Genomic DNA, 58,857 nt, shown 5'->3' on the forward strand with positions numbered 1-58,857 from the left:
GAGACACAGGCAGAGGGAGAAGCAGGCTCCATGCACCGGGAGCCTGACATGGGATTCGATCCTGGGTCTCCAGGATCGCGCCCTGGGCCAAAGGCAGGCGCCAAACCTCTGCACCACCCAGGGATTCCAGAGAGAGAGAATCTTAAGCAGACCCCATGCCCAGCACAGAGCCCAACGAGGGGCTCCATCTCAGGATCCTGAGATCATGACTTGAGCTGAAATCAAGAGTCAGGTGCTTTAACTGACGGAGCCTTTGCTTTTTTTTTTTTTTTTTTTTTAAGATTTTATTATTTATTCATGAGACACAAAGAGAGAGAGAGGCAGAGACACAGGCAGAGGGAGGAGGAGGCTCCACGCAGGGAGCCTGACGTGGGACTCAATCCCAGGACTCCAGGATCACACCCCGGGCTGAAGGCGGTGCCAAACCACTGAGCCACCAGGGCTGCCCGAGCCTTTGCTTTTTAACTTGCTTCTTTCTCCTTTTTTTCTTAAAAACTTTTAAAAATATATTTTATTTATTTATTCATGAGAGTCGCAGAGAGGGAGACAGAGACATAGGCAGAGGAAGAAGTAGGCTCCCTGCACGGAGCCTGATGCAGGACTCGATCCCAGATCCCGGGGTCACGCCCTGGGCAAAGGCAGACTGTCAACCACTGAGCCACCCAGGCGTCCCAGATTCTTTCTCCTTTACTTGCCTTTCATGAGAGTGATTTTTTGAGGACCATAGGCCAGTCATTTTATAGTATGGCCTCTTTGGGGTTCGTCTGAGTTTTCCTCGTGATTAGACTGAGGTTATGCATCTTTGGGAAGAACACCAGCGAGGTGATGCTGTGTCCTCTGTGCATTACACCAGGAGTCACATGATATTCATTTGCCCCCATCCCAGCCATTTTAGCTGTGGTCACTTGATTAAGACCCCGTCTGTCTGCCTCTCCTCGGCAGCCTTGCAATTTTCTCCCTTGTAATCAATATGCATCTTATGGGCAGACACACTGAACTATGCAAAGGTCCTGTTTCTCCTCAAACTTTCACCCATTAGTTTCTTGCCTGCATCTTTGTCCAGATGGGTTGCTTTAAATTGTTATAAGTAAATACTGAATGAGGACAAAAGGCTGCTTTTAGCATATGTGTGAAGTGCAAGGAGTAACAATGCAACACACATTTATGTAACTGTCAACCGGGCTAAGAAGGGAACACAGCAGGATGAGAGATGCTCCAGCACCGCTCCTGCCTGGTGAAAGACACGAATTGTTCAAAGCTGGGGTGGTGAGGCAGGAGGGCAGCAGGGAAGCCTGGGGTGATGGGGTCCTGGGTTCACTAGACATGGACCCCCAAACTCTTCAGGTGGGGAAACCAACAGGATGTGGATCAGCTGGATTTGGAGTCTGGGGAGGAGGGTGGTGGCCAAGGATGGGGAAGGAAATGCTGCCCTTCTAGACTTCCCACTGGCGCCAATGAGCCCTAAGGGTGGGAGTGAGTGTTGGGGGGTAGGCACAGCCTCTCTGGGGCAGCTGGACATTCCAGGCTGGGGTGCGGGCTGCTCTGGAGTTTCCAGAAGGCCCTTGATCTGGCAAAGGGGCTGAAAGTGGCTCCCAAGGGGTTCACGTGAGTCCTGGAGTGGCCAGGAGCCGCCCCTCTCCCTTCTCCTCCGGCTCAAGCCTCAGCTGGACAGGATGGGGGCAGAGAAGTGTCACATTTTCCACTCTGGGTGGTGTTAGGAATCTGGAAAAAAAAAATGTTTCACTTTTTGAGGAACTACCAAATCATTTCCCACAGTGGCCGTGTCATATTACATTCCCACCAGTAGTGGATGAGGGTTCCGATTTCTCTACATTTTCACTAACATTTATTTTGAAGTGGTGTCTCATCATAGTTTCATTTCTTTTTTGTTAAAGATTTTATTTATTTATTCATGAGGGACACACAAAAAGGGGCAGAGACACAGGCAGAGGGAGAAGCAGGCTCCCTGCAGGGAGCCTGAAATGGGACTCGATCCCAGGACCCCGGGATCACACCCTGAGCCAAAGGCTGATGTTCAACCGCTGATCCACCCAGGCGTCCCTCTCATCATAGTTTTGATTTGCACGGTCTTAATAACTAGTGATGTTGGACATTTTTTTCATGGGCTCATACAGCATCGTATTATATGCAATATTCTTCCCTTATCCACAGGGCGTATGTTCCGAGATCCACCGTGGACACCTGAAACTGTGCGGAGTATTGAGCCCTATATATACTGTGTTTACATATACATACTATGTTTTCTCCTGTGCGTATATACCTATGACAAAGTTTAGTTTATAAATTAGGCACAAGGGATCCCTGGGTGGCGCAGCGGTTTGGCGCCTGCCTTTGGCCCAGGGCGCGATCCTAGAGACCCAGGATCGAATGCCACGTTGGGCTCCTGGGGCATGGAGCCTGCTTCTCCCTCTGCCTGTGTCTCTGCCTCTCTCTCTCTGTGTGACTATCATAAATAAATAAAAATTAAAAAAAAACAAATTAGGCACAAGAAGAGATTACCCATGATAACAATAAAATAGGACAAGCATAACAATATACTGTAATAAAAGTTATATGCATGTGGTCTCTCTCTCTGAAAACATCTATTGTGCTGTGTTCACCCTTCTTCTTGTGATGACGTGAGATGATAAATTACCTACAGGGTGAAGTGCCTGTAGCCATAGCCTAACACTGCCTTTGGCCCAGGCCGCGATCCTGGAGACCCGGGATCGAATCCCACGACGGGCTCCGGTGCATGGAGCCTGCTTCTCCCTCTGCCTATGTCTCTGCCTCTCTCTCTATCTCTCTGTGACTATCATAAATAAATAAATAAATAAATAAATAAATAAAATAAAAATAAATAAATTCAAGTTAGTTAACATATGGAGTAGTATTGATTTCAGGAGGAGAATTTAGTGGCTTGTCACTTACATATAACATCCAGCCTTCATTACATGAAGTGCCCTCCTCAATGCCCATCACCCCTTAACCCATCCCCCACCCCACCTCCTCTCCAGCAACCCTCAGTTGGTTCTCTATGCTTAAGAGTCTCTCATGGCTTGCCTCTCTCTCTGTTTTTATCTTATTTTATTTTTCCTTCCCTTCCTCTATATTCATCTGTTCTGTATAATGACTTTTTTTTAAAAAGCTTCTATTTATTTATTCATGAGAGACATACACACAGAGGCAAAGACACAAGCAGAGAGAGAAGCAGGCTCCCTATGGGGAGCCCGATGCACGACTCGGTCCTAGGACCCCGGGATCATGACCTGAGCCGAAGACAGATGGCTCAACCACTGAGCCATCCAGGTGCCCCATGACTTTTTTAAAATAAAGATTTTTTTTATTTTTTTTTATTTTTATTTATTTATGATAGTCACAGAGAGATAGAGAGAGAGGCAGAGACACAGGCAGAGGGAGAAGCAGGCTCCATGCACCGGGAGCCCGATGTGGGATTCGATCCCGGGTCTCCAGGATCGCGCCCTGGGCCAAAGGCAGGCGCCAAACCGCTGCGCCACCCAGGGATCCCACTCAAGATTTTATTTTTTAAGTAATCTCTACACTCAACGTGGGCCTTGAACTTACAACCCTGAGGCCAAGAGTTGCACACTCCACAAACTGAGCCAGCTGCACGCCCCCATAATGACTTTTTAAAAAAGCCTAATTCATCACCTTCAGAGGATGATGGGGAATCAATTCACTATGTTGAGAAGTGGTGTATAAAGGAAAAAAATCAAGCATGCGTTTTGCCTCTCTTAGATAAACACGCCACTGTGTAGCCAAATAGGATGCAAATGGGAGGCATCTGGCAAGGGAGGAATTCTAGCTTACGGGCACCTGGGTGGCTCAGTGGTTGAGTATCTGCCTTTGGCTCAGGGCGTCACCCCAGGGTTCTGGGATAGAGTCCCAGTTGGGATCCTTGCTTGGCAAGTCTGCTTCTCCCTCTTCCTCTGCTGCTCCTTCTGCTTGTGCTCTCTCTCTTTCTCTCAAATAAAATCTTAGAAAGAGAGAGAGAGAGAGAGAGAGAATTCTAGCTTATTAGTGAGGAAGACCCACTAGGAGGACATCACTATGTTGCAGCCCCAGTGAACCTCTAGCTCAACGGGTGCTAGCTGCACATGGGAGAGACACCGAGAGTGTGGGGGTTCTGGTGGAAGACCTCAGCAAACCTCATATTGTGCTGAAGGGGCAACCTGAGTCTGACCCCAGTTCCAGACCCAACTGCCAATTTGCTGGGAATGTGGACAGAGGGACAGAAGTGTGGGATCAGCAACCCCCAGACCGTGGGAAATGCTCCAGGACAAACAGCCTGAGTTGAGCCATTGATTTATCGTAAGGGAAGGAATGGGGGGGTGGATACTGTGAATTAAAAGAGACTTAAAAGACATATCATTTCCTTTTTGGATGGGCAAGACTAAACTACAGTGTCTGCAGACCCCTACTTGGGTGACAGGCTATTCAGAAACTTTACAAAGCCGTGATTATTGCAAAAGTCACCACAGTGGTTACTTTGTGGAATGAGGAGTCATTGGGACCAGGATGTGGGGCATGGAGAGGCTTTTGGGGTTGCTGGTGACGTGCTACGTGTTGATCCGGGTGGAAGTTATCGTGATGCTCACCTTCAGGTGGATTTCTCAAACTCAGCGCTTTGACATTCAGGCCAGATAATTCTTGGTTGTGTGTGTGTGTGTGTGTGTGTGTGCATGGTGTGTGGGGGCGTGTGTGTGCCCTGTGCATTGCAGGATGCGACGTCCCTGGCCTGCCTCCACCTACTAGATGACAATAACAGCTCTCCCCCACTCCATCATGACAACCAAAGAATGTCTCCCAGATGTTGCTGGATGTCCCCTAAGAGCAAAATCAGCCCCGGTTGGGAAGGCCCTCTTTAGTACCTCCGAAAGCTATGCATTTGTCTTATGTGGGTTCCTGATTCTGGCTCTGTGTGTGCAGGTATTTTATTTTACAATAAAAATACTTTTAAATCTCCAGTGGAGGGATCCCTGGGTGGCGCAGTGGTTTAGCGTCTGCCTTTGGCCCAGGGTGCAATCCTGGAGACCCTGGATCGAATCCCACGTCGGGCTCCCGGTGCATGGAGCCTGCTTCTTCCTCTGCCTGTGTCTCTGCCTCTCTCTCTCTCTCTCTCTCTCTCTGTGTGTGACTATCACAAATAAATAAAAATTAAAAAAAATAAATCTCCAATGGAGTTTTCACGGGGAAACTCAACTGACATTATATGGTGGGGCGGAGGGGAGCAAGAAAAAAAGACAATGGAAATAGCCTGGGGAATTTTGTAAAAAGGGGAGTATCAGATATTGAGCTGAATTCTAAAACTATAAGAGTTAAAGTCCCTTGTTTGGGACGAACAAGACAGATGAAACTAGAATACACTAAGCTGCCTCTGGAGGGGCCTCATTTAATCAGATAAAGTCTGAGTTGCTTCAGAAGCACCTTTCTTGCCTGTCCCTCCAGCTCTCCTCCCACCAACACACTGACCTAGACAAAGCTCCCCATATATGGATGGAGCTTCCTATTTACCTTTGCATGTGCAGTTTTTCCCATTTTAAAAAATATTTATTTATTTGGGGGTGGGAAGGGCATGTGCTGGGGAGGGGCAGAGGGAGAGGGAGAAGCAGACTCTCTGCTGAGCAGGGAGCCTGATGCGAGGCTTGATCCCAGGACCCTGAGATTATGACCTGAGCCAAAGGCAGATGCCCTGGCTCCTCCCACGTGGAGCATAAATCTGTGTCACCACTGTTGGCTGCCTCCCTGGACCTTAAAAGTCAAGGATCTGCTCCTCCTTTTCCCTCCTATCCCATCCTGTAGCCCCCTTACCATAAACCCTATCTTGAAAGTCTATCCCCCTCTACCTATGTCTCTGCCTCTCTCTGTGTGCCTCTCATGAATAAACAAAATCTTTTTTTTTTAAATTTTTATTTATTTATGATAGTCACAGAGAGAGAGAGAGAGAGAGAGAGAGGCAGAGACACAGGCAGAGGGAGAAGCAGGCTCCACGCAGGGAGTCCGCCGCGGGATTCTATCCCGAGCCTCCAGGGTCACGCACTGGGCCAAAGGCGGCGCTTAACCGCTGGGCCACCTGGGCTGCCCTCAACAAACATTTAAGCACCTATCGTGTGCCAGGGATCCCGGGTGAAGCAGTGACCAAAATCAATCAGTTCCCTGTCCTACGGTGCTGACACTTCAGGGAGACAGATGGCAAGCAAGCAATCCCATAAGTGACAGAGATCCTTTCCGTTTCGGATAGTGAAAGTTGCTATCAAGTTAATAAAACGGAGCCATGGGAAAGACAGAGACTGGAGAGGGACCACATTAGGCCTTTAGGGGTAGGAACACACAGGTCGAGCCCCCCCAGAATAGAAGATGCCCACGTGACCATGTGCAGGGAAGAAGAGTTTAGGAGGATGGAACAGCTTGTGCAAAGATCCTGTGGTAGGAAGGAGCCAGGGTCCTGGTACCTCACCCACCACTAGGACCTGAGCATCGGTCCTTCTAGCTTCTACCCAAAGGAGCTTCCGAGCACACAAATCTCTCCGGGTTAGTCTCCAGCTGCCTCTCCATGGCTCCCTAGCGCCCAGAGCATCAAATCCAGCTCCTTAGTCCTGCGCTGGCCGGGACTTGGCCGCCCCCCTCCGCCCCCACCCCGCTCCCTCCCTTCTCCTCCCTGCAGCGGGCGCGGGGGACCGTCACTTCAGGCCCCGCCCTCAGCCCCGCCCCCCCACGCGGCCCGGCCCGGCCCCGCCCACCTCGCCTCCCCATTGGACAGCTCGCGGAGCCTCGGGCGCCGGTTGGCTGGCGTGGCCATCAGTTAGGCTCGAGGCCTTGATAACCCGTCCCCGAGCTTCGAGGGGGCGGGCTCGGGTGCGGGCGCGGCGGGGGCTGCGGCTTCAGGTAAAGCGCCAGTTTTCGGGGCCACTGATGGGGGTTCTGGGGGGCTTTAGGGGACGTCCCGGGAAGGGGTACTGCGCCTCCTGCCCTTCTGCGGGCTCAGCGCCCGGCGAGGGGGCGGGCTTCGGGTCCTCTCCTGGGACCCCTCCCACCCCGGGCGCCCCAGGTGGCAGGGGCAGAGTAGGGGGCTGCGGATTCCCGAGGTCGCCCTCCTCCCGCCCTTAGGAGCCAAGTGGGGGGCTTGTTCGCCCCCTAGCGCCCCATCTGACTCCGGGGTTTTCCCAGCGTCGCTCCTGGAAAGCCTGGGGACCCGGTTCCAGCCCCTCATTCTGGACCTGGGTGCGTGGGGGGGTGATACGGAAACGGTGCTGGGGGGAGGAACCGACGGCCCCCGGGCCGGCAGACAATGGGGAGCGGATGGAACCGCCCGGCGGCGTTTCCTGCAGGAAACTGCTCTGTCTCTACAAGGCCGTCCTGGGGTGTGTGTGCTTTGGGGGTAGGGGTCCCTGAGTACCTCCCCCTCCTACCGTCATCAGCCTCCACTCCCCCTTCATCAGGGGGCCGAGAATCCCGCCCCAACTTTAGGGGGTGCTACCGCTCAGGGCCTCGAGCCGGCCAGAACCCCCGTTCCCAGGACCGGGAGCCGCATTGCCCGCCGAGGCCCCCACCCATCAGGTTCCCTCATCACAACTCCGAGTCCCGAAATAGTCCCTGGGGCGGGAGTGGGGGCGTATGGCGTCGGCTCTGACGGCCTAATGAGGGGGTCTCAGGCAGAGGATCGGATCTAGCCAGCATCTCCCGCAGGGAGCGGAGAGGAGGGGAGCGCACCCCCACTCCGCTGAGGCCGCAGCCCCTGGAGCCGCCGTGGTGTGGGCCGGCTTCCTCCCCCACTGGGGAAACGCGCAGGGAGAGCCAGGGATGCAGGCTGGGAGGGATGAACCCCCTCGGGCTCTCGGCCCCTGCCCTGGAGCGGGGAGCTGTTTCTAGAAGGCCATCAAGTGGGTGGCCGCTGCAGAGACACTGGCAAAAGTGCCTGGGTCTAAATCCTGCCTCTGCCTATATGTGACCTTGGACAGGTGACTTAATCGCTCTGTGCCTCAGTTTCTCCATCTGTGCAGTAGGGTAAAGGGTAATAAGAAAAACTCCCTTAGAGTTTTTAGCTAAGATTTTTTTTTTTAAAGTCCATACCCATAAATTGCTTATAGTAGAACCTGGCCCATGGTGAATCGCAAAAGTGTTGTTGTTGTTGTTATTATTATTTACCAATGTTGGGGCATTCATTTCTCAGGCCAGCTTCTCTGTCCAGCTGCTCTAGCTGATTTGGGTCTTGGCTGTCCACAGCTGTTTTTCTGAGTTCCTAGAGCCTCGGATTTGGGTGTGGCCAGGTCACCAAAGGAGGGGGCTGACCCCATTGAGTCACACTGCCAGCTGTGTGAGGCAGGCCTGGACCCCTAAATCGGCCCAGGTTTTTTCCACGACACAACGCTTCCCTGACAGTTTCCTGAAAACAAGTTGTGAGAGCACTGGCTGTCCTCCCTGATGACTGGCTGCCCTGCTGGCCAGCCCCTCTCAGCCGGTGTGAAGGGACGGGAAACAGCTGCTTCAGGACTGGGCGGGGCCCTGACTGTCTTGGGGTGGGGTGAGGGAGGTTTTAGGGACACAGCCTGAACATAGGGAGAGGCAATGGAGCAGGGGGTGTCAGGCATGGAGGTGGTCATCCTGAGTGCAGGAGGTTGGAAGGGGCGATGGCAAAGGCTGCCACGCGGTTGGCACATTGAGCCACTGGTCAGAGAGAGGACAGTTGGGTCTGGCAGGCACCTGGGTGGTAGAGGCTGGGGGGCAAGGGGTCCCCCCAGAAGATAGGCAGAGCCCAGTGTGAGGGCATTTCCCACAGGGAGTTGTCCTAGTCACTCTGTGCCTTAGTTTCCCCATCTGGAAAATGTGAATGATAGTATCTACCTCAAAGGATTGTGTGGGGGTTGCATAATCAGGCAGGGTATGCAGTAGGCACTCAAGACAAGCTGCTTTCCCTTCCTTGAGGGTTTTCCATGTGGGCTCTTCAAAGCTCCATCTTTCCTACCCTGTGCTTTCCGACTGTCCTTGTTAAATGTCACATTAGATGTGGCCCAATGTCCCTCAGTTTCTTCGAGTCTCCATCATGTTACCTGAAGATTGCCCCCAGCCCTGCGTACAGCCACAGCTCTGACAACCTGGGTGCTTATGGTTCCTCCACAGGCTCTTACAAGGCAGGAGCAGAACCCTGTGGCGCTCCACTCGAGACATCCTAGGGAGTCAGGTATCAATTAATTTGCATCCTTGGTGCCTCTGGCCCACAACTCTCCATCATTCCCACAAGGCTCTCCCAAGCCACTTGGTAAAATCTCAGATGCAAAATTATGTCTTGTTTGCATTTCTTTCTTTTTTTAAAATAGTTTATTTATTTATTCATGAGACACAGTGAGAGAGAGAGAGAGAGAGAGAGAGAGAGAGAGAGGCAGAGACACAGGCAGAGGGAGAAGCAGGCTCCATGCAGGGAGCCCGATTCAGGACTCGATCCTGGGACTCCAGGATCACGCCCTGGGCCGAAGGCAGGTGCTAAACTGCTGAGCCACCCAGGGATCCTCAGCATTTTTTTCTTTTTAAAAAATATTTTATTTATGTATTCATGGGAGACACAGAGAGGCAGAGATATAGGCAGAGGGAGAAGTAGGCTCCCTGTGGGGAGCCTGATCCCAGGATCCCAGGACCCCGGGATTATGACCTGAGCCAAAGGCAGACGTTCAACTACTGAGCCACCCAGGCATCCCTTGTTTGTATTTCTCTAAGGAAAAAAAGAATTCAAATGATCCTATTTTGCTCTTTTTTTTTTTTTTAAATATGCAGAATCTGACCAGATGAATTTCTAATGAGCCCATGAAGGGCTTCCAACTCTCACCTTCCTCTGAAGGTTCACACCTCATCCCTTTGAGCACCAATTTCTAATTTTGCCCTGGGACTGAGAAAACAGCAGGTCTGGAATGAACCCTTCCCCGCCCCCTCACTCCTGTTCTCTGATCACTCTCCTCTCTTGATGCCTTTCCTGCCTCCTCCTGCCCAGCGGGCTGAGGCCTGGACCTGGGATGCCCATATTCGTTCATTCTAACATTCCAAGGCCCCTTGAGGGAGCAGGGAGGACAGGACAGATGTGTGTGGGAGGGTGGGTGGGGGTCTGTTTCCTTACTTAGAATCCAGGCTGACTCCAGAGGTACAGCCAGAGGGATGGGGCCGGCCCCAACCTCACCCCCTCTGGGGACATTTTCCAGGGTGTGTCTGGCAGCTACTCCAGGAAACATGGCCAAGTTTGCCCTGAATCAGAACCTGCCCGGTGAGTGTGCAAAGTGGGATACATGTGTGTGTCTGGATTGATACTTGGTGCCCATTCATGGACACAGCCCTGTGGTTCCCTCTTTTGCATGTGGCCACAGAGCCCTTTCTAACCGTCCATTGGATAATGTCATGGCCCTGCTAAACCCTGCCTATGGTGCCCTAATGCGTGTAATATAATCCCAACTCCTCTTTGCAACCCGGGAGGCTCCCCAAAATCTGCCCCCCACCTCTCCTACTCCTCTCCCTTCTTTTACTCTGTTCCTGACACTCTCACCTCCACCCTGCTGTTACTCCAGCCCACCCTGCTCACTGTGTCCCAGGGCCTTTGCTCTGGCTGTTTTCTTTTAGGAACCTTGTGTCCCCAGCTGCTTCCTCCTCGTCATTTCAGTGCTTAACTTTTAAGTCCCTTCCGCAGGAAACTTGCCTTGACAACTAGAGCCAAAGTCACGCACCTCCTCCAATTATCCTGTATTTCATCTTATTATTATTAGCCCTGAGCACCTTTTGGAACGATCATGTGTATTTATCTCCGCTAAGAGGGCAGGGTTTTGTCTGTCTTGTTCACTGATGTGTCCCCAGCGCCTAGAAAAGTGCTTGGCACATAGCAGGTGCTCAGTAAGGGTGGGATTGCGTGACTGGTGCAGAGAAGCATTTGGTCCTCGGGCATGCGCGTGCGCGAAGGCAGGTGTGCAGGGTTTGGTGCAGGTGGAGCCGCGCAGGGCTGTCGTGGGGGCGGTGGGGGACGCGCTCCGCTTGTCCAGTTTCTCCCGGGTCGCCCCCCTCCCGCAGCCTGACCGCCCCGTCATGCCTGCAGACCTGGGCGGCCCTCGCCTGTGCCCGGGCCCCACCGCGGGCGCGCGCAGCCCGAGCTCGCCCTACTCAGTGGAGACGCCCTACGGCTTCCACCTGGACCTGGACTTCCTCAAGTACGTGGAGGAGCTGGAGCGCGGCCCCGCCGCCCGCCGCGCCCCGGGCCCCCCGCCTGCGCGCCGCCCCCGTGCACCCCGGGCCGGCCTGGCCGGTGCGCGCAGCCCGGGCGCCTGGACCTCCAGCGAATCCCTGGCCAGCGACGACGGAGGAGCGTCGGGCGCACTCTCCCCGGGCGCGCCCTCGGGGCTCCTGCTGTCGCCGCGCGTGCCCGCGCGCAACCCGCGCGTCGAGCACACGCTCCTGGAAACTAGCCGGCGGCTGGAGCTGGCGCAGGCGCACGAGCGCGCGCCCAGCCCCGGCCGCGCCGTCCCGCGCAGCCCGCGGGGGTCCGGCCGCAGCAGCCCCGCCCCCAGCCCCGCCCCCAACCCCGCCTCCCCCGGGCCCGCGCAGCTGCAGCTGGTGCGCGAGCAGATGGCCGCGGCTCTGCGGCGCCTGCGCGAGCTCGAGGAACAGGCGCGCGCGCTGCCCGAGCTGCAGGAGCAGGTGCGCACGCTGCGCGCGGAGAAGGCGCGGCTGCTGGCGGGGCGCGGGCTCCCGGAGCCCGACGCGGAGGCCGAGGCGCGCCCGGACAAGCTAGCTCAGCTGCGGCGGCTCACCGAGCGCCTCGCCACCTCCGAGCGCGGCGTCCGCGCCAGGGCCGGCCCCTGGGCCGACGGCCCCGACGGGCCGGCTTCCAGGCGCGGTGAGGGCGCGCTCGAGGTCCCCGACGCAGCCGGGATCCCCGACGCGGCGCCGCAGACGCGGGACGCTGGCACCCAGGCGGTGCCGGAGACCCAAGACGCCAGGGCCCAGGCGGAGCCGGAGACCCAGGAGGCCGGCGTGGAAGCGGCCCCCGAGACCCTCGAGTCGGACGCGTGGGTGACCGAGGCGCTGCTGGGGTTGCCCGAGGCCGCCGAGCGCGAGCTGGAGCTGCTCCGCGCCAGCCTGGAGCACCAGCGCGGGGTGAGCGAGCTCCTGCGCTGCCGGCTGCGCGAGCTGGAGGAGGCCCGAGAGGCTGCCGAGGCGGAGGCAGCGGAGGCAGCGGCGGCAGCGGAGGCCCAGCCCCAGCCCCGCGAGGCTGCCACCCAGACCCTGTGGGGCTGTGCCGCGAAGGCCACACAGACCGAGACCCCCGCCGAGGCCTCCGGCCCGAGTCAGGAGAACCCGTCGGGACCCACGGATGGGGACAGAGCCGTGGCCCCCGCGGGTGAGTCCCAACCCCTGCCTGCGCGGTGGCTTGATGGCTTCTGGACTCGAGCTCAGCACCCTCCTCCGACCCGCCAGGCATCCTCAAATCCATCATGAAGAGGAGAGATGGTACCCCCGGCGCCCAGCCCAGCCCCGGACCCAAGAGCCTGCAGTTTGTGGGAGTCCTGAACGGCGAGTGAGCACCTTCCCCCTCCCCGTGGTGGCGCCTGCAGGGACGGAGACGGGGGTTTGAATCCTGGCCCTGCCGCGGACTCGCAGAGCGGCCTTGGAAAGCCGGTTTCCTCTTCTGTAAAGTGGGGACAGCCACGCCCAGCTCTCAGGACGCGAGAACGAGCCACAGGGAGCCTCTCACCCCGCCCCAGGTACGAGAGCTCGTCCAGCGAGGACGACAGTGACAGCGACAGCGAGGACGGCGCCGCCGAGCCTCCAAGGAGCAGCTCCTCCGGGGACGACAGCGGCAGGGATGTCGGGGACGACAGTGGTGGGGACGTCCTGGATCCCGAGCGGGAGCCAGAGCCGGAGGCAGAACCGCAGCCTGGTGCGCAGGGCAGGTGAGTGGAGTTGGGGACCCGGAGTTGGGACGGCGGCTTCCTTTGCCGCCCTCCGCGCCTCCCCCACCCGACCCCGACCCCCACCCCGACCCCGACCCCTCCTGAGCCTCTCCCGGCCTAACCTGTAGGTGTGAGCTGAGCCCGCGCTTGAGGGAGGCGTGTGCAGCGCTGCAGCGGCAGCTGAGCCGGCCCCGCGGAGTCGCCCGCGACGGCGTGAGTGCCAGCGAGAGCCCTTTCCGCGTGGAGCCGTGGGCCCCATCGGGCACCCCCCACTCCCTCTTAGGGAAAAGCATAGAGTTGGGGTGGGGGGCCCAGGTTCCACCCCGTGGCGCCGACACTTCTACTGATCCCAGACTCTCCAAAGGGATCTCCGCCCAGGGACAGCGCTGGAGTTTTCCGATTTCCCCAGAACGGTGCGCCCCGAGCCCCACGCGCACCCCAGTACTCCCCAAAGGCGAGCGGTCACCGCCTTCCTCCACTCTAGGTTCTCTCACAGGCTCAGTCCCAGAGGGGAGGACTCCTATGCCTTGAGCCTGGGACCCTCACTGGCTGCGCGGGACCTTCCTCCCCTGCTGAGACCCCCCCCCCAACACACACGTCACAGTCTGGACCATTTCGGACGCCTTTCTTCTGCTCCCCGCAGGGCGCCGCACGCCTGGTGGCCCAGGAGTGGTTCCGAGTGTCCAGCCAGCGGCGCTCCCAGGCCGAGGCTGTGGCTGGGGTGCTGGGCGCTGTGGGGCGCCTGGGCCCCGAGCTCCTGGCGCACGTGGTGAACCTGGCCGATGGCAACGGAAACACAGCCCTGCACTACAGCGTGTCCCACGGGAACCTGGCTATCTCGAGCTTGCTGCTGGATACCGGTCAGCACCTTCCTCCAGGGTTACAGGATCCCTGTGTCCTGGGCAGATTGCCAAGGGCCTTCAGCCCTCTCCACTTGGAGCTCTGCCTCTCACTTTGCAGGGTCGCCGGAATACCTGCCTTTAAAATTTGGTAGGCCTAAATTTAGAGGAATTACTTAGTGTCACCAGCCTTAGTTAGCTTCCTCATCTGGGAAATGGGGATGCAACACCCCCACCTTGGGCAGCTGGGATCACAGGTGTAGAATAGCGCCAGGCACTCAGGAGGAGGCCAGTCAGTGGTCACCGTGTGCGTGGTGCCCCTGGATCTCCAGTCCTGGCGCTCACCTCATTCTGGGGCCCCAATACCCAGCCACCTGCCCCTCCAGGCTTGCAGGAGAGATACCTACTGGTCAGAGCCCTGGGGCTGGGCCACTGTGCCCTGTCTTCCATCCCCATGTCCTACATTGACTCAATTTTACACATTTCTATGCCCTGCCCCCTGCTAGCTAATTCCCTGCCCCAACTTGCCCCCTCTGGAGCTGAGAGACCCACACCCAGGTGTTCCTGAGCTCACAGACATGGGTGTTGAAAGCCTACTGGGTGCCAGTAGTGCTGGGGTGGGGGTGGGCCACCCATGTACAGCTACTTTCCCTGTGGGACTCACAGTAGAGGGGACAGTGGGCAGTACGCTGACCACCAAGAGCCCTCCTGACATCTTCCTGGGTGTCATTCTAAAGGGCTAACATCTGCTGGGGCCTGCCCTTGGAGGCTTCCCACTGTCCCCTCCCCGACCCCACTGCCCCCAAATACAGGTCTGTCCCATCCCTGAAGATCTTGGTGACCTGGGGAAGAGCACAGTTGCTCTGAGCTGGACCGGGCGCTAGAGCTTGGGAGGGGGCATGAGGCATGATTCAAGGCATCTCCTGCCTAAAGGGGGCTGGGGGCCAGGCCTGGGGCTTTAGTGACTGGGGGAGCAGGCTCGGCAGTGTCACAGGAAGCCCAAGGCTTCACTGACCCCTTTTATTCCTTGCATTTAACCCCCAACCCCATTCCCCAGACCTTGCCATGGGCCTTCTAGTTCTCACATGGATCATTCCCTCTGCTCCTGTCTGCTTGCTGCCATGTCTACCTACCCACTGCCCCCCCCCCCCCCCCGGCCCCTGAGTCCTCAACGTGCTCCCCATGCAGGGGCTGTTTCATCTCCCTGGCACGCAGGGCCTGGCTGTGGCTGTGTATCCTTGGACCTCATCTCCCCTCCAGACCTTTCCCCTTCCTCCCTCCGCCGTACCTTGGAGCCTCTCGCTGATCAGACCACAATTCCCTCTGTCCCTTCTTCAGGCTTCTTCCTTCGAGCTCCAATCACTCTTCCTGTGTCTTCCGTTTATTTATTAAAAAGATTTTTATTTATTTATTAACGGGAGACAGAGAGAGGCAGAGACACAACACAGGCAGAGGGAGAAGCAGGCTCCATGTAGGGAGCCTGACATGACTTGATCCTGGGTTGGGTCTCCAGGGTCATGCTGAAAGTGGCGCTAAACCACCGAGCCACCGGGGCTGCCCCCCCCCCCCCCCGCCCTTTAAAAAGATTTTATGGGTCTCCCGTTTTAGCTCCAGGCCAACTCTCCCCTGCAGGTGAATCCTCACCAGTTTCAGTATCTTTGTGGAGCATCGCTCTCATTTCCAGGCTTCTCCATTCCTAACACCCTGCTCCCAACCCTGTCACCTTGACCTCTGCCCTACGTCAGCCTTCTACTTGTAAGGTCACCCGGAGATCCACGCCTCCATAGTGTCTTCTGGGCTCTTACCCCCCCAAAATTTCAGCTCTCCAGTCACCTGGCCCTAGCAGCCCGTGGGCCTCATGGGACCACTGTCTTGTTGTTCATGGCCCCCCTTTGCCCCCTTGCTTCCTTGTTCTCCCTCCGCCATTAACTACTCCTTTATGTCCCCTTTCAAACTCTTCCCCATTGCCCTCACACCCCACTTGCCCTGCAGGCCCCAGAACTGGACACGATAGACCCTCAAGTGCAGGTTGAAGGAATGAGCAAGCTCTCAGGAACCTATGGCAGTGAGCTCATGGGCTGTGGGGAGGAGTGGAAATAGACAATTATCAAGGACAAAAAGAAAAAATTACAAATAGGGATAAGGGCCACCATAAAACATAACCAGGGTAGGAAGTGGGGTGATCCTTTGGCTTAGGAAAGCCTCAGGTGGGAGGAGTAGGGGAAAATAGGTGGGTGCTCTGGCTAGCCTGCAGAGACCCCACTCTGGTTATTTCTGTGTGCCCCTCACCGCATTCCACCAGTCACAGAAGCTTGTGGAAGCAGTGAACACCTAGAGAGCATGCCGTACAACCAGGGGAACCCCCCCCCTTTAGATACCACTTAATCCCTTTTCTTCCTAGCCCACCGAGTCCTTCTCTCTAAAGGGCGTCCACTCCATGACCCTGATCCAAGTCCGAGGTCCCTCACTGTGCACCTCTCCCCAAGCTGTTGTAGCTTCATCGAACTTTGAATCATGGGAGACCACAGCCTAGTCGCTCTAGTAACTGTGCCTGGAGTAGGTGCTGTGAGGGAGGGGGCCAGAATGGTAACAGATGATCCCAGAGGAAATAGAGCCAGTGCTTAAGGGGTGGTCACAGTCACCACAGTGTTCCTTTCATTGGGCTGCTGTAACAAAGTAGGACAATGTGGTGGCTTAAGAGAATGGAGATTCGTTTTCTTATAGTTCCGGAGGCCCAAAGTCCAAAATCAAAGTTGGCAGGCCTGGTTCCCTCTCAGGAGCTCAGAGCAAGAAATCTGCTCCATGCCTTTCTCCTAGCTTCTAGTGGCTGCCTAAAAACTAACATCCTGTGGCTGATGGCAGCTTCTCTTCTCTGCCTTGGTCTTCACTGGTCTTCTGTGTGTCTGTGTCTCTTCTAAGGACACCAGTATTATGGATTAGTCTACAATAACGACCTTGCCTTGATTACATTTGCAAAGATCCTATTTCCAGTTAAGGTCACACTCATAGGTACAGGGTAGGTAGGACTTTATCTTTTGGTGGGGACACAACTCCATCTGTAACACAGCCTTGGAGAAAGGATTCCAGAAGGACAAAAGTCGGAGGACAGCCGCGGACAAGGGCCTATATTCCAAGAGCAATGGGGGAAGGTGAGAGGGTTTTAAATAGGTGACTAGGCAAGTTCTCTTGATCTGCATGGAAATGGGTAGATTTGGACACTAGGGTAGACCAGTTGACAGAACTCTTTTTAGGGATGGGGACAGGGACAGAGGCAGAGTGAAAATCTTGAGTTCCACTTCCAGCAGAGAGCCTAACTCAGGGCTCAATTGTACAACCCTGAGATCATGACCTGAGCCAAAATCAAGAGTTGGATGCTTAACTGACTGAGCCACTCAGGCGCCCTAAATGGACTTAGTTCTCAGGGGCGGGGGGGCCCACAATGGTGGGTGATAGCCACAAAAATAGGAACATCAGTTTACCGAGGACCTACTGTGTGCTAAGTGTTGTTCTAGTTATTGGGGGATACAAAAGAAAACCAAACCAAGTCTCTAACCCAACTGGAAATAAGCAGAAATTTGAGCAGAACCTGAGCCAGGAGCCGTGTGGCTCTTCCCAGGGAGAACGTTGGAGGCAAAGGGAGCAGGAAAATCCATGACCCAGTAACCACCCCCATTACACTGATGGCAAACCTGAGTCTGGGGAAGCATTAAACCAGGTTGGGCTGAGGGTGTCAGCTTCTTGGCTGACTGACCCCTCCACTGTCCAGGGGTCTGCGATGTTGACCGCCAGAACCGGGCTGGCTACTCAGCCCTCATGCTGGCTGCGCTCACCTCTGTGGGGCGAGAAGAGGACATGGCTGTGGTTCAGAGACTCTTCCATCTGGGGAATGTTAATGCCAAGGCCACCCAGGTGCGTGGGCATTTCTTCCCTGGGTAGTGGTCTGGTCTGTCCCTTCTACTTTGGGTTAGTCTCTGACCTCTCTTCCAGAACCCTCCCCAGCCGTGTCCCCTTCTTCCTCACTCCCCAGACAGGACAGACAGCCCTCATGCTGGCCATCAGCCATGGCCGCCAGGACATGGTAGCAGCCCTTCTGTCATGTGGGGCTGATGTGAATGCACAGGACGCAGATGGGGCCACAGCGCTGATGTGCGCCAGTGAGTACGGGCGCCTGGACACTGTCCGGTTGCTGCTGGCCCAGCCAGGGTGTGATCCGGCCCTCCTGGACAATGTGAGCCACCATGGGGCTGAGGTGGGGATGGCAGGGGGCCTGTGCATGGATTCAAGGACCTGACTGTCCCCACTGTTCCTCAGGAGGGCACCAGTGCCCTGGCCATCGCCTTGGAGGCTGAACAGGATGAGGTGGCTGCTCTGCTGCATGCCCACCTGACCTCGGGCCAGCCAGATCCCCTGGTGAGTGCAGCCCCTAGCCCAGAGAAACGAAGCCTCCCAGCTGTACGTTGGGTTCAGAGATGATACCAAGTGTGCCCAAGGAAGACGTCCCTAGGGAAGCAGGCAGGATTGGGGAACCCGAGTCTGAATTCTTTCATGTGGCTGGGATTTGATGTTCAACCTGCAAAATACCTGAAGTCTCCAGAGGGGAAGTGACCTAAGGTCAAAACAGAGCTGTTAGACCTGACTCAGACCTTGTCAGTGGAGCCTGCTACTGCCCCCAGGGAGGCTTCCACAAAGGAATAAGGGATCCTTTAGAATGAGACACGGAGGGGAAGTGGGGTGCAAGCTCCCTGCAAGCCAGGAGAACACTCAGTTTGCCTCTAAGGGAGAAAGGCTTACTCTCTTTAAAATCAAGTGCCATTGCTTCTCAGCCTTTTGGCTAAGGTCAAGTGTAAAATCAAGTGCCAGGCTGTTCTCAGTACTTGCTTATTAAACTCATCCAATCAGCCTGCCCATCCTGCACTCTCCTGTTACAGATGTGGGCAAGGAGACATGGAGGTCAAGGGCTTCCTCCAGGTCAATGGGGCAGAGGCAGATTCAAAACCAGGCAGTCTGGTTCCACTGTAAAAGATGGGGTTCCCCCTAAGTGGGACCATAGTGTAAAGGAACAAGACCTCCATCAGGTTAAGTATTCCTGTGTCTAAGGGGGCTGAAACCCTAGCATCATCCCCACCTCTCTCCCCAGTCACCTCTTGAGTCTACCCCTGATGTGCCTGATGAAGAAGAATGCAGTGACCATAGAGAAGACCCCCAGCCTCTGTGACCAGCCTGGCACCTTGGACCTGGATTGGGAGAAGAGAGTTAGTTCCTTCCACCACCCCAGCCTCTGGGACACAGCAGGGGCCAGGGTTAATCATCCAGATAACTAGCCTTGGGCCAAGAGAAAAGCTTGGATGACAAGACCCACTTTCAGAATAAAACATTACTAACTCAACTCGTGTCTTGTTTTGGGGACACATACACATAGTTCCCCCTCCCCCCCAAGTCACCAGAGGATAGAGTGGGAGTGGATCCCTCTGGAAGAATAGTGATACTATAAGCCTAGTGACAGCCAGACAAGATCCCAAGTTTACATACAACATAAACGCTTTATTAACAATCGCAGATCATCCCTGTGAGCCAAGTGGTCGACCCAGACATCCAGGACCCTGTAAACAGACCCAAATATGAGATACGGGAGGGCCACCCAGCAACTGTCCAAGTCCCTCCCCTGTCTTGCAAATCTCAGGAAACCCTTTCTACACTTCCAACCCCAATCCCGGACTCACCAGCTACAAGTTCAGCGCAACCTCCGAGCTTCTCGCTCTGACTCCAATAGCGTGAGCACGTCGCCCTCGCGCACGGGGCCTTTCACGTTGCGGATGATGGAGCGGCTGGTGTCGTCCATGAACTCCACGCGCACCTACGGGCCCCACCAAGAGAACATGAAGCAGTTAGGGTCAGTCGCGGATAGGAACAAAATTTCTTTTTTTTTTGGAAGATTTTATGACCTTCATGAGAGACCCAAAGAGAGCAGAGACACAGGCAGAGGGAGAAGCAGGCTCCTTGTTGGAGCCTCATACGGGACTCGATCTCAGGACTCCGGGATCACGACCTGAGCCGAAAGCAGACAGATGCTCAACCACTGAGCCACCCAGGCGCTCAGGCACCGGGTTTCGATCCAGGGGACGTGTTGGGGACGGCTCGGAAATACTTAGAAAGGGGGCTGCGTATGGGAGGCAGAGCCGCGCCCGGAAGAGAAACCCAAGAGCAGGTCGTGGAGAACGACGTTCTCGAGCGGCAACAGCAGCCACCGGGAGGGGCAGCTGCAGCTCCGGTCCTGTTCGGGAGCGGAGCACACTCGGTCGGGCACGGAGCCACAAAGAGGTGGTTGGGACGGGCCAAGCCACGGGGAGGGGCGTCGGGGCCCGGGAAGTGAGGTCCACGGATCTCAGGCCCGGTGGGCAGGGCCCTCGTGGGGTCTCGGGGCACTCCGGGAGCCCTGGGATACAGGGGACTCCGGTTCTCACGGTCCGGCCGGCCAGGGAGTCGTCAGGGCTCAGACCCCGCGAGCGTCCCCACCCGCTCGCTCACCTGCGTGCACTGTCCCTGCGAGCCGGTCCTGCCCAGCACCTTGGTGACCTGGTGGAGAGAAGCTGGGATGAGGCCTGGGCAATCCGAACCCCCCACCCCATCTCTCTCCATCCTCGTCCCCAACTCAGGCCCCCCACCTCACCCTGGCCAACTTGATGGGCTGCACACGGCTCGTGTCCATGATGGCGGCGCGGCGGCGGTCGGGCGGAGAGGGGTCACGTGCTCCGAGAAGACCTTTTATACTACGCCCTGGCCCCGCCCTCCCTCTCCCGCTCTCGCGAGACCATGAACGTTCTTCCCAACATCCCCCGCGGTAGGACGTCATCGGCGCCCTTCAGCGCAAACGGAAGATGGCGTCCGCCACTCGCGTTATCCGGCTCCTGCGGAACTGGGCATCCGGGGTGCGCGGGGAGGAAAGGGCCGTACCGGGGAGGGGGGGCTGTGGGCTCCGTGCGCCTTGGACCCGCTGCCGCTAGTCCCCTACTTCGTGCACCCTTGGGCCTGAGGCTTTGAGTGCCGAGGTCCCCCTAGGCTGGAACCCGTGTCTCAACCGGGGACCCCCAACTCGTGACTCCTTCAGCCGACGCACCCACCTCCGCCCCGGCCCTCGACCCATTCTGGCCTGAGATCTGCCTAGTTGTCAGGACCTTCTTAGCCCTGTACTTTGTGGCCCTGGCCCTAGTTTTCCTCTTCCTGTATTGGACTGCCCATCTCCGACCTTCCCTTCTGCCCCACCCCCCCACCGGGATGGCCCTGTTCCCTCCCCCTCTCCTCTCCTCTCCTCTCCTGGGATGCCCTGAGGGTTGACCTCCTTCCTCTCCTCCCACAGCACGATTTGCAGGCGAAGTTGCAGCTGCGCTACCAGGAGATCGCCAAGCGGTGAGGAAGCCCCGCTCGCTGCCCACACTCCGGCCTTGTCCTGTTATTCTTGCATCAAGAACAAAATTCGTATTCTTTTAAGATCTTTAGTGCGCTGGGCCGGAAGCTTGCCTCCGGTCCCCGGCCGGTTGTGGAAGCCGAGGTTTGCTTTTACCTTTTCCTGTACTCAGAGCCAGCTGCTCGTGGAACAGTCAGGTTGCACATGAATTCAGAGTGGGGATCATGTAGCTGTGCAGTCCTCAGTGTGTGGCCCTGCCAGTTGGTGTTCTCATCCCCAAGCTGCAGATGAAAACACATACACACACACACTGGAAGTTCAGAGAGAGAATCGTTTGCTTAAAGTCACTCAGAAGCTACAAAGTAACAGCTGGGGTTTAAGCCCAGGAGTGTCTTGAGTCCAAACTCACTTATGTGCAAAAATTACTCAATATTTACAAGCCCCTTCCCTCATTCCTATCACGAAGTTCAAGTTCTAGGAGGAGAAAAACATAGGGAAATGAACGCAACAGGTTAAAAGCATTCTGGAATGCTCTGAAGACAAAATGAATTAAGTAAGCTGGAGGGTTACTCAGGTCATGGTCTGAGTGGTCAGGAAAGGTCTTTTTTTTTTCCTGGCATTGACATTTGAGTCACCTGAATAATAAGCAGGAGCCAAAGGGTAATTCTTGAAAGAACATTCTGTATAGAAGGAACAGTATGCACCAAGGCTTTTGAGGCCGACAGAACCAGAAGTAGGGAGGCCAGTGTGGCTGGAACATTGAGGAAAGAAGAGAGAGCAGTATTTTGGAAGTCAGAGGTAAGACAGCCATTGAGGATCAGCACCAGAGGGAGACAGGTAGCGTTTGAATAACCAAATTTATGTGAATACCTACACGTTGTAACTCATTCTAAACCTCAGAAATTTTAAATTGTTTTTTATGTCGGGTAGTTGATGGGCCAGTTAAGGAAAGGGTTTTATAAAATTTCCACCGTCCTTGGGGTGGCGGCGCCCCCTAGTGATTCATGTGTGTCCATTGCGCACTGGTTCTTACCTTTCAGCTGGGGTGGCGGGAAGCCATGGCCACGCCCACTGAGGGAGGGTCTCATTATATTCCCTTTTCCTTTTTTTTTTTTTTTTTAAAAGATTTTATTTTTGAAAAAAAAAAAAAAAGATTTTATTTTGGGTGCCTGGGTGGCTCAGTCGGTTAAGCGTCTGCCTTCCACTCAGGTCATGATCCTCGGGGTCCTGGGATTGAGTCCTGCATTTGGCTCCTTGCTCAGCTGGGAGTTGGCTTCTCCCACTACTCCTCTCCCCTGCTTGTGAGCTTTCTTTTTCTCTAATAAATAAAATTTTAAAAGTGTGCTTATCTAAACATCTTTTTTTTTTTACGATTTTATTTTTAAGTAATTTATATGCAATGTGGGGCTTGACCTCGCAACCTGGAGATCAAGAGTCACAGGCTCAAAAAAAAAAAAAAAAAAAGAGTCACAGGCTTCACTGAGTCAGCCAGGTGCCCCAGGATATTGCTTTTATCATCTATCTACCTATCTATCTATCTATCTTATTATTATTATTATTTTTAAAGATTTATTTATTTATGATAGGCAGAGACACAGGAGGAGGGAGAAGCAGGCTCCATGCTGGGAGCCTGATGTGGGACTCAATCCGGGGACTCCAGGATCGTACTCTGGGCCAAAGGCAGGCGCTAAACCGGTGAGCCACCCAGGGATCCCCTCTATCTTAGTATTTATTTAGAGTGAGGGAGAGAGTGCAGGTGTGTGTGTGTGAGGGGGGCAGGGAAGGACAGAGGGAGGAGAAAGAGCATCTCAAGCAGACCACGCTAAGTGCACAGCCTGATGTGGGGCTTGATATCATGAGCCTGAGCTCATGACCTGAGCCAAAACCAAGAGCCAGATGCTTTACTGACTGAGCCACTCAGTTGCCCCAGGATACTGCTTTTAATATTAAATTTTTAAATTATATTTTTATGTGTTTTTCTTTCTTTCTTTTTTTTTTTTTTTTTTTCATACAATGGCTATCACTTGTTTTAAGAAAAACTTAAGTTCTGGCAAAACAGGTACCAAACAAGTTATTTTAAAATATGCTTCAATGAAAACCCAATGATTTTATGATTTCTCCTATTTTTTTCTGCCTTTCCTTTCTGCTATGTTTTCCAGAGAGGCTTCTCTTTTGTTTTGAGGTTAGCGTTTCCATTTTAAGCTTCTGGCTTCTTTGTAAATACACCCCAGATTTTAGCCCAACTTAGGACAGAGCTCTCTATTGACTCACCCACCCCCATTTCCACCCCAGCTCTGCTTATAGCTTTGGTGACTGGGAGGCGGCAGGAAATGCAGAGACCTCAGAGGACTAGGTGCTCTTTGAGTAATAAGCCTTGATCCCAGCAGGGTTCTTCAGAGAGTTCCTGAGATAACTAGAAACCCAGAAGTTCTGTAGCCTGGCCTTTGGAACAAAGACCCTCAGAATAAGCTAAGTCTGGAGCTGTTGCCCAAGTGTTTATACACTGAGACTACTGTGTATGAGGTGGGCAGAGTCTCAGGCCCTGGCCTCTTCATTTCTGGAGCTCCTGCAGGTAGAAGTGAGGCCAGATGCAAGCTTTGGGCCACAGTGGGGTGGGAACAGACCTGTGTGTGGTGTGCCCAAGATTGCGAATCCAAAAAACCACCAAGGAGCTGACACCGATGCAAACACACGAGGGTTTATTTACAAGCTCGAGCTTGGGTCCAAGTATTCCCGACACAGCGGAGCAGGGACTTGAACCCCAAAGTGGGTTACAGCTGGGTTTTTTATGGGTTGGTCTAGGGGATCTTCAGAAGGGGTGGAGGAATTTTTTCCATTCCAATATGGGGGAAAGGGTGGGGGAGTTTCTTAAGATCTGATATGGGATTCTCTGTCGGGGGCATTCTGAGCTTTATTGTCTTTCCGATATGGGATTCCCTGCCTAGGACATTCTGCAGTTTTTCCTGTAAAGTTCAGCTCTTATTCCTAGGGACCTTAGATGGCTGTACTTGTGCTAATGCTAAACTTGAGGTGGAATGGCCTTAATTTTCTTGGCCTCCACATGTGTCCAGTCTGGGCTGTCCCCTTCCTTGAGAAGCCTCAGAAAAGGTCTTCCATACCGGTCACATTTGGAGTATATTTAGGCCTTGCCTTCCAGCACCTTCACATCAAAACAGAGACTGCTACCTGCTTCAGGGCCTCAGATCCTCCCTAGCCATACACCCATGACAGAGCACCAAGGGATTCCCCTAGCCCGTGGCCCAGTGACTGAGGTGACAGGCCCATGCCAGCCCAGCCAGCAGTGACTTTCCATCAGGAGACTTAGGTGGCTTCATTGGTTAAGCGTCTGACTCCTGGTTTCTGCTCAGGTGGGTCATGATCTTGGGGTCGTGAGGTCAAGCCTCATGTGGGGTGCTGCGTCCATCACAGTCCAGCTCAGTCTTCTTAAGACTTTTTCCCCCTCCCTCTGCCTCCCTCCTGGTGCGTGTATGCACATGCACGTGTGCTCTCTCTCAAATAAATAAAATCCTTTTTAAAAAGTGACTTTCTGTTAGCTTTAATGCTGATGTTCTTTCCTCTCAGAACTCAGCCTCCTCCCAAGCTCCCTGTGGGCCCCAGCCACAAGCTCTCCAGCAACTACTACTGTACTCGCGATGGCCGCCGGGAAGCTGTGCCGCCCTCAATCATCATGTCCTCGAAGAAGGTATTGGCGCCAGGCAAGCCTGCAGAGAGGTAAGGACATCCTGGCCTGAAACCAGCCCTTTCTCTTCCTTGTACTTTTCAGGGCCCCATTTTTGAATATCAACTATGTCAGGAACTGCCCTGCGGGGGCTTTTCATAAGAAAACTCTTAATCCCTGCCCACCCCAGGGTAGGGTTTGGGGCTCAGCCAGGGTATGTTTCCTGCAAATGAAGCTTCAAGGGCTCCGGGAGAAGTGCAGGTGGTGTTTTTGTAATTTTGTACTTTTTTTAAAATCAAGGCATAATTGACATATAACAATTATGTGAGTTTCGGGCATACTACAATGTAAAGATTTGATGTTTGTATACCTTATAAAATGATCACCACAGTAAGTCTACTTAGCATCCATCACCACACACAGAGTCACTTTTTTTTCTTGTGATGAGAATTTTAAGATGTACTCTCTTAGCAACTTTTATTTTATTTTTATTTTTTAAAGATTTTATTTATTTATTCATGAGAGACACACAGAGAGAGGCAGAGACACAGGCAGAGGGAGAAGCAAGCCCCCTGTAGGGAGCCCAATACGGGACTCGATCTCAGGACCCCAGGATCATGACCTGAGCCAAAGGCAGATGCTCAACCACTGAGCCACCCAGGGGCCCCTCTTAGCAACTTTTAAATATACAATATAGTATTATTAACTACAGCCACCATGCTATGCGTTACATCCCCAGGACTTATTTATTTTATAATTGGAATTTTGTACCTTTTGGCCCTCTTCACTCATTTCACCTACCCCCCCACCTGCCTCCTGCCTCTGGTGACCATCAGTCTCTTCTCTGTTATCTATGAGTTTGGGTTTTTTTGCATTTTTTTTTTTAAGATTTTATTTATTCATGAGAGACACAGAGAGGCAGAGACATAGGCAGAGGGAGAAACAGGCTCCATGCAGGGAGCCTGACTTGGGACTCAATCCCGGGTCTCCAGGATTGGCCCTGGGATGAAGGCGGCGCTAAACCGCTGAGCCACTCGGGCTGCCCAGGGTTGTGATTCAACCCAAGAATTTGGGAGAGACCAAACATTTAGTCTAGACCAGAGTTGTTATGAAGGTTAATCTTCATAATTAATATTTGTAACGTTTTAGAACGGAGTCAACACCATGCCTGCCTACTAGTTACTCCACGAGTTAGGCAGTGATGGCCCCTGTTGCAGAAGAGGAAATCGAGGCACCAAGAGGCCACATGATATGCCTGGGTCACACAGCCAGTGGGTAGCAAAGGCAGGATTTCAAACCAGTTTGCTCAGACCCCAGTGGAGTCTGGGCTCTGCAGCCAGTTCGTTGTGTGGTCTGCAGCCAGTTGTTTCAGCCTTCTCAAGCCTCAGTTTCTTCATCTGTAAAACAGGGATGGTGGGGTTGCAGTATGACAAAATCCGTAAGGTGACAGGGCCAGGCCGGGCCTGCTATATAGTTTAGAACTTAGTGAATGGTCGGTGTCGTGTCCTTGTGACCTTCTAATTCTCCAGAGTCCAGCACCAGACTATGGCACACTACCCAGTTCCCCTAGACTCCGTCACTTGCCCCTGGGATGCCTGCATTTCCTAGGGAGGCTGCTCCTTCAGACTCCTGGAATGATGGGAAGCCCTGGAGCCTCTGCTCCTGGGAGTCTCTTCCACAGCGAGAGCCTGTCCGCCTGCCTCTTCTCCCTTTTTGCTTACGGCGTGTGCAAGCGTCTCTGGCCCTAGGTGCCCAGGGCTTAGGTGTCTCAGGAGGCATTTGCCTTGGATTTGTTGCCACAGTGTCTCTCCTTGGGGCTCACTCTGGGCCAAACAGTGTATTCTTTTTCTTTTCTCTTTTCTTTTCTTTTCTTTTCTTTTCTTTTCTTTTCTTTTCTTTTTTTTCTTTTCTTTTCTTTTCTTTTCTTTTCTTTCTTTCCTCTTTCTCATTCTCTTTCTCTTTCTTTCTTTCTTTTCTTCCCTTTTCTTTCTTTTCTTTTCTTTCTTTTTCTTTCTTCTTTCTTTCTAGACTTGTTTATTTATTTTAGAAAGAGCTTGTGCATGCATGCGTGCACAAGCAGGGGGAGGGGGAGAGAGGGGAAGCCGACTCCCTGCTCTCTGGACCTGAACCAAAACTAAAAGTCAGACGCTTAACTGACTGAGCCACCCAGGCACCCCAAGTGGTCAATTGTACTTGACTGTCAGCCTCATTAGACTGAAGCCTGGTCTTAGCAGGGTTCTGGGGCATGTACAGTGCTTGCCATGTTGCAAGTGCTTAGCACCCAAGGGAGGAAAGAGCAGTGGGCACACATCACCTGATTGCTCGGCCCTTCTGTCAGTATCCTATTAGGGGGCAACAGGAATGGAGTACTTGTCCACCTGGGACCACAGGTGAGAAGGGGTGTTAGAGGAAAAGCCCAGCTATTTATATATTTATGGCTGGCTTTGAGCTCAGGAGCCAGGCAGGCTGGAGGTTCACATGGGGGCTTGGGCAGGAAGGGGGCTGTCCAGCCCCCAGCAAGGAGTTTAGGGACTCTGGAACACCCTCACTCTGGCCCACAGACCCACATTCTCAGCAGGCATGTTCTTGGTGGGTACAGGTGTGGTGGGCTCCCTCAAGTTCCTCTACGCTGGTCTTGGGAGACTGGGCCTAACCAACATCTGTTTCCCCTTCTAGCCCTGCTGCAGCTGCCACTGAGAAGAAGGCCGTGTTGCCAGCTCCTCCCATAAAGAGGTGGGAGCTGTCCAAGGACCAGCCTTACCTGTGACTGCACCCTGGGGGCACCTGGCCAGGCCCTCAGGGCCATCTGGGTGCTTCCCCTCCTCGTATTGCTTCCGGGAGACCACGACTTAATTTATGACAAATACACCTAGCTCTCCAGTATTACTTCCGTTTTTTTTTTTTTTTTGTTACTTCTGTTTTTAACATATGACTTACCTGGATTTCCTGGTGAAGCTGGTGCTGAATCTCTTAACTCTGTCAGCATTTGAGCAGAGGAGGGATAGTGCTTGCGCTTCAGAGTGCCACACTGTCACTGGGCACGGAGTCTGATGACATGAGGTCCAGTGTTGTCACCAACCCTTCACTGAGAGCAGTAGGGTGGGCTCCAGGACCTGTGGGTGTTTGGGGGGCCCTGACTGTGAAGGACAGCGAGGCCGAACACAAACTGCTCCCTTAGATTTCTCAAGTCCCCATAGCTGTTTTTCATGTGGACATGGGCCAGTACCCTTCCACTGCCACCCCCATCTGACCTCGAGCACCCTGCAGCTTGGTGGGGATGACAAGACAGCAGGGCAGCTCACAGGGAAGGCTCATCTGGGACAGGTGAGGAAAGGCCTCCCTGAGCCAGAAACCTTTCTGCATGGGCCTGGGAGTGAGGTGGAGTCAGCCCAGGAGAGGAAGGGGCTGTTCCTTGTGGAGGAATGAACATTTGAGTGAAAGCCAGAAAAGAAGTAGCCCAAGTCTGGCTGCAGGAGCAATGGGGAGCCATGCAGTAACCTCAAGTAGGGGTGTGCCATGGCTGCCCTATGGAAGAACCCCACAGACTTGCAGTAGGTGAAGATGAGGTGTGTGAAAATCAGGGTGTTCTCCAGAGCACAGAGCAAGGCAGGAAAGGGTCCCAGACCCAGATGTATAATGGAGCCCCAGAGTGGGTGGTATCAATGCTAAAACCTCATCAGTGGGGAAAACCCTGGGTTGAAGCTTCCGGGCCAGGCTTTCTGGAGGAGTTGGGACTCTAGTTGGAGCAAAGGATGAGTCAGATTCAGAAAGGAGATAGGGAGGGAAAGGAAGTCTGTGTAGGGTGGCCTGAGGTCACCAGGAAGGCAACCCTGAGGGCTTCCACAGATGCAGACAAGATATGCCATTGAAGGTTTCTGAATAACTTTAAGACCCAGACTTGAAATTTCACAAGGGAAAGCGGTCTGACAGCTGAGCTTTTCTGTGTGCTATGTCCTGTTCTGAATGCTTTCAGGATCTCCGCTCCTTGGTGGAGCAATCCTGTGAGGTCATTGCTGTTGCCACAACCTTGGGACAGAAAAACAGGAATGGGAGCACTGGAAACCCTCGCCGGCTCCCTGAAATCTGGTGTGAACCTGGCAGCTGATGACTCTGCCTAACTACTACAAATCAATGGCTTCTTCAGCTTTTCTCCCTGCACCTCAGAGACCTTTGAGCCTCAAAGGTGGGATGCTCCCCACCCATGCAGTGCCGGGTCCTGTTTGTCACCTTTCCACCTGCCTCTGCACCTGTACACCTTTACCTCTTACCCATTTCCCCTCGGAATCTGGGAGATTCTGAAACAGCAATAAAACCCAACACACACATACATAATATACACACTCAAAAAGCAGGTGTAACTTTCAACATTTTCAAATCGGGAAACATGCCAACAATCTGAAAACAAGCCCCTTGTGGGAAAAATCTGGATGCTGTAGCGTTGCTACCCGGGAAATACCCGGGTGATAGATACTTGCGCGCCTGTCAACACTAAGGGACCACGCTTGTCTGGGGTTGTGCTGGCCGACAGATCCGACAGACCCGTTGCTTCTTCTGAAGGCAGAGCTATGGATAAATACTTAGTCTCAAGAAAACAGAGCAGCTGATTGGACAGAAAGCCTGCAGGACGTGTGTAATTTACGTGCCTACCGGTTGAGCAGGAGAAGGGAAAGCCCACAGGGGACCTTTGCTATAGGATTTTTTTTTTTAATTTATTTTTATTTATGGTAGTCACACAGAGAGTCACACATGAGAGAGAGAGGCAGGCTCCATGCACCGGGAGCCCGATGTGGGATTCGATCCCCAGTCTCCGGGATCGCTCCCTGGGCCAAAGGCAGGCGCCAAACCGCTGCGCCACCCAGGGATCCCTGCTATAGGATTCTTGAGAAGAATCCTATCCCGGTGAAGAGGACTAAATGGGGCAGTGGGCGGGGGTGAGCGCCCCAGGTGCGAGGGACAGGACCTTGATGGAAGCCAGGGACGTCTGGAAGGGTCTCGTTCCTTCATTCACTAAATATTTAAGAGCCTCCTACTGTGGCAGACGCAGTGCTTGGGCACGGGGGATGCAACGAACGCCACAGCATTGCGGTCCTGCAGCGGACGCTCTAGTGGGTCATCGGACCCTAAATCAAAGTTAGCGAAGTGGAGAGTCCCGGGGCATTGGAGAAGCTGGAGGCGGGAGAGGCTGGGGCGTGCCTGGGGGAGGGGAGCGGGCGCCGTATTAGATAAGACAATCCGACGAGCGCACTTGCTGCGGGACGCATGCGACACATCCGGTGTTGTACGTAGACACCGACAAGTTCGTTTACGTCCCCATAGTCCCTACCTTCAAATGGGCCCAACACCTTTCGATGTACCCGTCCCCGGAGAAAGCGGGTAGAGCCTGGAATTGCGGGTCCCCTCGTATTCGGACGTTTACGGTACCCTTGGCCGCGGGCGCCGCCGCTCCTCGGGGCTGGGGCTCCGCCCCCGGCCGCAGCGCGCGTGCGCGGGGGCATAAAAGCGAGGCCCCCCGGCGCGTGGTCAGAGCCCTGGCGGGGGCGGCGCGGCGGCTGCATGGCGCGGGGCGGAGCGCGGCGGCCCGCGGCCCTGGGCCTGGCGCTGCGGCTGCTGCTCGGCTTCGGGCTGGGCCTGGAGGCCGCCCCGACGCCGGTCCCGCTCCGGCTCCTGGCCCAGGCCCCGGGTGAGTGAGCTCCGCGCGCCCCGCGCGCCCCCCGGCCGCCGCGTCCCGCCCCGCGCCGGCGGCCCTCGCCATTGGCTGTGCGGCTGGGCCGCCCCGGACACTCCCCCGGCACGTGGCCCGAGGCTCGCGCGTGCGGGGCGCCTGGTGGGGACCCCGGGCGCCGCTGAGTGCCGCCTGCGCCTGCCGGCCCCGCTCCGCGGCTCAGCTTTGCGGGACCCCTGCCCCCCGGCGCGGCTCCGACCTCTAGCTGCAGCGCCGGTCGCCTGGCGCCTCCAGCAGCAGCTGCCTCCTGACCCCTCGCTCGCCCCGGACCCGCTGTGGCCCAGGGTTCTGGGCGACCAGCCCCCGCCCTCCCCGTCTCCGCGCCTCCCTCCTCTGGCCTCAGGATGAAAGGCTTCTCTCCCTCCGGGTGACTCCGCCCTTGGGCACCTGCCCCTGGGCCTGGTGATCTTGGTGGCCCTCTCCGGGTGGGGTAGAGCGACCTCTGTAGGCACAGGTGACCCGGGCTCTCAGCTCTGAGCTCAGGTTCACTCACTTGCCCCTTTCCTGCACGATGCCCTCTTACCTGGGCTCCTGCCTCACCCCTTGCACCTCCGGGCTGAGTGTTCCTGGGCCCTTTAAGGAGGCAGGACTCACTAACCAAGGACCAGAGTCTACAAGTGGGCTCTGTCCTCAGGACACTGAGGGAGGGACAGGGGAGGGAACTGAGGCTGGGAGGGAAAGGCACTGGTCGCTTCAGCTCCTGTCTGACCCCCCAGCCCTGTGAGGCCTGGTCCGCTGTGCTCTGCTCCCACTTTCAGGACGAGCGTACACTCCAGGGAGGGAGGTGTGATGTTGGCAGGGCCGGGAGTGGCTAGGCCCGGAGAGGAAGCTGCGCCCAGACCGCCAGACCCCAGATCCAGGTTGGCCGCAGCCCTTCCTGGCTTCAAAAGCTCAGGGACCGTGTGGGCCACAGGTCTCATTGAGCCTAGAGGCCCGTGGAGGGTGCTGGCTGTGGGGAGAAGGGGGTTTGGAGCCTCAGGCCTCTGAGTAAAGGTGGAGGTGGCAAGAGGACCAGGATGGAATGGAGGGCCACTAGGTTGGGTCCAGGCCATGTGCCCCCCTTCCCCGCCCCCAGGAGGAGAGCCTTAAAAGCCATTGCTTCCCTCCGTCCATCAGACTCCCTCCTGTCGGCCCAGGTTCTAGGCCCTTCTGTGCTCCTCCCCATCAGCATGTAGCCTAAGCCTCACCTCCTGGGGTCCAGGAAGGCTCAGATCTCATCAGGACACAGCCTGGACCCTTGCGTGACTTGTGTCTGTACCACCCTGGGCTTGCGGTCATGAGGTCCCAGCCCTGATGGCGCAGTGTCCGGTCTGTGTGGATACCAGTTTGAGGAGCCTTGTTGTAAGTGGAAGGTGGAGCTTTAGGCGTCTCTGAGAGGTGCATGAGACCCCTTCCGAGAAGAAAGCTGAGATCTGAAAACTGAGGAGGAATCACCAGTTGCAGAGTGAGGGGAGGAGGGAGCGCTGGGCCAGGGACCAGCTCAGGCAAAGGCCCTGGGGCAAAAACAAGCCAAGCCTCTCGGAGAACAGTGGGGAGGCCAGAGAACAGTGGGGAGGCCAGGACCGAGGGACCCGGTTGAAGAGGTAGAAGGAGGGAGGAGATGAGGTCCTGGAAGGGTTTGCCACAGGGCTGGGCCAGGCCTTGTGGCCACATAGACAAAGTAGGGATTTGGTGTGAGAGGCTCAGGGGACCAGGGCACGGTTCTGAGCAGAGGGGAGGCAAGGGCCAGTGACTGAATGATGTGACTCTGAGGCTGGAGATGGGGGTGGGGCCTGGCGAGGAGGTGGCACATTCAGGATGGGGACAGTGGTCTGATCTGGGAGGAGTTTAGGAAGTGAGTGGACAAGCCTTGGTAGCTCAGCAGGTCCGCTGCTCAGAGCCTCAGTTTCCCCTTGGCGAAGCAGGTGGGTTACAGTGGGCCCTGCTGACCCTCACCATGGACCCCGTCCAGGGCAGTTTCAGAGATGGCCCCTACCCCAGTCTGTCTAACCGCCGATGTTGGGGACACCATCTAGGCTGGAGCCGGGTAAAAACTCCAGGATCAGTGAGACCTGGGTTCCAAACGAAGCTGCCACCAGCTCCACAGCCCTGGGCCTTGCCTCCCTCCTCGGTGGCTTCTGCAGTATGGGGATGGCAGTCGCACCTGCCCTCCAAGCCTCCAGCGCAGTAGGTCCTCAGCAAATTGGTGGCCACCAGTGTCGATCCAGCGCCCTGGGACCCGGCCTGCCTCCGGTGGTGGTCGGTGGTGGTCGGTGGTCACAGTCTGTTGGCACTGTGCCCCTGGGGGGAGGGGGCCCGGATCTCACTCTCGTGCATCTTGCAGGCTCGTGCCCACCCGCCAGCTTCCAGTGCCGCACCAGTGGCTTCTGTGTGCCCCTCACCCTGCGCTGCGATGGTGACGAGGACTGCCCCGACGGCAGCGATGAGGATGAGTGCAGTGAGTGGCAGAGCTCCTGGGGCCGCGGGGAGGCTGGGTGTGTGGGGAGGAGTGTAGCTTGGGGGTGGGGTGGGGATAGTGGGGCGGGGCCTGAGGGTGGGCAGAGCTTACAGGGTGTCAGGTGTGAGAAGAGGTGGGTTTACTGGGAACCCACTGAGTGGGGCCTTGGGATGAGGGGCTTGCAGCGAGGCCAGTCCGTGGAAGGTGGAGCTAACAAGTGGAAGCCTCTAGGGATGGCCGGATTTTCTAGGGTCACCTGTTCCTAAAAGGCAGGCTTATGAGGGGGCCGGGTGGAGGGGCATAGCCCAGCACTGTGGGTAGGTATCTGCGACCTGACTGACCTTGTACTCCAGGGATCAAGCCTTGTGCCCAGGACGGAGAGTGCCTGCCAGTCACTGGCAGCCCCTGCCCTTGTGACAACATCGACGACTGCCGAGATGGCATCGTGAACAACGTTTACAACTGCAGTTACCAGCCCTGCCCGGCGGGCGAGCTCCGCTGCCTGCGAGGCGGTGCCTGCATCCCACACACCTGGCTCTGCGACAGCCACGCCGACTGTCCCGACTCCAGTGACGAGCTTGGCTGTGGTGTGTGCCACGGGACCTCGGCGTGTCTGTAGGGGTGGGGAGGGCTGGTCGTTAGATAAGGATGCCTGACACCTTCCGGTGGGTGACCAGGCTGAGGGTGTGGATGCTTGCACCTACCTGTGCCTGCATCTCCGTGGGGGCAGCGGAAGATGAGCCCCAGGGTCCCCCGGGTTTTCAGAACACCTGTTTGTCCCCCCTCACCCACGCCCGCAGCACCCACTCCCCAGCTGCTGAAAGCCTGGACTTATTACAGGAACTGAGACCCTCCAGGACAAGACTGCCACGTCCATAGAGACCCCTGTGACCTCGGACGGTGTCACCTCTCCCTGGAATGCCACAGCCATCCCTGCTGAGTACCAGGACTCAGTCCAGGCTGGAAACCGAAGTGCTTGTGGGGTTATCGCAGCTGCAGGTAAGATGGCCAGCCCGTCCTCCTGGGGCTTGGAGCCCCCTGGGGGCAAGGGCTTGGGGAGGGACAGGCTGAAGATGGCCCTTCCCCGTGCGGCAAGCTCTCGCTGACTCCCGCCGGTCTGCCCCCCACAGTGGTGCTCAGTGTCGGAGTAGCTGCCATCTCCCTGTTTGTCTTGTCCCGGCTCCGTGCCCAGGGGCGCCTGTACCCGCTGGGGCTGCTCATGGTCATGAAGGAGTCTCTGCTGCTGTCAGAGAGGAAGACCTCGCTGCTCTGAGGACGAGCTCGTGCCACCACGGACGGCTCCTGGGCCCCAAGCACGGCCGCTACGGGGACATGTCCATCGGTGGCAGCAGCGCACAGCCACTGGCCCCTCGGCCCTCAGATGTGGGTCCTTCTGGCTGTGCAGCACCTCAGACTTCAGCTCTTGTAGCTACAGCCCTGGACAGTGGGGGTGCGGGACCCCCCACAGAGGCAGGCAGCCTGGCACTGAGGGGCTGGCCCCACACTCAGACACTCCTGCTGCTCCCATGTGAAGGTGGGGATTAAAGTCACTTCACATCCTCTGCCTGCCTCTGGGCCTCTGTCTCCCTCTGCCCAGGCAGCCAGGGGCCTTTATGCCAGCCCCTCCTCTGTGGCGGGGTGTCTTGAGAGGGTGGGACTCGGGGACCTAGCCCTGGGTGCTCCCTGGGCCACTCTGCGTCTGGCTTCCTGGGACCCAGAGCAGGAGGGGGGCGTCTGGGGCTGCCGGGTGGCCTGCGTTACCCACAGGCTGTGTGCAGAGGAGCAGAACTCGGGCAGTGCCTGCGGGGGGACCGCCATCCACCATGGCTTCTTCCTCCCTCTGCTGGGCATCCCCGGGCTGGTCTGGGCTCCACTCAGCTTTGAAATGGAGATTTTATTATTGTGTGGCTATAGACTGTTGTAGAAAAGACCGTTCCCAAAGACGGGGACCCACTATGCCACATGGGGCCACGTGGGGGAAGGAAGCACCAGGGTCAGGAGGCATAGGGAGCGGGAGGAGAATGTGGGCAAAAACCTTTATTGTGGTTCCTGTGGGAAGGGACTGGCGAGGCCGGGTAAGCAGGCCTGGGATTGGCTGGTTTGAATCATCCCAGCAGGCTGTGGGGGTAGGTGCTCTCTGTCCCATAGGTGCCGACCTGCTGACAGTGAGGCCACTGGCTGGGAACGCCTGGGGCGTCGGCCTGAGCCTGTGTTCTGCGTGGCCGGCCCCCACAGACCTGTCCCGTCCGCGGCCAGTGTCAGTGTTGTGGCTGGGCTGGCCCTGGTGGTTCTTGTAATCGCCGCATGCTCTTTAGCAAAGATGACCTGAGACCTTTGAGGAACGAGGGTTATGACTCACAAGTCCTGCCCAGAGGGCTCACGCACCCTCATGGGCCACACAGCAAGATCACAGGAGAGAGAGAGAGGCAGTGTGCACCTGGGGCTCCGCCTTTGTTAGGGCCCGAGGGTGGGCTGCCCAGGTTTCGTGGGCTCACCCTTTCCTGGTGAACCTAAAACATAAGAGGAAATGGGGCGGGACGGAAGTGGGGTCACTCTGGCAGGCAACTATCTAGGCCACCCAGGGCTTTCTGGAAGAGGGAGCTTCATGGCCGGGCAGCCAGGTTCCTTATCTGGCTGTGTTGCCCTGAGCTGGGTCTTACAGCTGGCGATAATGTTTATTCCAGAGACATGCTGGCGGTCAGAGCTCGATGCCAGGAGGTGACAGTGCACCGTCCCTCACTGTTTGCCAGTTGGGCCTGGGGTGGTCAGGGCAGGGAGATACTGACTCGGGGTATGGGCTCTGGACCGATTGGTTGGCACGTGAAATGTGCGCTCCGCTGGTGAGCTGTTGGCCGTCTCTAGGAACTGGCTGGCTCCGTGACAGACCGTTCCTCCTGGTGAGGCCCAGGTGTGGGGGATGGTCCCTCCCTGGTCAGCAAGACCCAGGTGTGGGGGATGGTCCCTGCCTGGTCAGCAAGGCCCAGGTGTGGGGGATGGTCCCTGCCTGGTCAGCAAGGCCCAGGTGTGGGGGCTGGTCCCTCCCTGGTCAGCAAGGCCCAGGTGTGGGGGATGGTCCCTGCCTGGTTGGTGAAGCCCCAGGTGTGGGGACGGTCCCTGCCTGGTCGGTGATGCCCAGGTGTGGGGGACGGTCCCTGCCTGGTCGGTGAGGCCCAGGTGTGGGGGACTGTCCCTGCCTGGTCAGCGAGGCCACAGATGCCAGAGCATCAGGAATACAGAAAATCTAGATGATACACACCCAGACTGATGGATTTTGGGGGCAAGTTTTATCTCTGATCCTCATTTTCCCCATTTCCAAATGGAGTAGCCAGGGCCCTCCCCTGCCCCTGGAGCCTCCTTGCAGGGCAGTGACCTTCCTGATGTCCCTGGAGCCAGACTGGATGTCTGCCATCAGCTGGGCCCATTGCAGCCCACTGCACTCAGGAGAGCACCCAGGATCCCACATCTGGCAGACAGGGAGCTGGTCCCTGACGGTGAGATGCTGGGTAGGAGTAGCATGAGCAGGGCAGCCGGGGGGGGGGGGGGGGGGGGGCTCAGCGGTTTAGCACCGCCTTCAGCCCAGGGCCTGATCCTGAAGACCCAGGATCGAGTCCCACGTCGGGCTCCCTGCATGGAGCCTGCTTCTCCCTCTGCCTGTGTCTCAGCCTCTCTCTCTGTGTCTCTCATGGATAAATAAATAAAATCTTAAAAAAAAAAAAAAAAAAAAAAGGAGTAGCATGAGCAGGTGCACCAGGGAGAGCTTCCTGGAGGTGGTGAAGTTTGGCTTTGGGGCCCCACCCACGTCCCAGTGCAGAGAAGGTGGTTGAGGGAGGTTTTGGAGTCTGGGCCTCGGGCAGTGAATGGGGGGCTGTGTCAGGCAGTGCCAGGGGCAGCAGGAGGGGAGGCTTGGGAGGTGGGCTGCAGCGACAATGGGGGCCCATCTCCTGGGGTCCGACATCTTCCCACAGCACCCCCCCTGACCCCCCGGAAGCCAGGGCATTACTGAGGCAGAAATGCAACCATGGACTTTGTCCACTTGATAGGAAGGCATCCTAGCGCAGGGTAGGATTTCCTTGTTTGTCGGTTTTTGTGTGCAGGCATGGTCAGCATCAGTGCATCAGAGGGCGTGGATGGGGCATATGAGGCCACTCGTCACAGGCCACCTAAGCGGAGCTCTGGGTCATTCTTGGGTGTCATGGATTCTTGTTGTCAGTGGAGCAAACCCCTACCCCCACCCCCACCCCTATCCCCCTGCGTATTCTCTTTTATGTTTGCTGGCAGCTCTTTTGTTCCACATGAACGGTGGCTGCTGTTCTCTGGAGGCCGGGCTGCTTGGACGTCACCATCTAGGATGTCCACGTCTGATGCCTTGGGATGGCCAGGTCAGCTGGGCCGCTCCCCCTCTATGTGGCCTTTCCATGTGGCCACCCAAGCGGGACAGCCTTACCTCTTTCGTAGCAGCTCAGGGCTCCTCGGAGTGTAGGGCTGAGGCCACCAGGCCTCCTCAAGCTTCGGCCTGGAACCGGGCCAGCATCACTTCTGATGCATTCTCTTGCTCCCATGGAGTCCCAGGTCAGCCCAGACATGCACGGGGACCACACGAGGATGTGAACACCGGGAGGACCTGTATCATGGTCCCATCCTTGCAGACCAGCTTCCACGAAGGGGGCAGAGGGCATGAGCTGAGGACAGGACAGGCAGGGCTGGGGGACTCCCCATCCCCTTGAGCCAGCTGACGACCTGTGGGCTCATGGCTTTGCTCTCAGGTTCAGCTTTGTCATCTGCATGCTGAGACAGTCACAGGTACAAATGTCTGTCGTTCTGAGCAGGCTGGGGTTTCAGCTGCCTCAGTTCCCTAGAGCAGGGCTCGCTCTGCTGTCCCGTGCAGCAAGCTCAATGAGTCACTTCCAGGAAACTGTAGAGATGGTCCAAGGTTTTTTTTGTTTTGTTTTGTTTTTTTTAAGATTTTATTTATTTATTTATAGAGACAGAGAGAGAGAGAGGCAGAGACACAGGCATAGGGAGAAGCAGGCTCCATGCAGAGAGCCTGACATAGGACTGGATCCAGGGTCTCCAGGATCACGTCCCAGGCTGCAGCCGGCGCCAAACCGCTGTGCCACCGGGGCTGCCCGAGATGGTCCAAGTTTTAAAAGTGTGTGTGTGTGTGTGTGTGTGTGTGTGTGTGTGTGTGTGTATGTGTGTCGGGGGGTTCTGGGGAGCTCAGGAGGAGGGGATGGGTGGACTGTGGCAGGTGGCTGGGAAGGGATGGGGTGGGGTGGGGGCTGCGAGTGAGGATGGGAGCAGGATGGAGGGGTGTATCTCTGTATAACTCTTGCCATTCCTCTTTTTTTTTATTGAGGATAAATTCACGTTAGATTAACCATTAACCAGTTTAAAGTGAACAACTCAGGGGTGCTGAGTTGGATGGCTCAGTCACTTAAGCATCTGCCTACAGCTAAGGTCATGGAACGGGGGTCCTGGGATGGAGCCCTGCATTGGGCTCCCTGCTCAGTGGGGTGTCTGCTTCTCCTTCTCCCTCTGCCACTCTGCCTACTTGTGCTCTCTCTGTCAAATTAAGTAAAATCTTAAGAAAAAATAAAGTGGACAACTCAGTGGCATTTAGTACATTGACAGTGTTGCACACCCATCCCCTCTGTCTAATTCCAAGAACTTTCCATCCCCCGCAAAAGAAACCCTGCCCCCATTAGCCTTCTCTCCCCACCCCCTCCCCCAGTTCCCAGCACCTAATAACCCACTCTCTGTAGATGTACATTCTGGATATTTCATATGGATGGAATCCTATCATAGGTGGCCTTTGAGGCCTGGCTTCTTTCACTGAGCATCACATTTTCAAAGGTCTTCCCCCAAAGTTTCCTTGTGCCCCCCCTTTTTTTACCTCCCACTCATGACCCAGGCAGCTACTGATCTATAGATTCATTGCATTTTTTAAAAGATTTTTATTATGTCCTCATTCATTTGGGGAATATAAATAATAGTGAAAGGGAATATAAGGGAAGGGAGAAGAAATGTGTGGGAAATATCAGGAAGGGAGACAGAACATAAAGACTCCTAACTCTGGGAAACGAACTAGGGGTGGTGGAAGGGGAGGAGGGTGGGGGGTGGGGGGAATGGGTGACGGGCACTGAGGGGGACACTTGACGGGATGAGCACTGGGTGTTATTCTGTATGTTGGTAAATTGAACACCAATAAAAATTAATTTATTAAAAAAATAAAAAATAAACAAAAAACAAAAAAAAAGATTTTTAATTATTTATGAGAGACACGGAGGGTGTGGGGGGAAGAGACACAGGCAGAGGGAGAAGCAGGTTCCATGCAGGCGGCCCAATGTGGGACTCGATCCCGGGTCTCCAGGATCAGGCCCTGGGCAGAAGAGTGCTAAACCGCTGAGCCACCCAGGCTACCCTGCATTTCTATTTTTAAAAAATATTTAAATAATCTCTTCACCCAGTATGGGATTTGAACTCATGACCTGAGATCAGGAGTTGCACATTCTGCCGAACTGGAGGCAGCCAGGTGCCCCATAATTGCATTTCTAGAATCATATAGTAAGTATCCTGTTTTGTCTGGTGTTTTTTACCTGACTGACTGACTTATTTATTTATTTATTTATTTATTTATTCATTCATTCATTCATTCATTCATTCATTCATGAGACAGAGAGAGAAGGACAGAGACACAGGCAGAGGGAGAAGCAGGCTCCATGCAGGGAGCCCGATGTGGGACTCGATCCCAGGTCCCCAGGATCAAGTCCTGGGCTGAAGGCTGCACTAAACTGCTGAGCCACCCGGGCTGCCCCTGACACATTTATTTTAAGATCTTTACACATTGTTGCATGTACTACAAGTCAACTCATTTTTGTTGCTAAGTCATATTCCACTGTATGGCTGTCCCATCCTTCATGTACCCAGTTCACCTGTTGATGTATATTTATGTGGTTTCCAATTTTTTTTGGTCCAATTTTTTATTATTACAAATAAACCTGCTATGAACATTTAGGTCTAAGTTTGTTCATGTACCCATTTCTTTTGGGTAGGTATCCCAGGAATGGAATGGTTGCATGATATGGTAGGTATATATTACTTTTTAAAAGATTTTATTTTATTTTATTTTTTTATTTTTTAAAGATTTTATATATTTATATGAGGGAGAGAGGCAGAAGACTATAGGCAGAGGGAAAAGCAGGCTCCCTGTGGGGAGCCTGATGTAGGACTCGATCCCAGGACCCCAGGATCACGACCTGAGCTGAAGGCAGATGCTTAACCAACGGAGCTACCCAGGTGCCCCTTAATTTAACTTTTTAAAGTAGGCTCCATGTCCAACATGGGGTTTGAACTCACAACAATGAGATCAAGAGTTTCATGTTCTTCTGACTGAGACAGCCAGGTGCCCCTATGTATTTAATTTTAAAGAAACGCCAAATGTCTTAACAAAGCAGGTGGACTTTTCTGTCCCTCCCCTGGCAATGTACATATTCTCGTTTTTCTGCTTGAAAGGGGCAGCCTTTTATTTTTATTTATTTTAAGATTTATTTATTTATTCATGATAGAGAGTGCGAGAGAGAGAGAGGCAGAGACACAGGCAGAGGGAGAAGCAGGCTCCATGCCAGGAGCCCGATGCGGGACTCCATCCCGGGACTCCAGGATCACGCTCTGGGCCAAAGGCAGGCGCCAGACCGCTGAGCCACCCAGGGATCCCACGGAGCCATTTTTTATTGAAGTGCAATTCACGTAACAAAATTTTTAATCATCTTAAAGTGAACAATTCCATGGCATTTAGCACACTCATAATGTTATGTGAGCAACACCTCTAGCTAGTAAGCATGTGAATCTTTTCATGGGCTTGCAACATTTTGGAAAATACCTACTTGGAACTTTGGGATTGCACTGCATCTGTAGGGTTAATTTGTGGAGGAGGACAAACACTGGTGGAGCACTGACTGGGTGGCAGGCATTGTAGGTGCTGGAGACTGGCCTTGAGAAGGACAAGGTACCCTCTCCCACGGAGGGGAGGGGCAGGTGGTCAGCTACCAACCCCTACTAAACCAGCACATCAGTATCACATGGTGGGAAATTCTGGGGACTGAGAACCCGACAGAGTAGGAGGGATGGCCAGGCTGGGCTGGGGGAAAGATTATATTTGATTATATATATATATATATATATTTTTTTTTTAAAGATTTTATTTATTCATTAGATACACAGAGAGAGAGGCAGAGACACAGGCAGAGGGAGAAGCAGGCTCCATGCAGGGAGCCTGATGTGGGACTTGATCCGGGACTCCAGTTTCATGCTCTAGGCCAAAGACAGCCAGTAAAGCACTGAGCCACCCCGGAATCCCCCTATTTGATTATGTTTGATAATCAAAAGAGGCTTCTGGAACCAGGGAGACATTTGAGTATAAGCCTGAAGGAAGTAAGATGATCTATGCCTGTATATAGGTGAAGAACATTCTGAGAAGAGCGAACAAGTGCAAAGGCCCTGAGGCAGAAATGTGTTCGAGAAACAGGAAGTCTGGAGCAAGTGTCTAAGGGGTGGTGCAGTGGTAAGAGTTGATGTCAGAGATGTCTGGGTTGTGGAGGGGAGAGATTTCAGCAGAGAGGCCCATGCTCTGACTTCGGTTTTATTTATTTATTTATTTTATTTTTATTTTTTAAAATTTTTATTTATGATAGAGAGAGAGAGAGAGGCAGAGACACAGGCAGAGGGAGAAGCAGGCTCCATGCCCCGGGAGCCCGACGTGGGACTCGATCCCGGGTCTCCAGGACCGCACCCTGGACCAAAGGCAGGCGCCAAACCGCTGCATCACCCAGGGATCCCCTCTGACTTCGGTTTTAAAGGGTCTTCCAAGCAGTGAGGTAATCCTTCTCTAAGGAAATGACTTACCCAACTGCAAGCTTCTGGCTTAGGACAGCGTGTCTTCGTTTGTTTGTTTTTTGCCAAATTGATTTAATAACAGCAGTGCGTAGGTACGCTTTGTTCTGAAGCAACAGTTCCGTTAATTTTTAATGCAGAACGAAAACCTATACTGGGCAAGAAAGGGATTTCTCTGATACTTCCTTCTGTTCTCATTATGGTGTGAAATTTCCGCTTGGATGGAGTTCTTTGGGCTACGTGATCAGGTGTCTTTCTTTATTCAGAACGTGTTTGCTGTAGATGAACGTTCCCAGCCAGACAAGCGCAAGAGCCCCAAGGTAGAACCGGCCGAAAGGCCCATCAGCGGATGAATGGATAAACCCGATGTGGCACATCTGTACCACGGGGTGTTATTCAGTCATAAAAAGGAATGAAGCCCTCTCACGCTATAGCGCGGGTGAGCCTTCAAAATATCCTGCTAGGGGCACCTGGGTGGCTCAGTCAGTTAAGAATCTTCCTTGATGGGATCCCTGGGTGGCTCAGTGGTTTGGTGCCTGCCTTTGGCCCAGGGCGTGATCCTGGGGTCCCAGGACCAATTCCCACATTGGGCTCCCTGTATGGAGCCTGCTTCTCCCTCTGCCTGTGTCTCTGCCTCTCTCTCTCTCTCTCTCTGTGTCTCTCATGAATGAATGGATAAAATCTTTAAAAAAAAAAAAAAAAAAAAAAAGAATCTTCCTTGGCTCGGGTCATGGTCCTGGGACGGAGGCCCGCATCATCGGGCTCCCTGCTCAGTAGGGAACTTGCTTCTCCCCCTTCTCCCCAGTCCTGCTCGCTCGCTCTCTCTAAATAAATAAAATCTTAAAAGAAAAAAAAGAAAATATCCTGCTAAAGTGAGAGAAGCAGAAGGTCTGATAATTCATGGGATTCTGTTCATACGCCATCCCCAGAACAGGTAAAGCTGTAGGGGCAGAAAGAGAGTGGATGCTGAGGGCTGGGGCGGGGGGGGGGGGGGGAGATGGGGGTGGGTAGCTAGAGGCTGTGCGGTTTCTCTTTGAGGGGCGAGATGCCCTCCGGTGCCCTGTAGTGCTGGCTGCGCACATCTGCAAAAATTGCACATTTTAAGTGGGTGAATTGTAGGGTATGTGGGTTGTTGTGAGCTGTGTTGTGCCCCTCCAAACTTCTGCGCTGAAGCCCTCCATCCTCTGTACCCCCAAATGTGACTGTATTTAGGGATAGAGCCTTTATTATTTATTTTTAATTTTTAAAAATGTGACAGGGCCTTTAAAGAGGTGATTAAGTAAGCCATTTGGGTGGGCCCTGATCCAAGCCATCTGGTTGTCCTTCCAAGGAAATTTGGATACATGGAGCGGCACCGTGTATGCGGACACGGAGGGAGGAGCGTGTGAGGACACAGGGAGACAGTGGCCACCTGCCAGCCGAGGAGGCAGGCTTCAGAGGGAAGCAGCCCTCCTGGTGCTGTGACTTTGAACTGTGAGAAAAAAAAAATGTGTTTAAGTGCCGGGGTGTGAGGTATCTTGTTATGGTCGCCCTAGCAGGCAAAAATGTGTTCTAGCTCAAAAGCTTTTTAAAATATTTTATCAATCAATCAATCAATCAATCAAATATTTTATCTACTTGAAAGAGAGCAAGAAAGGGGAAAGGCAGATGGAGAGGGAGAGACAGACTCTCCATGGAGCTGGGAGCCGGACGCTCGATCCCAGGATTCCAGAATCATGACCTGAGCTGCAGGCAGACGCTCAACCAGCTGAACTACCCAGGCCCCCACTAAGAGCATTTAAAAGAGATGTTGGTTGAATGGTGCTGTGCCTTAGACACCAGGTCAGGATACAGCAGTAGATAATAGACAAAAAAGTGGGCAGAGTGTTTCTGGTTAGAGGTGGGAGCATAGGGTGGGAGCACGAGGCGGGGCTGGAGACCGGGTAGGAGGCCCCAGGCTGGTCCAGGGAGGATGCAAACCGGCTGGGCTTGGGCGGGCAGCGCAGGTGAGAGGGGTCGCATCCTGGATCCGTGTAGAAGGAAAAGCTGGTGGAGCTGGCCCATTGGATGTGGGTGTGGGAGAGAGATCAGCGTGCCTGGGAGGTGGAAGGATGGAGCCAGCCAAGATAACGGGGGCTGGGGGATCCTGGGGGCGCAGCGACAGAGGGGGCCACTAGGAGATCAGCTGCGGAGCTCCGAGGCCCCCATGTGGAGGCACAGAGAAGGGGCTTGGCCCTACAGCCTGGGGGCTCGGGTTGCCAGATGCATCTGAGAGTTGTCTGCTACAGGTGTGAGTCCACACACAGTGCCCTGGGGACAGGGCAGGAAGACCAGAAAGCCGAGGGAGCGGCCAGAGGCTGGAGGGAACCCAGCAGAGCTCAGGAGATCAGAGCCAATCAAAGAAAAGGACGTCATCCCTGGGTCATGGGCTGTGCAGCCAGACCTAGAGGGCAAGGCTGGGATTTAATAACATGGAGCTCATTGGTGACAATGGGGAGAAACAGCTCCACCCACCCCAGAGCGAATGGCGGGGAGAAGGTACGCGTGTGGGTGACTCTGCTTTGCAGGGGGCAGAGAGACAGGGCTGGGGCGACAGGGAGAGGGGTGCCCTGGGATGAGTGTCTGCCTTGTAGATGGAAGATGCCCATGAGGATGGCTGTAATTTAAAAACAAAACCAAGGGGCACCTGGGTGGCTCAGTGGTTGAGCATCTGCCTTTGGCTCCGGGTGTGATCCTGGAGACCTAGGAACGAGTCCCACATCGGGCTCCCTGCATGGAGCCCGCTTCTCCCTCTGCCTGTGTCTCTGCCTCTCTCTCTCTGTGTCTCTCATGAATAAATGAATAAAATCTTTAAAAACAAAACCAAGAGATGCCACGTTAGTGAGGATGTGGAGAAATTGAGACCATCATGCACGGCTGGTGGGAATGTGAGATGGGGCAGCTGCCGTGGGAACCGATTTGGTGCTTCCTCCAAAGTTTCCCGGCAAGTTCACTGCTAGGATCGTGCCCCTAAAGAAATGGAAATGGGTATTTGAACAAATGCTTGTACGTGCATGTTCATGACAGCATTACTCACAGTAGCCAAAAGGTGGAAACCACCTAAATGTCCATCCGTGGGTCAGTGGATAAGCAGATGACGGTCCATCCATACGGTGGAATATTACCCGGTCATAAGAAAGAATGAAGTCCTGCAACACAGCCTGGTCGGACCTGAAAACAGCATGTGCAGAGAAAGAAGCAAGACAAGAAGTCCTCTACCATGAGTTCCCAGCCGTGTGAAATACCCAGGACAGGTAAATCCAGAGACAGAAGGCAGGTTCGTGGATGCCGGGGGCTGGGGTGGGGAGAGCAGGGAATGGGAAGCAGCTGCTTAATGAGTACAGGGTTTTATTTGGGGGTGAGGAAAAACGTTTTGTTTTTTTTTTCTTAAATTTTTGTTTATTTATGATAGTCACAGAGAGAGAGAGAGAGAGGCAGAGACATAGGCAGAGGGAGAAGCAGGCTCCATGCACCGGGAGCCCGATGTAGGATTTGATCCCGGGTCTCCAGGATCGCGCCCTGGGCCAAAGGCAGACACCAAACCGCTGCGCCACCCAGGGATCCCAGGAAAAACGTTTTTAAAGACTATTTGTTAGATCAGTTGCAGGTTCACAGCAAAATTAGGAAAATACAGAGATTCCCCTATACATCCTATCCACCCCCATATGCATAGTCCATATTATCCATTATCTCCCCTCCCATCCCTGTCTGAGCGATACATTTGTTATAACTGATGAGCCCTCAGTGATACATCATTACCACCTCAAGTCCCATTAAAATTCCCTCTCGGTGGTGTCCTTTCTGTGGGTTTGGACAGGTACGTAGTGACGTGTGTCTATCAGTATAGGATCGTGTACACTGTTCTTGCTGCCCTAAAACCCCTCTGTGCTCGGCCTCTTAATCCTTCTCCCCTAATTCTGGCAAGTTCTTTTTTACTGTCTTCACAGTTTTGCTTTTCCAGAATGTCATGGAGTGAGGGTCACACGATCTGTAGACTTTTCAGACTGGCTTCTTTCACTTTGTCACGTGCATTTAAGGTTCCTCCGCATAGTTTTGTGACTTGATCGCTCATTTTTCTTTTTTAAATTTTTTTTTTATTTTTTTTATTTATTTATGATAGTCACACAGGGAGAGAGAGAGAGAGGCAGAGACACAGGCAGAGGGAGAAGCAGGCTCCATGCACCGGGAGCCCGACGTGGGATTCGATCCGGGCCTCCAGGATCGCGCCCTGGGCCAAAGGCAGGCGCCAAACCGCTGCGCCACCCAGGGATCCCTCATTTTTCTTTTTTAAAGATTTATTCATCCATTTATAAGAGAGAGAGAGAGAGAAGCAGAGACACAGGCAGACAGAGAAGCAGGCTCCCTTCAGGGACTCCGAAGTGGGACTCGATCCCAGGACTCCAGGATCAGGCCCTGGGCCGAAGGCAGGCGCTAAACCACTGAGCCATCCATGGATCCCCATGATGGCTCATTTCTTTTCCGCACTAAATAATATCCAATTGTCTGGACGTCCCAAAATTTGTCCATTTACTTCCAGAAGGACATTTTGCTCCCTTCCAGGTCCTTGCAAATGCAGAGAAAGCTGCTGCAGGCACCTGAGTGCAGGCTTCTGTGTGGACATAAGTCTTCGACACCTTTGGGTAAATACCAAGGAACATGATTGCTGGATTATATGGTAAGATGGTTTTGGAAGATAGCTTTGTATGATATATTTAGTGTTTTTAAAATTTTTAATTTTATTTAAATTCAATTAATTCACATATAGCGTATTATTAGTTTCAGATGTAGAGTTCAGTGATTCATCAGTTGTATATCACACCCAGTGCTCATTAACTCACATTGGATATGTTCAGTTTTGTCAGAAATCGCTAAACTGTCTTCCAGAGTGGCTGGACCATTTTGCGTCCCCACCCGCAATGAATGAGAACCCCGTTGCTCCTCATCCTCGCCAGCATTAGGTGTTGTCAGTGTTTATTTTAAGGTTTTATTTATTTATTTGAGAGCAAGAGATAGCAAGAGGGAGCAGGGAGGAGAGGGAGAAGCAGACTCCCCACTGAGCAGGGAGCCCGACGCGGGGCTCGATCCCAGGACCCTGGGATCATGACCTGAGCCAAAGGCAGACGTTTAACCAACCGAGCCACTCAGGCACCTCAGTGTTTGTTTGTTTGTTTTTAAGATTTTATTTATTTATTCATGAGAGGCACAGGGAGAGAGGCAGGGACACAGGCAGAGGGAGAAGCAGGCTCCCTGCAGGGAGCCTGATGCGGGACTCGATCCCGGGACTCCGGGATCACACCCTGAGCCAAAGGCAGACGCTTAACCGCTGAGCCACCCAGGCGTCCCAGTGTTTGGGTTTTTAATAGATGTGTGATGGTGTCTTGTTTAAATTTGCAATTCCCATCTTTTCATGTGCTTATTTGCCATGTGAATATGTTTCAGAATTAGACTGTGGTTGCAAAGCTTTGTAAATACAGTAAATGCTACCAAAGTTTGATTTTTATTTTATTTTATTATTTTATTTTCTTTTACTTTATTTTATTTATTTTATTTTTTTCCCCAAAGTTTGCTTTTAAATGTGCTATCTGCCACTGGAGTTTAATTTTGTTACGTGCATTTCATCTCCATAATGAAACCAAACCAAAAAAAAAAAAAAAAAGGTGAAAGATGAGTCAGCATATTTGTGTGCTGATGGGAGTAATCTGGTGCAGAGGGAGGATTGTTGGGGTGGCTCCTTGCTTAGGCAAGTGGGTTTGGGAGCTGGTGGCCGCCTGGCTTTGCCTGGGATCCGGGTGCTTCGCTTACCCAGAGCAGCGGGAGGGAAGGCTGGGCTGGCATGTGGGGCTAGATGCAGGTTGGCAGGTTGGCGGGGGTGATGACTACGGATGTGTCTTTCTGCTGGTTTCTATTTTCTCAGTGATGCGTCTGCTGTGCCACATGGGTGGGGGCATGATGTCTGATGTGGGCTTGGGGACGATCGGGCTGTGGCTTCTGTTTTGCCAGCGCCTCGAAGAACGCAGCGAGCTACCTGTAGGGGGCACTGTCTGCCTTTCCCATGCAGCCCCGAGTTTCCTTTGCACCACGTGCTCATTCGGATTCATTTTGCAGCTCTTCCCGGGTGTTCCAGCATTTGCCTTTGTCTCTAACCTTCCTCACTCACTGCTCCATCAAGTGACCTTCACCTTTACGTTTTCCTTATCGTGAAAGATACATAACACGGGGGCGCCTGGGTGGCCTAGTCTGCTAAGCGTAGGCCTTGGGCTCAGGTCGTGGTCTTGGGGTCCTGGGATGGAGCCTTGGACCCCCTGCTCAGTGGGGAGCCTGCTTCTCCCTCTCCCTCTGTTCCAACCCCCCCCTCATGCTCTCTCCCTCTGTCTCCCTCTCTCTCAAATAAATAACATCTTTTAAAAAGTATATACATAACCTCAAGTTTACCGTTTCAACCATTTTTAGGTGCACAATTCAGTGGCATGGTGTGCCACCCCACCACCATCTGCTTCCAGAACTTTGCATCTTGCAAGACTGAAACTCTGTCCCCGTTGAACACAGAGCATCCACTCCGGCTCTCCCCATCTACTCTCTGTCTCTCTACTGCTCTAGGGACCTCGTAGAAGTGGAATCAGACAGTGTTTGGCTTTTTGTACCTGCCTCATTTTACTTAACATAATGTCTTCAAGGTGCGTCCATGCAGCAGCAGGTGTCAGGATTTCTTTTCTTTTCTTTTTTTTTTTTTAGGATTTCTGTTTTTGTTTTTTTTTTTGTTTGTTTGTTTTGTTTTGAAAGGTGAACTTCCTTCCATGTATTAGAAACGTGACAGGCCTTTGAAGCTGTGCTAGTGTCTATCTTTCTGCTGTTTATGGTTTCTGCTTTCCTCACTGCTCTGCTGACAGACTTGCAGGGATGTTGTGTGGGCTGCACCAGCCCTATCATTCCCAGGTCCGAATTCAGAGAAGGCACACATGGTGTGCTGGCAAAAGCAAGCCTGTCAGCTGACAGAGTTAAATTATCCTGATTTTCTGAGGTTAACTCATCTGTGCTTCGTGGCCAGATTGCCCTTGGTCATGATGTAATTTCCTGCCCGCCCCCCCCCCCCCCCAGTGGTGAAATTCGGATAGCGGTATTTTATTTAGGATTTCTGCTTCTAGGGACAGTAGTGAAGATTGGTGTCGATTTTCCAATCTACCTGTTTTTATTTTTAGCGAGGTGAGATTTATATGAGAAAATGAACCCTTTGAAAGCAAACGATTCGGTGACATGTAGTGCATTCACAGCGTTGTACAGCCACCACCTTTGGTCCCAGAACGTTTCCATCACCGCAGAAGGAAACCCCATACTCATTAAGCAGTTGCTTTTCTCCCCTCCCCTCCCCTCCCCTCCTCCTTTCTTCTCCCCTTCCCTCCCCTTCCCCCCTCTTCCCTTTCCCTTGGTAACCACCAATCTGCCTTGAGTCTCCATGGACTTGCCCACTGTGGAGATTCCATAGGAACAGATTCCTGCACTATATCGCTGTCTGCGTCTGGCTTCGTTCCCTTAGCCTCAGAATTTCGAGGTGCATCCGTGTTGTACCCTCTTTGGTTTGGTTTGTAGGCTGCACCATCCTCCGGAAAGGAAATCAGCTGTCCCCCCCCCCCCCCCCCCGCCCAGTTCTTGCTCTCTTTTCCTATTCCTGATATCAACCTGCACCAGGTGAGAATTACCTGCTACCTGAGATGCTGATAAAACTTGACTGGAACACCCCCTAGGTTGTGTCCTTTAGGGAGACATAGTTGTCCCGCCATTATTTCCATGTCAGTCACATTTATGGATATACTCAAGTTTTCTGATTCTTTCTGGTATGATTGTTTGCATTCTATGTGTCGTCCCCATGAATGTATTCGTTTCCTCTAGATCGTCAGCTTTATTGGCCTATAGTTCCTTAGTTTTGTTTTGGTGTTTTTTTTTTTTAAAGATTTTATTTATTTATTCATGAAAGACCCAGAGAGAGGCAGAGACACAGACAGAGGGAGAAGCAGGCTCCATGCAGGGAGGCCGATGTGGGACTGGATCCTGGGTCTCCAGGATCAGGCTCTGGGCTGAAGGCGGCGCTAAACCACTGAGCCACCCAGGCTGCCCATGTTTCGGTGTTTTGCTTTTACCACCCACCCCCATAGCCACCAATCTGTTCTTTGTATCTGAATTCGGATTTTTAATTTTTTTTCTGATTCCACGAGTGAGGTCATGTGGTGTTTGTCTTTTTTTTTTTTTTTTAAGATTTATTTATTTATTTATTTTATGATAGACATAGAGAGAGAGGCAGAGACACAGGGGGAGGGAGAAGCAGGCTCCATGCCAGGAGCCCGATGCGGGACTCGATCCCGGGACTCCAGAATCGCACCCTGGGCCAAAGGCAGGTGCTAAACCGCTGAGCCACCCAGGGATTCCCTCCCCTTTTATTAATTTTTTATTTATTTAGTTTTTTGGGTGTTTGTCTTTCTCTCTCTGACTTATCTCACTGAGCAGAATGCCCTCAAGGTCCATCCCTGTTGTCGGAGATGGCAGGATTTCCTTCTTTTTTTGAGGTGAACCCTCTTACGTTGCATGTGTTCATTTTCTCTATGCACTTCCTCATCCACGGAACGACACTTAGGTTCTTTCTTATGACTTGGCTCTTGTGAATCCTGCTGCAGGACTTGATGCGGAACTTGATCCCAGGACCCCGGGATCACGACCTGAGGCTCAACCACTGAGCCACCCAGGTGCCTCTGTTCAAGACAGATTTTATTTCCTTTAGGTTAATACCCAGAAGTGGAATTACTGAATCGATGGCAGTTCTAGCTTGTGTTTTGGAGGACCTGCGATACTCTCACCCAGCCTACTGTTAATCACCCCCGTTTGCTTCCCACGGGCAGGCATACAGGGATCTCCTTTCTCCCTGGCCGGATGCGGTTGTTATTTCTCATCGTTTGGCTGGACATGATTGTTATTTCTCATCGTTTTGACCTGCAGTTGCTCTTAACCTCCTCACAAATATTTTTAAAATTCTACTCACTTGCCCCTGGCTCATTCCCTCCAAGTGTTTATCTCCTTAATCTTTCCAGAGAGCCAGGGTTTGGTTTTTATTCCTGGCATTTCAGTTCCTCTTTGCCCTCTGTTGTCGATTCCTGCTTTATCTGTGTTATTTCCTTGTTTTCTTGCGTCCGGTTTTCTCTATTGTGCACTTGCTGGTCTGCTGCCAGGTCCCCTCTCTGGCTGAGCTCAGCCTCCTGCCGTGGGAGAGCCTGGCTGGGTGCCTGTCGTCCTATTCAGAGGTCCTGGCCAGGCTGATGTTCTCTCAGTCCTGGATTGTGAATCTAGCGTCTGCATGGGCTTTTCAGGGCTGAGTGGTGGGGACAGGGCTGGGGACTAAGGTGTACCAGGCAAAGGGTATTAGCATCCATCGGGGGTGGGGAAGCCCGGTGAAGAAGAGGTGAGGGCAATCCCAGAAGGCTTCCTGGAGGAATAGCCTTGTCTGGGCCGAGGTGGGTGATGGAAGTAGGCTCTAAACAGTGAGCCTTTAGCATCTTGGAGAGGGCTAGTGGGCCCTCTAGACAGGCCCCTCTAAAGAATGGATAAAAATCTCATATCTAGGGGCACCTGGGTGGCTCAGTGGTTGAGCATCTGCCTTTGGTTCAGGTCGTGATCCCGGGGTCCTGGGATCGAGTCCTACATCGGGCTCCCCACGGAGCCTGCTTCTTCCTCTGCCTATGTCTCTGCCACTCTGTGTCTCTCATGAATAAATAAATAAAATCTTCAAGCAAACAAAAACACCTCGTACCTAGAATGAAACAGAACAACCCTAGAGAAAGCACACAGACAGGCAGGACAGCATGCCTGAGTCGCTAGTGTGCAAAGAGAAACACATGAAGACACTGGGGAACACGGTGGAGCACGTATGGGCTGTAAGCGGCGTGGGCCTCAGTGAGCATCAGAACACCCCCGACCTGAAACCAGGTCCTCAAAGACTTGTACACAAATGATCTTAGCAGCATGGTTCACAGTGGCCAGCGACCGCAGGGTCCGCAGCAGAGGAATGCAACAACCCGATGTGACCTAGGCCACACAATGGAATATTATTCATCCATGAAGAGGAATGAAGGCTAATGAACAGCATAATGAACCTTCCGAACACAAGGCCCAGGGAAAGGAGCCAGACACAATAGGTCACGTATTGTGTGATTCCATTGCTTGGAAGAGGCAAACCCAGAGAGGACGCAGATGGGTGGTTGCCAGGGGCGCGAGGAAGGAGGAGGGGAGAGTGAGTGCACACGGGGTGGGGTTTCCTCTTGCGGGGGACGAAAAGGTCTTGGACCTGGAGAGAGGTGGTGGTTGCGCAATCTCATAAATGCACGCCACGCCACTGAATCATTCACTTGAAAATGATTCATTTTATGTGATTTTTATTAAAAAAAAAAAGTACACTAAGAAACACTCTTCCATTGTTTCCATAGATTTGGAGTATGAAAGGAGAATCTAGCCTGCTCTCTGCAATTTCCTTGTTTCCTGTTTGCAGTTTTTTTTTGTTGTCGTTGTTTGTTTTTTAAGAAATCTCTACGCCCAGCCTAGAGCTCCAGCTCCTGACCCTGAGATCAAGAGTCACATGCTCCACCGACTGAGCCAGCCGGGAGCCCTGCCCCACCCCCGCGCGGTTCTTGAAAGCTTTTTATTGTTTTATTGTGAAACGGCATCTATAAAAAGGTGTGCAAAACAAACATCGTGGATACTTATAAAGTGAACACCTGCTTACGCCCACTTTTTGGTTAAAAAACTCATTCTCCCCCTTTTTTCTCCCCCTCCCATTTTATTTGGAATTTTGGCAAATATGAAAAACAGAAATATTAATAGAAAAAAAGTAATAATCGTCGATAGCTCTAACACCTCAAATTCATTACCATTGGTATTTTGATATGTTTGCTTCTACTATTTTCTGTGTAACTTTGGTAAAAATATGCAAATAATCGGGGGGGTGGGGCACCTGGCTGGCTTAGTTGGTAGAGCATGCGACTCTTGACCTTGGGATTGTAAGTCTGAGCCCCAAGTTGGGTGTAGAGGCTACTAAAAAAAAAATCTTAAAAAATATATACAAATAATTTTTAAATAAATGCATCCTTAAAAAGTAGGAAGTAATAATGAAATTGCCTTCTGGTCTCTAACTTCATTACCTGCTACAATATAGTCCTTTAGTCTATGTTAGAATTATATATTCCATAATTTGTTTTTTTTTTTTTTTAAAGATTTATTTATGGTAGACATAGAGAGAGAGAGGCGCAGAGACACAGGAGGAAGGAGAAGCAGGCTTCATGCCAGAAGCCTGATGCGGGACTCGATCCCGAGACTCCAGGACCGGGCCCTAGGCCAAAGGCAGGCGCTAAAGGGCTGAGCCACCCAGGGATCCCATATTCCATAATTTGTTTCGTATTTTTATGTAGATGTTGCGATTCTACGTGTATTGCAACTTGTTTTCCTTTACTCAACAGCATCTCTTGGCTGCCTATTCAGGTTGGTAATATGACTGTAATTCGCAGTGATACATGGCACTGAATCACAGGCATTTTGCTAGGACATTTCCCTGTTACGGGTCTGTTGGGTAGCTTTCCTTTTACCTACTAGCCACAAAGCCCCTGTGGCCTCAGTCTCGGTGTGTATGAGATGCTGAGAAGTGAGGTGTGGGCTTGTGGGGTCAGCATGTTTTCAGCCATTATTATTATTATTTAAAGATTTTATTTATTTATTCATGAGAGACATAGGCAGAGGGAGAAGCATGTTCCCTGCGGGGGTGGGACTCGATCCCAGGACTTCAGGATCACTCCCTGAGCTGAAAGCAGACACTCAACTGCTGAAACACCCAGGCATCCTTATTTTCAGCTGTTATATTAGCGCCTACTTCTCTTCAAAAATGACCCACATCAATTTCCACTCCACACCCAGGCCCCCCAGGAAAATATAATTTCCCCCCAAATCTCATTAATGTTTGATATGGTCGAACTTAAATTTGTTTTCCTACCTCATGGTTGGGAAGTAAGTCTCGTGGCGATTTCTTTCTTTCTTTCTTTTTTTTTTTTTAAGATTTTATTTATTTATTCATGAGAGAGAGAGAGAGGTAGAGACACAGGCAGACAGAGAAGCAGGCTGCATGCAAGGAGCCTGATGTGGGACTTGAACCTGGGAATCCAGGATCACACCCTGAGCCAAAGGCAGGCACTCAACCGCTGAGCCACCCAGGCGTCCCTCGTAGTGATTTCTTTTTTTTTTTTTTTAATTTTTTTTTTTTTTATGATAGTCACAGAGAGAGAGAGAGAGGCAGAGACACAGGCGGAGGAAGAAGCAGGCTCCATGCACCGGGAGCCCGACGTGGGATTCGATCCCGGGTCTCCAGGATCGCGCCCTGGGCCAAAGGCAGGCGCCAAACCGCTACGCCACCCAGGGATCCCGCTCGTAGTGATTTCAATAGACATTTTCCTGACTATAAGTGAGGCTGATTGATTTTTTTTTTTTTTTTTTAAGATTCTTTTTTTTTTTTTTTTTTTTTAATTTTTATTTATTTATGATAGTCACAGAGAGAGAGAGAGAGTCAGAGACACAGGCAGAGGGAGAAGCAGGCTCCATGCACTGGGAGCCCGATGTGGGATTCGATCCCGGGTCTCCAGGATCGCGCCCTGGGCCAAAGGCAGGCGCCAAACCACTGCGCCACCCAGGGATCCCTGATTGATTTTTTATATGGCTTAACCAATGGAGCCACCCAGGCACCCAGGAATTTTTCATTATAATAGAATCCAGCCTATCAATTCTTTTTCTCATGGACCACGCCATTGATGGCGTGTCTAAGAAGTTACCGCAAAACCCAAGGTCATCTAGGGTTTCTCCTGTTATGTTCTAGGAGTTTTATAGTTTGGTAGTTTTACATTTAGCCTTGTGATTCATTCTGAATTTATTTGTGGAGGGTATAAACTCTGTGTCTAGATTCATTTTCTCCCTGCGGACGTCCAGTTGTTCCAGCAATCCAAGTGTTCCATCATTGTGGAAAAGATGGTCTTTTCTCTACTGCATTGACTTTGCTCCTTTGTCAAAGATCAGTTGACCGTACTTGTGTGGGTGTATTTCTGGGCTCTGTTCTCTTCCATTGATCTGTTTGTCTGTTCTTTCACCAGTACCATACTGTCTTGGTTATCACAGCTTTGTAGTAAGTCCTGACATTGGGTAGTGTCGTCCTCTGACCTTGTTCTTCTTCAATACTGTGCTGCCTCTTGTGGGATTTTGCTTTTCCACATAAACCTTAGGGTCAGGTATTGTTAATACTGAGAAAACTTGCCGGGATTTTGACTGGAAGCACATTGCATCACATCAAATTGGGAAGAACTAATGGGTTGCCAATATGGAGTCTTCCTGTCCATGAACATGGATACCTCTCCATTCATTTAGTTCTTCTTGTATTCCTTTCATCAGGTTTTGTAGTTTTACTCATATAGAACTTGGATGAGGGGTGCCTGGGTGGCTCAGTCGGTTAAAGGTCTGCCTTCAGCTCAGGTCATGATTTTGGGGTCCTGGGATTGAGCCTTGTGTGGAGTTCCCTGCTCAGCAAGGAGTCTGCCTCTCCCTCTCCCTCTGCCTCTGCCCCTCCCTGCTCACTTGTGCTCTCTTTCATAAATAAATAAAATCTTAAAAAAAAGAACTTGTACTTTGTTAGATTTATACCACAGTACTTTTAAAAATTTATTCATGAGAGACGCACAGAGAGAGAGAGAGAGAGAGAGAGAGAGGCAGAGACACAGGTAGAGGGAGAAGCAGGCTCCATTTAGGGAGCCTGATGTGGGACTCGATCCCAGGTCTCCAGGATCACACCCTAGGCTGAAGGCGGCACTAAACTGCTGAGCCTGCCGGGCTGCCCTATACCACAGTATTTAATTTTCAGCTGATCATGTAAATGGTATTGTGCTTTTATTTTATTTTATTTTTTAAAAGATTTTATTTATTTATTTATTTATTTATTTATTTATTTATTTATTTATTTATGAGAGAGAGAGAGAGAGGCAGAGACACAGGCAGAGGGAGAAGCAGGCTCCATGCAGGAAGCCTGACGTGGGACTTGATCCCAGGTCTCCAGGATCAGGCCCTGGGCTGGGCTGGAGGTGGTGCTAAACCCCTGAGCCACCTGGGCTGCCCGGTATTGTGCTTTTAATTTCAGAATCAACTTTTTTTTTTAAATTTTTATTTATTTATGATAGAGAGAGAGAGAGAGAGAGAGAGGCAGACACAGGCAGAGGGAGAAGCAGGCTCTGTGCACTGGGAGCCCGACGTGGGACTCGATCCCGGGTCTCCAGGATCATGCCCAGGGCCAATGGCAGGCGCTAAACCGCTGCGCCACCCAGGGATCCCCTAATTTCAGAATCAACTTTTTAATTGCTGGTACATAGGAAAGTGATTGACTTTTGTACATTAACCTGTTATCTTGCTACATTACTATAACAGCTTATTAGTTCCAGGAGGATTTTTTTGTCCATTATTTTGGATTTTTAAAAAGATTTTTTTATTCATGAGAGACACAGGCAGAGACATAGGCAGAGAGAGAAGCAGGCTCCTTTCAGGGAGCCTGATGCGGGACTCGATCCCAGGGCCCCAGGATCACGACCTGAGCCAAAGGCAGACGCTCAACCACGCAGCCACCCAGGTAGCCCTATTTTGGATTTTTTTTTTTTTATGATAGTCACACACACACACACACACACACACAGAGGCAGAGACACAGGCAGAGGGAGAAGCAGGCTCCATGCACCGGGAGCCCGACGTGGGATTCGATCCCGGGTCTCCAGGATCGCACCCTGGGCCAAAGGCAGACGCTAAACCGCTGCGCCACCCAGGGATCCCTATTTTGGATTTTCTATGTAGATGGTCATCTCTGTGAACAAAGACAGTTTTACTCCTTCCTTCTCAACCTGTATCCCTTTTATTTCCATCTCTTGTCTTATTGCATCAGCTAATACTTCCAGTAGGATCTTTGAAAGGCAGTTCTACATCCTTGCCTTGGTCCTATTCTTAGTCAGAAAGCTTCAAGCTTCTCCCCATTAAGTATGATGCTAGCTGTGGGGTTTTGGTAGATATTCTTTATCAAATTGAGGAAGTCCCCCTCTATTCCTAGTGTACTGACTTTCCCATGTTGTTGTTTTTTATTTTATTTTTATTTTATTTTTATTTTTTCCCATGTTGTTTTTTAATTGTGGTAAAATACACAAAAATTACTATTGTAACTGTTTTTAAGTGTATAGTTCAGTTGCAATTCACATTGTAACCAATCTCCAGAATCCTTTTTATCTTGCAAAACAAACTCTATACCCTTTAAATAATTCTTCATTTTCCCTTCCTCCTGCCCCTGGCAACCCCCATTCTGCTTCCTGTGAATTTGACTACTTTAGACACGTTGTAAATGGACTCACACAAGATTTGTCTGGCTTATTTCAATTAACATAATGTCCTCAAAGTTTATCTATGTCACAGCATGTATCAGAATTTCATTCCTTTTTAAGATTAATATTCCATTGTATCTCCCCATGTGTACAAAATTCTACTTCTGTGACGTGTTTGTTCATATCCTGTTGACTTCTTTTGGGTAGCTCTTCTACTCACTGATATTTGGGGGTTCTGTTCTTTTCTTTCTTTTGATTTTAAGTAATCTCCACATCCATTGTGGGGCTTGAACCCACAATCTTGAGATCAGGAGTCACGTGCTCTACAACTGAGCCAGCCAGGTGCCCTTGGGAGTTCTTTAGTAAGATTCACTCTGAAAAAAAAAAAAAAATCTCTACCCACTAAATAGGTATTTCCTATTCCCTCCCTTTCTCCCAGCCCCCTGGCAACTATAAAGTTTTTTAAAAAATTTTTTAAAATTCATTTATTTATGATAGTTACAGAGAGAGAGAGAGAGAGAGAGAGAGAGAGAGAGAGAGAGAGAGGCAGAGACACAGGCAGAGGGAGAAGCAGGCTCCATGCACCAGGATCCCGATGTGGGATTCGATCCCAGGTCTCCAGGATTGCGCCCTGGGCCAAAGGCAGGCGCCAAACTGCTGCGCCACCCAGGGATTCCCCCCCCCCCCCCCCCCGGCAGCTATAAATGTGCATTCAATTTTTTAAATAGGTTAGGTATTCTGGAAATTTCACATAAAAGGAACTTAAAATGTGTGGCCTTTTGTGTCTGGCTTCTTTGGTGTAGTTTAACGTTTTTGGGGTTTGTCCACGTTGTAGCATGGTTTAGTATTTCCTTTTTCTGGCTGAGTAATATTTCTCGGTATGGATATGCCACAATCTGTTTACCCACCCGCCCACCGATGGGACATTTAGGTTGTTTCCTAACCAGCCTTTTGTTTTGGTGATTGTGAATGATGCTGCTAAGTACATTCATGTACAAGTATTGTTTAACTGTTTTCAATTCTCTGGGTGTGCACACCTAGAGTGGAAATGTTGGGGTCATATGGCAATTAAACTTTTTGAGGAATTGTCAAACCACAGTGATGGTTAATCACTGGTTAAACTGGTTAAGTTTTACATTCCTACCAGCAAAGTATGTGGGTTGTTCCTTTTTGCACATATTTACCAGTTTTTTTGTTTTGTTTTTGCTTTTTATCCATCCTTATGGATGTGAAATACTCTCTTGTGGTTTTGATTTACATTTCCCTAGGACTTACGATGTTGAACCTCTTTTCATGTGCTGGTTGGCCACTCGTGTATCTTCTTTGGAGAAATGTCAGTTCAAGTCCATTGCCCACTGTTTCCTATTGCTACTGTTGTGTTTCTTTTCTTTTCTTTCTTTTCTTTTCTTTTCTTTTCTTTTTTTTGCTACTGTCGTGTTTCAGGAGTTCTTTATATATTCTGGGTACTAGTCCCTTTTCAGATCTATGGTTTGCAAATATTTCCTCCTGTTCTGTAGGTTGTC

General features: G+C 52.6%; 4 protein-coding genes across 7 annotated transcripts; 3 read left to right on the forward strand and 1 right to left on the reverse strand.

The window, feature by feature from the left end:
- The first annotated feature begins 6,853 nt into the window (after window positions 1–6,853).
- On the forward strand, window positions 6,854–19,163 carry KANK3 (KN motif and ankyrin repeat domains 3). 4 transcript variants are annotated; one of them, XM_041762128.1, is made up of 13 exons: window positions 6,854–6,906; window positions 9,139–9,199; window positions 9,787–9,913; window positions 10,206–10,267; window positions 11,084–12,385; window positions 12,463–12,562; window positions 12,750–12,938; window positions 13,067–13,151; window positions 13,582–13,798; window positions 17,544–17,686; window positions 17,805–18,005; window positions 18,089–18,187; window positions 18,915–19,163. In XM_041762128.1, exons 4-13 carry the CDS (start codon window positions 10,234–10,236, stop codon window positions 18,990–18,992), a joined length of 2,448 nt encoding a protein of 815 aa, XP_041618062.1. In that variant the 5' UTR covers window positions 6,854–6,906; window positions 9,139–9,199; window positions 9,787–9,913; window positions 10,206–10,233; the 3' UTR covers window positions 18,993–19,163. The 4 variants fall into 4 exon arrangements, 3 of the variants coding, with proteins under 3 accessions (XP_041618062.1, XP_041618063.1, XP_041618064.1); XM_041762130.1 differs by lacking the exon at window positions 9,787–9,913 and having other exon boundaries at window positions 6,874–6,906; XR_005988941.1 differs by lacking the exons at window positions 17,544–17,686; window positions 17,805–18,005.
- A 134-nt stretch (window positions 19,164–19,297) lies between these two features.
- On the reverse strand, window positions 19,298–20,548 carry RPS28 (ribosomal protein S28). Its single transcript, XM_041762133.1, has 4 exons — window positions 20,445–20,548; window positions 20,303–20,350; window positions 19,498–19,631; window positions 19,298–19,377 (listed from the first exon to the last, which is right to left on the reverse strand). The coding sequence occupies exons 1-3, from the start codon at window positions 20,481–20,483 to the stop codon at window positions 19,509–19,511; spliced, it is 210 nt and encodes a 69-aa protein (XP_041618067.1). The 5' UTR covers window positions 20,484–20,548; the 3' UTR covers window positions 19,298–19,377; window positions 19,498–19,508.
- Window positions 20,549–20,598: 50 nt separating this feature from the next.
- On the forward strand, window positions 20,599–27,741 carry NDUFA7 (NADH:ubiquinone oxidoreductase subunit A7). Its single transcript, XM_041762134.1, has 4 exons — window positions 20,599–20,703; window positions 21,132–21,181; window positions 24,762–24,911; window positions 27,535–27,741. The coding sequence occupies exons 1-4, from the start codon at window positions 20,653–20,655 to the stop codon at window positions 27,623–27,625; spliced, it is 342 nt and encodes a 113-aa protein (XP_041618068.1). The 5' UTR covers window positions 20,599–20,652; the 3' UTR covers window positions 27,626–27,741.
- Window positions 27,742–30,361: 2,620 nt separating this feature from the next.
- Window positions 30,362–34,579, forward strand: CD320 (CD320 molecule). The gene is made up of 5 exons (XM_041762131.1): window positions 30,362–30,538; window positions 32,904–33,017; window positions 33,371–33,604; window positions 33,858–34,016; window positions 34,148–34,579. Exons 1-5 carry the CDS (start codon window positions 30,412–30,414, stop codon window positions 34,288–34,290), a joined length of 777 nt encoding a protein of 258 aa, XP_041618065.1. The 5' UTR covers window positions 30,362–30,411; the 3' UTR covers window positions 34,291–34,579.
- Window positions 34,580–58,857: the final 24,278 nt, after the last annotated feature.

The sequence above is a fragment of the Vulpes lagopus genome, chromosome 7 (genome assembly GCF_018345385.1).
Source record: "Vulpes lagopus strain Blue_001 chromosome 7, ASM1834538v1, whole genome shotgun sequence".
NCBI lineage: Eukaryota > Metazoa > Chordata > Mammalia > Carnivora > Canidae > Vulpes > Vulpes lagopus.

Coding starts and splice junctions, on each gene's coding strand:
- KANK3 (XM_041762128.1), top strand. CDS start 10,234: ATGGCCAAGTTTGCCCTGAATCAGAACCTGCCCG. Junction 12,563..12,749: donor GTGGGAGTCCTGAACGGCGA/GTGAGCACCTTC, acceptor ACCCCGCCCCAG/GTACGAGAGCTCGTCCAGCG. Junction 18,006..18,088: donor ATCCGGCCCTCCTGGACAAT/GTGAGCCACCAT, acceptor ACTGTTCCTCAG/GAGGGCACCAGTGCCCTGGC.
- RPS28 (XM_041762133.1), bottom strand. CDS start 20,483: ATGGACACGAGCCGTGTGCAGCCCATCAAGTTGGCCAGG. Junction 20,351..20,444: donor AGCCCATCAAGTTGGCCAGG/GTGAGGTGGGGG, acceptor TCTCTCCACCAG/GTCACCAAGGTGCTGGGCAG. Junction 19,632..20,302: donor CGCAGGGACAGTGCACGCAG/GTGAGCGAGCGG, acceptor TGGGGCCCGTAG/GTGCGCGTGGAGTTCATGGA.
- NDUFA7 (XM_041762134.1), top strand. CDS start 20,653: ATGGCGTCCGCCACTCGCGTTATCCGGCTCCTGCGGAACTGGGCATCC. Junction 20,704..21,131: donor TGCGGAACTGGGCATCCGGG/GTGCGCGGGGAG, acceptor CTCCTCCCACAG/CACGATTTGCAGGCGAAGTT. Junction 24,912..27,534: donor CCAGGCAAGCCTGCAGAGAG/GTAAGGACATCC, acceptor TTCCCCTTCTAG/CCCTGCTGCAGCTGCCACTG.
- CD320 (XM_041762131.1), top strand. CDS start 30,412: ATGGCGCGGGGCGGAGCGCGGCGGCCCGCGGCCCTGGGCCTGGCGCTG. Junction 30,539..32,903: donor GCTCCTGGCCCAGGCCCCGG/GTGAGTGAGCTC, acceptor TGCATCTTGCAG/GCTCGTGCCCACCCGCCAGC. Junction 33,605..33,857: donor CAGTGACGAGCTTGGCTGTG/GTGTGTGCCACG, acceptor GACTTATTACAG/GAACTGAGACCCTCCAGGAC.